The following is a 71,296-nucleotide window of genomic DNA, read 5'->3' on the forward strand; positions in this document are numbered from 1 at the left end:
CCAGTGTTTAAAATCCCATGAAAACTATTGCATTTGCATACAAAAAGTACAGAGTGATTATTAAAAAAAAAGGTGACTATTCACCAAACTTGGTCAACAGAAGTGTTTCCATTACTCCATTGTCGGTGGTGGTTTTTAAATGAATGCTTTCCCTCAGCCTGCCTCATGGTATCATGCAAGATTCTGAAACACTTGCCAGGGTCTAAAAGTCACAGAAAGTACTCAAGCATATCTAAGAGAAAATAATTGATTCCTAAATGTTTCCATATTTCCTATAGAAGCCATTTTTCAAAGGTGGACAAGAAAACTCAGTTTCAAGAATGGTGTTTTCAAAACTAACTACTGCCCCTTTCAGAACAGTAAACATGGAGCTCATCAGGTGCCTTCACCTTCGATCTTTCCATATTCAGTATTAAGAATTTATTTACATCAAATTAACCATGGCCTTTGTTGCCAAGAAGATCTTGTTGGTTCACAGGCTCTATCACTATACCTGCTGCAGCACATCGACACCCAAACATGTCATACACATCACTTCTGTACATCTGCCATAAAGTCAACTGATGCTGGAGGAACACTTGGCTTACTGCTGATGTCAGGCACGTGCAGGCAAGCAACCCACCCAGCTCCACAGAGACACAGGAGACAACTTTATTTCAGCAACTGAATCTATCATATTGAAGTCAAAGGTGGCTTAGCAAAAAATAAAAATATTTTTTTCCATTTCCAGAATTAAATAACCCAAGTTTCCTATCGTTTCACTGCATAGATATTAGGTAGTTAGTCCAGATGATGCCACCACACTTAAAGAGTGACTTCATCCACCACCGACATAAGCCTGTTATGAATACTGCATGAGCTGTAGCAAAGGCAGAAATGGTCTGAGAGGAGTCCTTCAAGTCATGCAATCCAGTGCCAGGTGGTGGTCTTGGCCACATCCCAGGTGCTTGGCATGGCATAAGACAAGTCTGTAGAGTAAAACTAAGAAAGGAAAACTGTTAGAGAAGTTAAAGACATCTTGCTGTTGACCAAGGCAAACATTGATAACCAGCTCAAAGAAAGAAGAATCAGACCACAACTGGTGAGATGGAAATTCACAGACAGATGTAACTCAAGAGCTCAGTTCACGCTGTCCAAGATTTGCTACAGGGCTCAAGTAGGTACAAGGTTGTTGTAACAAATCATGATGATGCAAGGAACAGACAACCTGCAAATCCTTTGGAGACTTGCATCTTTCACCCTGTTGTCTACAGGACTGGGGAACTGTCCTCAGCAGCCAGGCAATTCTTCCAATCCACTCCTGACAGCAGAAGGGGGTCAGGAAACAGAGCTGCCTTCCAAATCAGACATCCTATAACACGAGGGCTAGCAAAATCTAGAAAAAAATGTACATCTTGTCTCTTCTAGAAAGCTCACTGACTGGCAGGCACTTATCTCCTGATAACCGTTAGGTACATCACCACACTTGGTCCTCTAAATAAAGCATACTTGTCTTTCAGTTCCCCAAATCACGTACCAAGGGCAAGCAAAGTCTGTTTGCTTTTGTAAATGGATGTCTTGGACTAACGCCATCAGCACCAGGAAAAAAACCTATTTCAGCTGTCACCAACAGCACTGAGTTTGCTGTGGGGATATTTTGTACCTGAAGCACGGAACAAGTGTATTTTATTAATAAAATTAAAACCTGTACCTCTAATCACTTTTAGATCTTTGGAACAGGGCTACCTAGTGATCCAGGCAGCCACAGCCTGATACTTATCATCATCTACTGACTTCAGAGGAACATGGAGCAAAGGACATAACCTCTCTGTGCCTCTTAAGAGTAAAGGAGAGGGATGCCTCAGCAGTTCCAAAAAAGACATGTGCCTTAAGAAGATTCTGAGAAGCTACTTTCAAGTTCAAAAAACAGAGGAATTAAATACTATTTGCTAAAGTAGGAAGACAGATTCCTGCACAAAGCAACGTTTCTCTTTAAAGCTCCTTAAAAGGCAGTTCAGAAGAAAAAAACCAGCTGCATATCTAAATGACTTGAACTAGTTTTGTTTCCCCTGTTGTGGTTTAATATCAAAACAGCAAGAAAGAAATGGGCTACAGGCACCAAAACAGACTGTGGTTCTCTTACCACAGAATCAACTTCCTCAACTCTTCAAAGAGGAATTTATGGAGAACGTAACGAGAAGGAAGAGTTGAAGATGGAGACTATGTAGCTGGGAAAATCAAGCTATGATGAGACACAAGCAGGAGGTTTTGCTTTCATAAAAGAAAGCAAGACATAATAGAGATTGCTTGGGGGTCCCTGGAGACCAAGAAACTTCAACTGGTGGAGTAAGAAAAGGAAAGTCTAAGAGGAAAAAAGAGAAAGAACCTAACAAAGGTGCGTTTTTCAGGGAAAACTGGCTGCTTTAAAAAACACGTCTTGAGAAATTATTTAAAGAAAAATAGAATGAAAAGGGGAGAGTTTCTCATGTAACTCTTGGGAGATGTTTTGTGGTGACCATCCAACTGGGAAAGTGTGGGACAACATGGAACCTGGAAAACCGAAAGCCACACAGATGAATTTACATTGGCATGAGAACTTAACACTCCAAGTTCATTTCCTCCTCCTGGTTCTCCCTAGAACATCCCTCCTCCGTTTCACAGTCCTTTTCCCATTACCTTCTACACTTGGAATAGAGAAGGCTTCCAAAAAGCTCCTGTTGACAATGAAGTCTCTTCCTCTTTCACATACCTCTAGAGATGACTGCTCCCAGCAGTTACTTTTACCACAGCTTTCTTATCCTAAATCTATAACCACATTCACCTAAAATACTGTCCTGGGTCCTTCCCACCAGCCACCTGAAACACAAGAAACTTCATAGTACAGGATCCAGCCCCTCTTCCATCCTGAGTGGTTGTGAGAGAAGTAGAGCCAGAAGCTTTTCTAGAGCTGCAGTTCTTCCCCCTTGCTCTTCATCTTCTACGGCACCAAACAGCTCAACAATAGGTGTCTGCACAATTTATATCCTCCTCATAGCTGCCTCTGCTCCCGTCAGTAGTGTCCCAGGTGCTAGGAAATGCAAAAAAAAGTCTTGCCTGTCCTGCCACTTTCTCCATTGCTGGGAAACAGATCAGCGAGAGCCTTTTTGGCACTCAAGAGCCACCACTACTTGGCAAAATGTTTTGAGACAGCACAGCAGCGCTGGATAGATCCAAATGCTCTGCTGTATGAAATAGGATCACTTTAAGCTATTTATATTTGGACAGTTTTCTTTACAGGCTTTTAAGCCAGACATTTAGGTTTTTTATTTTACAAGGAAACACGCTGCTGCCTACTTGTTAGTACATGTTTCTTCTATTGCCACAGCCATTATCCCACTCCCCTGATGGTATTTTGTCCACATGTATATAAATACATATCAACAATACTCTGCACACTGTTGTCAAGTGGAAACAACATGATGGACATAGTTAGAACGTTGCTTTCCATCCTCTGTGACTTCAGCTGCACTTTTCGTCAAGCAAAGCAACAACCTTAATTTGCATAAAGCTACAGCCTGAACACAAAATGCAATGCTAAATTGATTTGGGGATAAGGACATAGTTGAGAAATCAAAGAACTGTTCAACACAAAGCTCATGGAACATACTGGGCAGAGCCACCTTACACTGAACTGTACGCAGAGTTATGGGTAAAAAGCAGCAACAGACACAAAGTACAATCCGCTTCCAGAAACATTCTGGAATTATTCAACCTTTAGAAATGAGCAAATCTAAACAGAAAGTCTCCTTGCCTGTGCTCAGCATGAGCTTTTAGTATGGGTGCACAACAACTGCTCGTTAACATACTGCCATAAAGCACTTGAGGAGCCAGCTTTCCCCAGCCAACCGCAGAGGAGCGGGAACTTGGGTCGGCACCACCAGAGTGGCCAATGCTGTCCCTCTGGCTTTGCTCCGCTGCGCTCACATTCCTTTGGAAATGAGTGATCATTATCTAGAGGTTACAGAGAACAGGGCAACCCTTGAATACAGGTAACAACCCATCAGAAAGTACTAGGCACAAATACAGACTGGGCGGAGAACGCATCGTGAGCAGCCCTGAGGAGAAGGACTTGGGAGTGCTGGTGGACGAGAAGCTCAATATGAGCCGGCAATGTGCTCTTGTGGCCCAGAAGGCCAACCGCGTCCTGGGCTGCATCAAGAGGAGCGTGGCCAGCAGGTCGAGGGAGGTGATTCTGCCCCTCTACTCTGCCCTCGTGAGACCTCACTTGGAGTATTGCGTCCAGTTCTGGAGTCCCCAACATAAGAAGGACATGGACCAGTTGGAGAGGGTCCAGAGGAGGGCCACGAAGATGATAAGAGGGCTGGAGCACCTTTCCTATGAGGACAGGCTGAAAGAGTTGGGGCTGTTCAGCCTGGAGAAGAGGAGGCTCCGGGGTGACCTTATAGCGGTCTTCCAGTACCTCAAGGGGGCCTACAAGAAAGATGGGGAGAGGCTGTTCAGGAGGGCCAGTTGTGATAGGACAAGGGGTAATGGTTTTAAAATAGAGGGAGGTAGATTCAGGTTGGATATTAGGAAAAAATTTTTTACCATGAGAGTTGTAGAACACTGGAACAGGTTGCCCAGAGAGGTGGTGGATGCTCCATCCCTGGAGACGTTCCAGGCCCGGTTGGATGAGGCCCTGAGCAACCTGATCTAGTTGGAGATATCCCTGTTCCTTGCAGGGGGGTTGGACTAGATGACCTTTGAAGGTCCCTTCCAGCCCTAACCATTCTATGATCCTACTACTCGTCTAGCTTTGTCACAACGTTTGCCTTCCTGCAAGTGTCCCAAACCCAGGATTCCTTCAGCCCCAAGCCCTGCCTCCCTCAATACTTCAGGTCAAACGACTTCAGTTAGGAGTGAATTTGAATAGGGCACCGAATATGGGAGAGCTCAGAGCCCTCTGCTCTCTAGGATTTGAGTTGAACCCTGTTCCCTAGGACGGAGTCACAAGATTTCAAGGGAAGTCTCCTCCAAACCTGCTGGGTGTGACATCTCGGCTCTCTGTTCGGTGTACCACCTCATCCTTCCCTTTTCAGACCTTCCTCCCAAGGGAGAGGAAGTCTGTGGCCCTCCCTTCTCCTGCATTTTCACTCGCTCCTCCCCGAGCTCCTTCTCCAGTCCAGCCCTGCCTCCTCCCCAGACATGCTACGTAAGGATAACACAGCTCTTGTGGTCCTACGTCTGCAGGAGGCTGATATCCTCCATCGTGTCCTTACTATGAGCATACACAGAGCCGTCCAAGCGACGGTACATCAGTGAAGATGGTCCACAGCAAAGGCAGCTCTACCATCAGTCCAGAAACTAAAGCTCAGTTCACACAGTTGAGCTGATTCCAGAGAGATGCAGTGACTTGGCCTCAGAAATAGAGTCGGCTTTCCACCAGTTAACACAGTTTGTTTCCTTTTTTGCCTCGGTAGCAGGGATCAAGGAAACAAACACTCTGGTTATTAGTCACTTCCACCTTCAGAAACGTCAGGCGCTGGAACAGCGTGACAGAGCCTGCATTAGAAAGGAGAACTCTGACAGCAAAAGGAAAAAAGTGCTTCCAAAAGAACTTAAATAAGAAAAATTTTCCTGCTCCACCTTTTGAAACAAAGATTAATGCAAACTGCGAATCTTTTCAACCGATGTTACTACTTGGGTGTTATCATAATATCTCATCATCATATTCACATAACTGCAAAGAAGTTTTAAGCTTAATTAATACCTTTTTCCACTTAAAGGCTTCTTGGAGCATATGATTTAGCCTGCCTCATCTCCCTGGTGCCATCCCCAGAACATGGCTGGTTTATACTCTTGATTTTAAAAGCTTTTCAAGAAAAGGATTTTCTCACCCCTTCTCAACAGGCAGTTTAACAGCCTAATACACCTCACTGCCACCAAAAAGCAGTTGAGTACCTGCTGGGGATCCCACATTTCCTATCTGTTTTCATTCTTCTGTGTGAAGAACAAAGATCAAACATCTCCTGGTTTACTGTGCCTGTGGTCAGGGCAGAAGCAGCAGGGCTCTGCCCAGGGACTGTGCCTTATTCCACAAACTGTCCCTCAAGGTTCATTTTTGACAGAAATGAATGCAAAGCGCTTGGAATATCAAAAAAAAAAAAAACATTTCAGAGCCTCCAGAGGAAGTGCTTTCCACAGCAGGCTCAGAAGGAAAGGTGAGGTGGGGGCTGAAAGACAGCTGGAGCACACAGCTGTGGTCACAGACAACTCTGAGACTTTCCCACAAACACCCGTGCAACGAGGAAAGCATCCAACATCTTTCACTGGAGAAGAACGTCCTACCTCCTTACAAACACACAACAGAAAGTATCTCACTGAACCAGAGGAAGTGATCCGTGAGACTGATTTGATGTTTTTTTCCCCCCAGGAAACACTGCTGACATTCAGCATCTCAAGTTTCATCTGGGAGAAGCAGAAACAGTCTCCAGAAGACAGCTTGAGGAGCCCAGGAGAGATGGAGAGGAAGGACAGAGCACACCAGGCACAGCTCTTCTGTCTCCAACAGAGCAACCTGTTCCACGTGAGCTGAGCAGAACACACCAAAGTTTCTACGTTCCCAAAGAGCACTTCTCCCCAGAATTTAGCTTTACCATGTGTTGCACCGAGTGAAGAGAAGGCAGCTCCTCAGCACATTCTTTCTTTACCACAATTTCACTGCCATGTAGAGAAGAAAAGACAAAGACCTATTTCTCTGCGTGTTGCTAAGCTGGCCCCGCCAGGGCAACTTGACCCAAAGGTCTGCTACCGACCTTGCCACAAACAGAAGTGCTCTGCTGATCCTGACACCTTTATTCTGTTTTCTACAACAAGTCACCCTCAGGTAAGAGCTCATCCCTGATCACACACTGTCTTTTCCCAAGGGCTGCACCATGTTGTATTGTCATCAGGCTTCCTACATGAATTTTGAAAGAACGTGGCTTGATCTACTCCAGAAAGCATCTTTAAGAGATTTACACTAAAATAGCATTATATACATTGAGAATCACTAGAAGAAGACAAGTTTTCAAACAGCAAGTATCTTCACCCCCCTGCCACCCTCAACTTTCAGCATAAGCCTTTAGCAAAGTGAAATTTTTTAATTTATTTTTTTTTAAATTCCTCTACAACAGCACTTTATCCACTACAGTCTTGAAAACCTGTAACGACAGGCATTGCAACACACACACACCCGCCCCTCTTTGGGCAACCTCTTTCAACACTTGACGGTCCTCAGAGCAAAAAACGTTTTCATTATATCTGGATTAAACCTCTTGCTTCAACTCATAGTCCCTCACCCAACCACCACGTACCAGTATGAAGAGCCTTGCTCTCTTTTCTTGATAACCTGCTCTGAAGTACTGGAAGGTTACTGTAGGTCCCATCAAGGCCTTCTCTTCTCCAGGCTGAACAAGCCCAGTTCCCTCAGCGTGTGATCTGTATCAGGGCCCTTTAAAGGTCCTGAGCAGCCTCACCTGGTGCCTCCATCCCCACTTTCTGTTCACAGCCCCAGGGGCTCCATTGGAGCTCTGCCTTTGGCCTTCAGCCCCTGCCCAAGCTCTGCTGTAGGCATGCCTGTCTCCAGTCATGCCTGTGCATGGTCATGGACTGTCTCCATCCAGACCCTGACCTACGGTGTGACTTCCTCACATGACTCCAGACCTGCTGCATCACTACAGTCCTGCTCAGCGATAACTAGACTGTGCCTCACCCCAACTCCCATCACTGGTCCTGATCCTGACCTGCTGATTCACATCTCAACTCCATCTCAGACCTGCCTTATCACCACAATCCCACACCTGGTGACCTAGACTCTTGCCTGGTGCTGGCTGCCTCACTGGGTGCCATGGGATGGGGGGCACCTGCCTGGCCAGCTGAGTTGCCACACTTGGCTCCCAGCTCCCCTGGCCAAGGGCCAGCTGTTCCACAACATGTGCTCCAGCCTCTGACAGTCCTACTGGACCAGCTCCAGCTTGTCCACACCTTTCTCATCTCTGAGAGCAGAACACTGGATGCAGTATTCCAGTCTAACAAATGCTGAACAGAGAGATAATCACTTCCCTTGGTATTCTGGCTGCAGTCTTATTAATATATGCCCACATATTGCCAGCTGCCTTAGCTTCCAGGGCACACTGACGGCTTGTGCTCAGCTTCTTTAAAGTCTTCTCCTCTCTTTTTATGCATCAAAAAAGGCAGTGATGTTATTATAATGTAGAAAACTAATGGGGCACCACCCACCCACACAGAGTGTGATCCTGCAATGTGACAAAAGTGAAAAACTGAGATGGGTTTCCAATTGTAAAACCCAAGAGCATCAGCAATGTCAATGTACTGGTTCTAAAACAAGCAGCTACTTCTGATCAAGGCCAAATCAACCCTATACCAGCTCTCAGGGAGAAAGTTTTGGATTCTCCAGTGTAAACTTTTTAGTTTCACACGTGCCACAAACGGGAAAGTAACTCCTCCAGCCAGTGCTGCAGCCTCCAGCCTGGTTTTGCTGTATCATTTTGTGCTGTCCCCACATTTCACCTTTTTATTGCAAGGTTTCAGTTTGTGTATTAGGGGAGGGAGGGGTTAAACACTAAAAATACACAGTTGTTTTGGAAATACCCTCCTGGACAGGCTGAGGTTTGGCATGCTTTAGAAGAAAATAACTTAAAATAGCAAGGCAAGCAAAGACTGCAGGATATGCATCTCTGATGGCTATTTGCTGTTAAAATAACCACAATAACTAAGACAACACTAACACTCCCAGTTAACCCTCTACCCTCTCTTGAAGAGAGATGCACAGGGTCATTCTTACCTCAAAGCTTTATCCAAATAACAAAAATGATGCTGCACTACTTACACTCCAACCCCAAGGTCTCCTCATACAGTTTTATTCACGATAATTAGTTTTCAAGTGTAGATGACCAAAACCATACTTGCCATAGGGCCTCATTATAGAAAAGGTCCTGCCTGCAGAATCTGCAATTTAAACAGCGCAGGTCTAAAAAGGCAAAAGGGAAAAATCTGGAGGCAGAAGCTACATTAGCTCCATCAGCTTTCATTCTTGGAGCTCAGAAAAAAATGGAAGCCAAGGGCACAGAACTACGAGGATCCTCGCCGTTATCAACCACGTGCACATCACATTGATAATTTATCTTTTGATACTTTTTAAATCATTGAGTGCCCATATAGATGCTGACGTAACTCATACGAACGCATTTCTTCGGGGACTATTATCCTTTGCCACTCTATGCCCTGGCTATGAAGAACTTCACCTACCAACTTCACAGCATTGCAACTACTTGTGGCACCTTTTTCTAAAACCCTTACTACAGTAACACGTTCCATTTCAGCATCCACAGGTAAAGTTTCAGACCAACTAGGAGTTAACACCACAAAGCCACGTGATTTGACTCTCATGGCTGTTCTACAGAACATCCAGCTTCTTCTCAGTCAATCCCACATGACTTACCCCAAAGCCTTAAAATAAGCTCGGTGCAGTCAGGCAGGAAAATCAGGTGCCCCCATTCCTAGCCCTGTGCTTCCAACCACAAAACCACGCAGAGTAAAAGCACAGGAAACAAAAAAATAAAAGTCGGGAAAGGGACTACGGAAAGAAACGCAGCGTTATTCACCCTTGGAGTCCAGTTTTTCCCCCCCCAACACAGCAACCCCATCCCACAGGTCCTCCTCTCTGACCATCTGAAGTCTCCAGCGCTGAAGGCCTTTTTCCAGAGGCACCGGAGCTCCCACTGGGAGCAGGGGGACAGGCGGAGACTCAGCGAGAAAACTTTCCAAAAGCTTCAACAGGAAAAGGCAAAGCTGGAAGCAAGTTTGACGGAAGGGGGAAGGCAGGAACTGGCGGCACCACCTCTGCCGGCGGCTGCCGGGGAGGAGACCCACCGGCGCACCGCGGGCGCGGAGCCCACCGCCCCACGGACCGCAGCCCCCGCGGGGCTCCTCCGCGCTCCCCCCGGGCTCCGCAGGGGGAGAAGGAAGGAACCCCCCGCCTGGAAGCGGCCGCCGGGAGCAATCCCCCGGGAAGTCGTCTGCTCCCGGGAGGGATGCGCACCGGCATTGCCCCTCTGAACTAACTCCCCCGTTTCCGCAAAAATTACACAGGCAGTGGGAGGGTCTGTTTTCCCGACATATTCCCAACCTCGACGAGATTCCCGCTCCCTCACCCCACCCCACCCCACCCCGCCCGCCGGGACCCCGCCGCTCCCCAGCGCCCAGGCCGACGGCCCCCGACCCCTGCGACCGGCACCAGCACCCCCGCCCCCGGCTGCCCCCCGCCGCCCCGCTCCGGCCTTTTCCCACGGCCGGGAAGCGCCCGCACCTTCCCGTCGGGACTCACCCGCGCGTCCCTGGGCCGGGCCGGATGGGGCCGAGCGGGGGGGGAGCTCCAGTGGCGGACACGGCTCCAGCTCCTGCCAGCGGAAACGGGAGGAGGGGCTCGGACCGGCGCTACCGAGCGGGGAGGAGCTGGGGGCGCTGCCGGGGAAGGCTCCAGCCCCGCGGAGGGGAGGGGAGCGGAGAGGCGGCCGCCCGGTGCGGAGCGGGAGGGCGCTCCGCATCCCTTTTCCGAGCGCTCTGCCCGGAGCCCGCTCGCTTGGGTCTCATTTAAGGGGCCAAATCCGGTACGGCTCACAGATCCGGAGCCTGGGCTAGCTGCTGAACCAGTATGGCAACTTACCCAAATCCAGGCGGAACGCAGCTGCCGGCGGAGTAGAGCTAGATCGGTCTCCAAGAGGAGGATTGTCCAAAAACCAGACCTTTGCAAAGCACCAGGCACACCACGACTAGAGGGGAAGCTGCTCCTGGGGCCTTAAATACACTAACTGGCCTCAGGTGCCCTGACCAGCTTCACCTGGGGTTTCCATCTGTGCCCCCAGTGCTCGTCAGCCCAGGAGCCTTAGCTGGGTTCAGACTGGGGCACCCCAGGTGCTGCCCAAACAACGCTGTAGATGTGTCTGTGCCCAGTCCTGGATTGATTTCAGCCCCGACTCGTTACACAGCCTTGGCCTGATGGTGACCGGACTGTCAGTGGAACCTTTATGCTCTGCTCAGATGCTGTGACTGTACCCCAGTTTGTGAGGTTGCTGACAGCCGTGGCCAACGTAAGCTTTGGGCTAGCCTGCCCCTTGCAGAGTAGCCCTGCTCTCGCTGTTCAGTTACAAGCATGCCAGTTGTCTACTGCCTTGCTGCTTGGTTTTGATGTAGGCTGTGCTCGTGGCATCGATGAAGCAGCATGACTCTCTGGAAGCTTCCTGGGGGCTCAGCACACATTCTCCCTGTCTCTGCTACAGCTTTAGAGCAAGTTTGAGGGCGTTCGTGCCTGTCTGAATCCGTTCTTACTTTTTGCTGTCACCACTCAAGTTCTTGGGCCCCTCAGTGCAAGAAGGACGAGGAACTGCTGGAGAGAGTCCAGCACAGGGCCACAAAGATGGTGGAGGCAGAGGAGCATCTTCCTTCCGAGGAAAGGCTGAGGGAGCTGGGTCTCTTTAGCTTGGAGAAGAGGAGACTGAGGGGGGACCTCATTAATGTTTATAAATATGGAAAGGGTGACTGCCATGAGGATGGAGCCAGGCTCTTCTCAGTGGCATCCAAAGATAGGACAAGGGGAAATGGATATAAGCTGGAACATAGGAGGTTCCACTTAAACATGAGATAGAACTTCTTCCCAGTAAAGGTAACAGAACACTGGAACAGGCTGCCCGGAGAGGTTGTGCAGTCTTCTTCTCTGGGGATGTTCCAAACCCACCTGAACGTGTTCTGGTGTGATCTGATGTAGGTGGTCCTGCTCCGGCAGGGGGATTGGACTAGATGATCCTTTGAGGTCCCTTCCAATCCCTGACATTCTGTGATTCTGTGATTCTTCAACTCCTTCATCCAGTCCAAGACGTCAAAGAACCAAGGGAAAATAAGCTGGATAATGCGGAAGAAAAAGTCACTGAGGAACCATTACACCAAAGACATATGTAATACTCAAGGAAATAATAATCCTTGGATCTAAATGTTGAGGTAGAAAGAGATTTAAATTCAATCCCTACCTCTGCCTCTGGGCCTGCTTATGTGCTTTCTTTGTTGGCAGTGTCAGTTTAAGCAGTTCCCACCCCTTCATCACAGATAAATGAATTAATTCAAATGAACTTGTCTTACCTGATGTGTTTCTTTTGGCTTTGAAGTGAAGAAGAAGAGAAGGCTCCTGTCTTATCTAGTTCCGTGTTGCTCAGCCCCATGGTCTGTTGTGTCTTATCTCAGAAGACTATCTTTAAGTGGAATCACTGAAGGCTGATAAACTGAAGTGTGGGGGTTAGGAAAGAAAGGAACCACAGTTGAATGGAAATTTTTGAGCTGCTTTCTTCTAAAGAAAGCACCCGATATTTAGATGCTTGTTTTGTCACTTTATCTTCTAACGCCTCAGTGTTGTGGCTGTACAGTGATGAGGAGAATCGGCTTGTGCTGTTTTGTCCTTTGATTTTACAGCAAGTTCTTTCAGGCTAAGGTTAATATTTCTAGTATTTCTGCCCCGACAGAAATTGCACTAGTAAGGTACTCTGATATCCTCACTTATTAGTGGTTGTTTAGAGTTCAATTTAGCCTTTCCTCTTGAAATTAGGCTAGCTCTTTTTTAAAATATGCTGCTTTTTGGTGTTTGCCTTCCTTCATTTTCAGCAAAATTGCAGCTGGCTCTTAGTTCTGATGTACTGACTGGTTTCGTCTAGTGAAATTGCAAGAAAGGAAGCCTTGGGGACAGAGGTCTACAGCCCTTTCAGTCTCTGAAGTATTTTTGCATGGATCTCACTCAATCTGCGAGGGGACAGAAGCCTTTTAGCCCAGATCAAAATTTCTAGTACTCCTTTTGACTCTCAGCTTTATTAAATCTTATTAATCTGGTGGTAGCCTCCATAAAAGCGAGCTCTCCTGTACACAAGAATTCTCTGTTGGTTTCTCCGTTGAGTCTGAGAGGTAGGTAGATGTCTCTTCCTGGCCCTGGTTATTGACACTAAGGAGCTGTGAACTCCAAGAGCAAGAGTAGAAAGGAACAGTGCCAGATAAGAGACTTTCATTGCTATTTAGCAAAAAAAAAAGACCTGCATGAGTGTCCCTAAATCAGCTAAGATTTCCTCTGTTGACTTGTTTTCATTGCTTTCATAACATCTAAAAACTGTCCTGCTGTGATTTAATGATGGACTGAGTAGACTTCTAGGACGCATCTCCTTCAGGGACTACTCCATGGGATCTGCTTTACCAGTGTAATCCTGCAGTAGATGCACGCAAGGCACCAGGCTTATGGTGGCAGAAGAGTACTAATACACATCGCAAGCAGTTTTCCATCACTGGGGACTAAACACTGCCCTTTCTCTGTACAGGCTTCCATTTCAAAACATGGCCAACATCTGTGTTGGCCAACACCACTTTTCCCAAGAGTCAATCGTTTCTCTCATTAGTGAGGTTTTATTTGATTTGTTGTCTGCTCCACACGTGGTTCAGACATCAAGAAGGAAATGGCATAGGGCTGGAGCAGGCAGGTGCACACATCGGTGATGGACTGTGGCCAGTGGGTGCCGTTCATAGCTACATGGCCAACTGGGGGCTGACTGGTTTGCAGAGAAGTAGTTAATTCTGTCCCAGGTGGTTTGGTCACCTTGCTGTGGCCAGCAATGACACCCAACGGGCAAGAGCGGGACTGGGCTTGCATGGATTTTTCATGTGTAGCACAGATCAGCAGGCATTTCCAGATGCTCTGTTTTCCAGGTGTTTTAAGTACTTGGCTTGTCTTTCTCCAAGCTTAACTGATTCTGGTTACCAGCCATACAGATCTTAGGGAAAGCTGTTGGCATCTGTATGCTGTGTTGCTGTTTGGAAGTCAGTTCTTCAAGACATTTGTTTGTCTTGGAGAGAGTAGCCACATCAGGAACTTTGTGCACAGGAAAAAGATGTAGATTCTTCTTAATAGGTGCAAAAAGTGCTTTTGTTCTTTACTAGTCACTTTGGGCTCCTGCACAGAGAAGGTTAACGGCACTAGCCCTGCAGAGTCCTTAAAAACAGCCTCTGAGAGTGCAGGGTCTGCAAGATTGCAGGGGGGGAGAATACTTCATTATATACAAAAAATAGATGGAGCTCCTTTCCCATAACAAGAACCAAACCATCTTTTCCAGCTCAGACTTAATGGCACCATCTAGGCTGCCCAGGGAGGTGGTTGAGACCCCATCCCTGGATGTGTTTAAGAATAGGGTGGATGATCTACTTAGGGATATGGTTTAATGGGGGATTAGGGACGGTTGGACTGGATGATCTCTAAGGTCTTTTCCAACCTAGAAATCTATGAATCTATGAATCTTTGCCATCCTCCTTACCCACACCCTTTCCTTCCCGCGCTTCATAGCACGGGTTATAACCGAGGCACAGGCCATGAGCAGCGATGTGCGGCGTGCGTGGCAGAGGCCGTGCCACGTCAGCTGCTGCACAGCAACGTCCCCGTGAGGTACTTCCTACGTGCAAATGGAAATTTGCACTCAGACAGATCAGCCAGCATGCAATATCTTAATGAGGAAGCCAGTCAATTAGTCCCCCTTCCACATCGAATTGATTGTCCAGGCCCCCCGGGACGCCAGCGGTGCAGGGCTGTGCTGTAAGGCTACTCCTGGTGCAGCCTGTGCTTGCTTGAGCACAAAAATCAGGTTTTTTATTCACTGGCTGGAAGGAAGACAACGTTATTCCCATCTACAAGGGGGTGAGGGAAGACCCAGGAAACTACAGACCTGTTAGTCTAACCTCAATACCTGGAAAAATTATGGAGAAGAGCGTAGCGGGTGCTACCGAAAGGCGTAACACGTAACTTGTGAGAGGTGCTGCCATTGCCCTTCCTGTGTGCTGGGGTGCACCCCACTCCTTTTGTGTGTACGATCACACCCTGTGTGTGTTGTGGAAAACACATTCCAGAGGATGCTGTCTGTGGTGAAACCCATAAGCAATTATTTGCCTGCTTCTTTGACTCCAAGTCTTTTCCCCATTTGCACAAACCTGGAGATACAAACTTATTTAGCCCCGTCAATCACAAAACAGCTCAGAGATGCTTTTCTGAAAATACACAGTATCTGCAGTTTATTTTTCAGTTTGGTAGGAGGGGGCAGGGGTTGTTCAAACACAGGTGTTTTTTTTTCTTAGACATGCATCCCGTGGACGACTCAGGGCAGACAGTCTCTAGTCCTTCACCAGCCGGTAGATGTGATGCTGGGCACCGTGGTCACTAGTTGACACCTCAAAAACATATGCTATGCACAGCAGCGTCTCCTGTGTGTCCCTGTTCGTCACGACCTAGACAGAAAAAGGAGAAGAAGCTGAGATGGCATCTGCTGTTCCTCTGCTTACATAATCCAACACGTTTAACACAGAGCAAAATGTCAGTAACAGAAAAAGAACAGTGAAGCACAGGAATGATACACAGCTCGGCCACCACAACCCCCAGGCTACGTGCCCACACGACCACGCAAAGCACTTTGGCAGCATCAGGACTACAATGCAGTGAAGAGACAGGGAGCTGAGCAGGGTCCACAGCAGAGAAAAGAATGCTGTGACCAAGCAGTGACCACATAAGTGGAAGCAGGTCCACCAGCTCCTCTACTCTCCACCCCAACGTTGCAGATTCCAGCAGCCAGGTGGTGTTTAACAGAAAAAATCTCTTTTTTGCTCTGTGTGCTGGGTACAGAGAGGCCACCACCTCCTGTGGCACATCCACTCCTGCTCACGTATGCGTTGATGTACCACAGCCACGAAATCTTTCCCTCCATCTGCACCTGCTTGTCAGTGGTAGACACAGACCACAAGGATTATATGGTACAGGATTGATTCTGTTATGCCTCCCACTCCGTACACTGTAGAAGGGAGTTTGTGCCACAGCAAAAGCTTCCAGTAGTTCTCTCCTGCTGGAGGAGACACGTTTTTATCAGCAGCAGCATCAACTCAACTGCAGAAGAAAAAAACGTACCAGCTGGAGGCTTGAACTGTACCAAAGCCCAACTGTTCATGTGAAAACAGAAAGAAGGAGCTGTTTTCAAATTTGATTATTAATTTTAGCAGCCTGAGTTTGGTCTAGTCTGTTATCTTATTTCATGATTGGGTTTGCAGCTGGGCTAACCCTTCTCCTTTCTTCTGGAGGTGGTTGTGAGTTACACACATCCCAGGTGTGATAAGTCACCAGAGCCTCTTCTGAAAAACGGGCTCTGAAATCTTGGACAACTATATCCAGAGCAATGTGCCAAAAAAAAAAAGATAAATCACGCTTGTGGGATTAGGGGTATGGAAGCTCAAGAAAGGTTCTAGAAAAAAAATATAATTAGATTTGCTTCAGAAGTTGGTCGAAGGGACTGAGGACAGGCAGCATGCCTTGCACTGAGCCTACCTTGGTATCCCTTGTGTGACGTTAATGATGTGAAGACATTATAAACCTTATTTTATAGCTGAGGTACCTGAGCCACAGGGCAGTGAAATGAGTTGCCTAAACTCCCACAAAAACTCCAGGGGATGGAATGAAGACCACTGGATTTCCATTCTTTCATACAGCCTCTAGCATCTCTTCTACTTACCCAGCCCCGAGTTCTCTGGCTGAAGATCTGTGATGCGTCTTGTAGAGGCGAGCACAGAACTCAGCCCATTAGGAAGATCCACCTTTTCAGTGGTCTTTGCCCTCTTCCCAAATTTAGGCTGTATCTGAGCCTGGAAAGGCTCCTGGTATAACATAGATACTAATGCACATCTAGTTGCTGTAGCCTTGTAGTAGTGCCCTACCTAGATGATTCATGAAGATCTTCTCCCAACATACCCCTTCCTTTACGTGCCTTCATATTCTTTCCAGGTTCAGGATGGTCCTGAGGAAACAACTTTTTTTTTTTCTTTTTCCTACCTGGTCAGTGAAGAACTCATCCCATGACAAAATTATCTAGCCACTTAACAGTGTTCTTGTGGTTTTTTACCTTGCAAAAAGGGTCGGGGCAAAGAAAAGACCTCAACATTCATCCAATAGTGGAAGGAGCTTTTCCTTCACTGACTTTTGCATCTCTCTCCTTCCTGTATCTCTCTGCCTCATGACTATCTCCCTTTATCTTTCTTTTTCCTCCTCTCTTACTCAGTTCTCTCAAATTCTTCTGCTGCTTCTCTGCATGATTTACTGTCTCTAGAGCTCCATAAATGGTCTTGAGGTACAATATACGTGAGAGATACTAAGTTCAATTAGACACTGAGCTGTGAAAAGAAATCTGCTTCGACTCACACCAGTGAACTCCTGCACGGAGCTAACATCTTTCCAAGCTCCAAGGAAAACAGTTGAAAGTCCCACCTGTAAAATAGTAAAGTTCTCCAGCACGCTGTTCATCATATACTTCTCAGGAAGGTGCTTGAGTTTATGAATGAAGTTTATCATGTATTCACAGAGAGGGGAACGGTGGATGCGATAGGAATAGTGTCCGTTTTCGTAGCGTGCGTACTCCGTCTGCAATGGAAAAACACAAAAGGGGCACCTGGGGCTAATGCTGTCACGTTGGTCACGTCAAGGCACTCAGAACAAAGAAATTACAACGGCATTTTCAGGTCTTTATAGAGCAAAGAGCTGAGTAATCATTCCTCTACAGTACTTCGCACCAAGGTCAGTCTCCTTCAGCTCTCTAATTGCTTCGGATTGATTGCTCTTCTCGTTGGAACAGTGGGTTCCAGTTTACGAGCAGCAAACTGCCAAGGAGCTGTGTCCTGGTTTTGACTGGGACAGAGATCATTTTTCTTTTCAGCAGCTCGAAGAGCTCTGTGATTTGGATTTAGCCTGGGATTCGTTGTGAGAAGAAGGCTGACAGCACACTGATGTTTGCAGCTGGCACTGAGACAGCAAGGACCTTTCAGCTTCTCACCTATTTCCAGGGTGCAGGAGCACAACAGGATAGGGGGGAGCATGGCCGGGACAGAGGGGCCACAACTCCCCTTAGGATTTGAACTGAGACTTAGGATCGAGGGCCAAACTGGCCAATGGAGTATTCCATATCATGCAGCGTCATGCCCAGTATATAGGATGAGGGTTGACCAGAAAGAAGGGCCGACTCTCCAAGTGTGCTCTCGCTCGCTAGGATTGTGTGTCAGGACTTACCTGTTTCGGGATTGTTTGCCAGAACAGGACAGGTGTTACTCACCAAGTGGTGAGCAATTATATTGTGCATCACTTGCTTGTACATATTAATATAATTATAAATATATATATGCATTCCTATATTATAATTATTACTGCTTTTAATTTCATAGTATTATTATTATTAAATCATTCTTATCTCAACCCACGAGTCTCCTTCCCTTCTCCCCTTTACTTCTCTTCCCTGTTCCCCGGGGATGGGGGAGGCTGAGCGAGCGGCCGTGTGGGGCTCAGTTGCCGACTGGGCTAAACCACGACAAGCTGTGCAAGTCCCCATCCCTGGATGTGTTTAAGAATAGGGTGGATGATCTACTTGAGGATATGGTTTAATGGGGATTAGGGATGGTTGGACTCGATGATCTCTAAGGTCTTTTCCAACCTAGAAATCTATGAAATCTATGAAGGTAACTAAGAGGAGCAGACCAGTTGTCAGCTGTACTATGGTCTGCATCTCTACTGGAAAAGTACAAGGTGTGGGTAAACTGAAAAAGTTAAAAACTACGATTTTAGCAGGACCAGGAAGCTCCTGGTAATGATGGTAGTTGTATGCTCAGGATGCTTCACAGCTGGAAAGGACTAAAGCCTTCTGGTACCCGTGAGAGAGAACACAGTATCTCTGCTCCCCCTGAAGACAGGGTCTGGCCAATGTTACACAGAGGGATTATTTTGTTCATGTTCACATCTTAGCCTCTATTTCACCTTTCTTTGAACAGGAGCTGAGATTGGATTCTGTCGTTTCACAGCAGACCCTTAAATGCCCGTTACCTCCTGCCACCCCAAGAGCTTGGTCTCCTTTTCTTTTCTCTTTTTCCTCCGGCCTGTCTATCCCATCACGCAAAAACATAACCAGACTTCGGGCATGTCTATTAAATGACTGGTGATGGGTCTTGGGGAAGGATGTGGCTTGAACTGACTGCTGATACAAGAACCCCTGATGTTCTGCACACAGCTGCTTCTCCTGCATCTAAAGGCTCCTTGAGAAAGAAAGCAGCAGGACACGGGTCAGAGTAGCTCTTTTAGCAGCTGAATGTGGCATCAGGAAGAACTTCTTCCATGCCAGACATATGCATAATTATGCAGCTCCACTGTTGCTCAAGCTCTAAGCGTACAAACACCAAGGTAAGCCTCATAACACCGTAAGACTGCAGTCTGTAAATTATTACAGTCTATTAATTACTGGCTATAGTCCAGAAATGACCTATTTAAAAACACTGATGAGTGAGGTGTTGCCCATTTCTTTTCACCTTTCTGGACTACAAAACAAGGGTCCAGCTTTCCTAGCTTTTCTTTCCTCCGCAAAAAACCCAGAGAATCACCAGAGCCGAGAGTCTTAAATACTCATGTCTTCATGTATTTGCTCCATCCCTGAAGACGTTCAAGGCCAGGTTGGACGAGGCCCTGAGCAACCTGATGTAGTTGGAGATATCCCTGTTCCTTGCAGGGGGGTTGGACTAGATGACCTTTGAAGGTGCCTTCCAGCCCTAACCATTCTATGATTCAGAAAGTGAGACTTAAGGAAAAAATAGCCAACGCTACCAGACCTTTGAGGAAGTCCTGAGATAAGGCCATGTTGCAGGCTGGAGCAATATTACACCTGTGTGTCTCAGAAATAACCTATGGCATCACCACCCTGACAACAATCATGGGATACATTATTTTGCCTTGAGATATATGCAGGATGCAAATACTTGAAGCGACAAAACAGCAGCCAGAGAGAACTTTGCACCCAAGTGTCTGCTCCCTACCTCCACTTTCTCCACCACCTGCTTTCCAAAGGAACACACTTTGGTGGAACAGGTAATGACCATGTTCTCTGGGCTCTCATATTGGCTGGAAACGCCATAGAAAGATCTGGATTCATCTTCAATATTGGTGTTCAAATCAGCCTGCCAAAAAAAAAAAAGACAAGAAAAACAGATCGTTACCAATAGATGGTTGTGGTGTTTTACCACCCTTACCTAAAGGGGACTTGAGTAGCCAAGACTGTAAGGTACTGGAGTGTCCACAGCTCCTTAAACAAATCAAGGTGCATCAAGCAAGCAGAGGAAACCTGAAGAGTATACACTGAAACCCAGTTCCTGCCTCATAAAACGGTGCTGGGGATTTGCACCCAGCTTGGGGACATCTGCTGGGATGTCATCTTAACATTAAAAACATAAGAGACAGCCCCTTGCCTTAGTGGTATCTATCACCACCACCGAACAGTGCCAGGACAGCAGGAGGTTCTCACGAAGCCCGTGGAGAGCAGCCAGGTGGGCACTGCAGAGACAGAGCGACGCAACGGGCAGGCGAGACCGAGCTGCCTCGCTACGGAGGAAAAATAAGGATACAGCAAACATAACAAAGCTTTTCCACCCTGGATATGCACGTAAGGTGAAAGAGATGGAGAAGAGAGAAGGAACGTGTGAGCAGACACACACGTTAGGCTCAGGTACTGTGACATGAACAATGTGAGTAGATAGGATGCAACGTAAGGAATGCAGGGTGCTGATGGATCCAGCCCAGTTCTGCCAGAACACAAACCCATCTCTGTTAGCAGCCACGCTTTTCAAATGTGGGTGCCCGAGGTTGGCCAGCTGAAGCCTCACGCGGGGACCGAACTCCTAAAAATCCTGGTTGTCTGAAGCTTCCTTCCACCAGGGGTCATTCAAACCCCACTTAGGGGAAGAGGCGATTCCCTGAAGCTCTGAAAACACAAAGGGTTCCTGGGAATTCTATTCTTCCTGCTGATCTGAGGGAAACAGGAAACTGAAGAAAAGTGTATTCCTGCTCCAGAGGACCCAGCATGGCCAGGACTGCACTAGATGCCATTCCAGCATGGTTTCCTTAGGCTATGTCAGTGAAGCTTTTTTTAATTCGAGGTCTAGAGCACGGCTTAGGAGAAGCAATGCTGGCCTTGGAACCTCAATGATGAACCTCTCTTCTCTTTGCTGTACAAAATACCTCTCTCTCCTCTGCCACGAGGTAATACCGTTGGCATATTTCTCTTCAGTAGCCATTTCACAAGGCACGGGCACTACAGACTTAATACTAATTCAGGTTGCCAAGTGAATTATTATGGTCACGTGGAAATCCTTGCCATCAAATTTTCCCTCCTCACATCATGCAGCTACTTTGTTTGCACCACTGCATCTAATTGCACCTATTGCACCATTTTATCCAACACATGCACATGTACATGCATTCTGGTTCAGGTTTTTATGGTGTTACTGTAATACCCATTTACATGTCCGTGCAACTAACTATTGTTTATTTGACCCATACTCCAGCTGTCTGAGTAAAGATTAATTCCTTCCCTTCTCCAAAGAGGAACTAGACTAGGAATATTTCGCAATATTGTTCAGCTATTTACCTTTGGGGTGATAAACATAATGTATGGACCCAACTGCACTTTTCCAAAGGAATTGTCCCACTGAGGCAAAAGAACAAAGGGTCCAGGCTACACAAGCTTGGCTGGACCACTGCTACATAAAGACAGTGGAGGCCCTCGCTGCAGAACCAAACGTTTTCAGGGTCTCCCTAGTAAAGTCCAGGTTACGTTCCCCTAAACGCTTGAAGGCAAACTAAAAACCAAGTGCAGTCAACACAAGGCAAAGCAGAAAGGTGCTAGTTCCACTTCATGAGGAAAGCTTCACTAGCCCTAAGAAGCCACTCTAGGTGCCTCCACAACTTGGCAAGTCTCCCATCAGAAGACCAGACTGTAGAATTTCACAGCTAGTTAATATCTAATTAATCAACATTAAACTATTTGGCAGTAGGCAAAATTCTGGTAATACTACTTGAGTTGAGCAGTCATTGCCATTCACTAACATTATGCAATTATAACAATTCCAGGTTCCTGGAAGCTCCGTTGCAGTGAAGCAACGGGATCGTGTTGGAACTCCCTGACATTTACACTGCACCTCTTACTCTAAAGCACATCCCACATTATGGGCTACGACTGTCAGACATGTCTTAGGGTGGCCAGTCAACAAGAACTGTGCACCCACCTCCTTCTGTCACCTCTGAAAACCTCAGCCCGTAAACGCACACACATGGAATTTCGGCAGCTCCAGGGAATGACAGGAGCAGATAGCTGAGGGCTCCAGTCCACGCTTGCAGGAGAAGGGAGCTGCAGCACCTCAGATAGATAACTGCTTATTTCCTTACTCATAGCTGCCACTTCCCACCTTCTCATGGAAGATACTGCCCCGGCCTCAGAGATTTTTTAGCACACACATGTCTGCTCTTGAATTATTTGCGACCTGGTTTATCCATGTAAACTGAAAATGACAAGGAGGTACATGAATGTGAGACCACGGAACCACTCCGGAGCCAAAGGCCAATCTGGTCGCCTACCCTGCTATGGAGATGATTGCTTCCTAAAGGGAGACAAGGCAGAAAATTGAGGAACAACACTGTTATCTGCCACAGCCAAATTAACTTCTAAACGTCAACTGGACACTGAGATAAATTACTAATGGATGCAGTTAAACCTCCCGGGTTTGCACCAGGATAAAAATCCTACTGCACATCACGGGGTCTCTAATGGCCAAAAGAGACACTGCTTTTAATGTAACATCTGAAAACCCAGATTCCCATGAGCTTCTCGCAACACCCAGGCCATCAGGACTAGAAACCACATTGCTGCTTTGGGAAAGGACTCTTCCTTTCTCTTCCCGATCAGAGTTTCTTTCTCTGAAGAAAATCTGGTGCCAAAGCACGCCCAAATCCTGGGGTGAACACCCAAGAAAGCTCTGCTTTACTCTGTCCAGCACCCTCCATCCCTCAAAGATGCAAGGGAATAATAGCGACTACGACTTAAAGGAAGTTCATCTTCCAGCACTTCATCAAGGAGGAAGGCTCATCTTCACTTTGTGGTCCAGGCACGTGTGGACTTGTTGAACACATAACGGAATGCGATTCAGACCTGGAGATGGGAACCTAGGCGCCTCAGCTCCTCACTGGCAAACTGAGATAACTCTTGAATAGGTTCCTCACCCCAGCCAAGGCAGCCGAAGGAAATGCAGTCAGGATTTAGGAAAGTCCATCTCCGACAGGCTGAGTTGCCTTGCCCCCAGGCTCCTACTAGCCACCACCAGCAACAGGGTGGGACTGCAGCAGGGGCAGCAGCAGCGTTCCGGTGGTTGGGTGGTGTCCAGCACTCAAACAGCTGTTCTCCGTCTCTTCAAGGGCAAAGACCAAATGGACGAGGCATAATTAGAAGCTCAATCTGAGACACGAGCCACCAACCGAGCCACGCTACTTTTTCTGCCACCAACCTTTACTTTAAACCTTTACTTTTTTAGCCACCAACCGAGCCACGCTCTGGCTTTCCGTCCAAGAAGTTCCAGATGCAAAAAGCTGTGCACATTCCAGCGTAACAGCAGCCTGATGTGTTTGGGATGCATCCAACTTACTGTCCAAGCTCAGCACAGCTGGTGTACCTGTCCATAGCTTGCCTCAACACTTCCAAACATACTGAAACTACAATCACCGGGGTATCTGTGATCTAGCACATCCCAGAGACCTACATATTGCATGCAAGAGAGCTGATCTGCCCGTTTTGGGGAAAACATCTGAGATTTCCTCCTTTCCTGACAAATAAGCAGAATTTTTAAATACCTACAAGATTTCTAGATGGAAGAGAAGGGATTTGTTCATGGAAGGGCACAGCGACCCTCAACAAGCTAGTATTACTTTTGAAGTTGTTTGGTTGTTTTTCAAATCATATTGGTGGTCTGAGCCTCTTAGCAGCTCTGCTGAAAAAGCTCTGAGTGTATCACTCAGCTTCTGCAACCCCAGGAAAGAAACACTTACAGAAGAGTTGGCATTCTGCACCGTCCTAACCATATACCAAGCCAAGATTTTTGTCTGATCTTTGGTGGGAGTGAGTTTCACAACTGATTACCGAGAAAAGCCTCGCTCCCACTAGGATGAGGCCATGAATCAGAATTTTCTGAAACTCTTCACGAAGGGAAATGTGACCTTTGATAATCAGTCTTCAGCTTAACCGAGGCTTTGAAAAGCAATGATTGGACAAGAGTCCCAATGGCATAACACACCATGAGAAACCATAGCTTGCTGCTATCTTGCTCACAGGTCTCATGTGGTCAATGGAAAGGAAAAATTGTTTAAGAACAGTCCAAAACTTGTGCCACTGCAGCTTCAGGCTCTGAGAAAGAGTCAAGGGGAGAGTTTCTGAGCTAGCCAAAGACAGCAGAAGGCCTTGCCAACAGTACAGGTAGCTGTGACTCAGCTAGCCCCCCAGGATTGTGTTGTTTTGACACCCAGCTCAGACACCAGACAGATTCCATCAGCAATCCAGTCTTTCAATCTGTTTTTTGCTGCCAACAATCTCCACACTGTCAAATGCTGTGGGGAATAACTTTGGTGAAGGAAGTGCCATGGACAGAGTGCCCTAACATCAGGTAACGACTGGTGAGAAGCGGTGCTGGTGACTGCAAGTGAAATGAATGGGCTGTCAGATCCATTCTCAGAAAAAAAAAACGTGCAAAGATCATAGAAATGTCTGGTGCTGGCTGCTGTCTTGTCTGCTGCCTCAGAAGAAGTGCCAAGGACAGAATGGACATGGAGACCCAATGACCATCTCCTTGCTCTCTAGGCAGGTTCTGCCAGGCCAGGATTGAAGGCACACAGTGGGCAGGGTGCCAGGGGGAATTTGCACTGCTGCTGTTTTGACTGGATCCGCTTGGTGCAGGAGAGAAGCCAAGTGCAGGACAGCAGTCTCCAGCTCACCCCTTCAGCCCCTTCCACAAAAGTAGTTTTCATTTACTGGAAAGAAAACATTCGGTGATTTGACTGGTCCAGCTTGCCTATCACCGAGGAAAAGAAATTACTGCACATATTCATCGCTGGCAGGAAAGGCATCCCAAGCAATTCCCCTCATCCACCCCTCTGCAGATGGCTGCTCTGAACAAGGTACTGCCTGTCCTGAATTCCTGCTTCGTCATTTTCCTTCTATCTTCCACCCAGAGCCTCACAACTTCTGAAAGCTTTAAGATGCACCACTCTACTAACGTGCAAAGCCCCGAAAACGCCTCTTCCCCAAACTATTAATAACGATGCCCAGAGGAGGAGTTCATGGGGAGAACCAAGTAACAGGTGGCAGAGATAATATTACGCTGCAAAAGAGCAGAGCTGCCACTGCCCATGTGTTGGGAGGCTAATGTCTTCTGTTCATTGTCGCGTGCTAGAATGCGCTTGGAGCACAGAGAAATGTCACACAGATGTCACACACAACCTGCCAATCCAAGCCCGAGGGTTAGTTCATTGTACCGAACTCCCAACGCCAAAAATCAAGGAAGAATAGCAAACATTGTTTATGTTTCAAACTAATCAGCTTTTAGCTATTGTAAAAATAACTTAAAGCACCATTGAACGAACAGGAACATTTCTTTCTCAGTCCCACTAGATCCTACGTGCTATCAGTGATGTCAAGAAACCCCAACCCTGGTGCAGACAGTTAGGCTTCTGGTGCACTACAGATCATCTGGTGGATCCAATGCTTAGTGCAGCAACGGCACGTTCCTGCCTGAGGTTCTTCAAGCCTCTTCTTTGCTCCATCCCTGGAGACGTTCAAGGCCAGGTTGGACAAGGCCCTGAGCAACCTGATCTAGTTGGAGATATCCCTGTTCCTTGCAGGGGGGTTGGACTAGATGACCTTTGAAGGTCCCTTCCAGCCCTAACCATTCTATGATTCTATGATTCTAAAACTACACGTACACAAACCCAACTTATTCAATGCCTTGATTTTTTAAGTCTTTGTCACCTGCAACCACCGCTTTGATTCGGAGCCATTGCAAAAATCGGTCACACCTTCATGCCTCAAAGCACCCTTTCAAGTATTTAACTCTACTCACCAAGTTCAACGTTATTGGTAGTTTGCTTTTGCATAATCCTTTTATCCTAAAATATTGCTATAAAGTCAACAGCGTACGATTTGCTTTATCCGACACATCTTTGGACATCAACAGCTGTCCAGAGCCGTCAGGCAGCAAAATGAAAAAGCACTCTAGCATATACTGTTACAGCAGTAGAAAAATGCAGAGGGGCATAAAAATCTCAGCTGAAATCTCCTTTTCTTCTGTTAAATTGTTTTTTAAATCGTATTGCCTTACCTGTGAAAAGTGTTTATTGGTGGGGGGGGGTTGCACTACACACAACTGCACTGAGAAACAAATACAAGAGCGAACGATTTACTTCTTCAGAGCTTTAGCAGCTTCCATTGAATCAATGACTTGACTTGTAAACTTTAGCTTGTCTCTAAGTGACAACCTGTAGTGTTCCCACCAATAAAACCTGCTGTTAACTCCAGATGGGATTCGACCATGCAAGGGTACCACAAAATGAATCGGAAAGTCAAAATATTAAACCAAGCCCAGAAATATCACTGTCATGGTCAGCGTGCAGATGCAGTGCCCCAGGGCATCACGTGTATGTTGGTATAAGCGTGTTTCAAATCCTGCGTCACATCTCTTGATGCAAGCTGAGTTGCAGGGAGATGATACCCTCTGAACACCAGACACCTCACATGGGCCCAGAAAGAGTCCAGCTTAAAGACATCTCTCCACTTAAATCCTCCAGAAGCCTGACTCAGGTTGGTCTGACGTGATGCACAGGCCACATTTATCCCTCTGATCTTAAAAAACAAACACGGACAATCCTCAAACCCAACCCCGCAAGCACAAAAGCACATTAACAGTTTGGAAAAACAAAATTACAGTTGCTTCAGATCGCAATCCCATAATTATTTCTCTCCTCTCCAGTCAGGGAATTCAAAGTGGTTGATTCTCTCTACGTGATGTCTCCTTCTAAGCTGTTCCTTTCGGCTCCCGAAACTTCCGAAGCACTTCAGGGTGATACCACGCAGGAGCCACCGCTCTTCGCCTCAACGCGAAGACTTTCCTGGGATCCCTACCCTACTGCAGGAAGCACCTGTCGCAGCTCCTACTTTTCCAAGGACCATTTCTTAGACACTATCCCCTCTTTTACTCTTTTTCCTTTCTTCTGTCACCTCAGACTCCTGTTTCCTTACCCTGGCAGTTCTCAGTAAGGCAATCGCTACCCGGATTTTGTCAAAGGATGCCCTTCTCAGCAAGGTCCTGCTGTCTCTTCCGAGTATTTCTCTTCCACCCGGAACAAGGCTGGTCTGTTACTTTTTGTTCCCACCTTCCCAGGCAGACTTTATTCTGCTCTGACAGAGGCTAATTCCATGAGAGACCCAGCTCAGCAGCACACAGTGTGCCGGCAACAAAATGATGTGCCTCCAAGAATCACCACCAACCAACCTGGTGCTCTGAGCACCAGGCACTTGAACAGCAGACTCTCAGCCAACATTCTCCAACGTAGTTCTGGAAAGGCTAGGCTTGGGACAGCTGGGAAGTTGTGTCTCAAGGCACTTAACTCCTCCTTCTCCTGAAAGCACCAGTTAAGAGGCTTTCTAGTGTCAGCTTTTATGGAGAGTATGAGATACAAAAGCTCATTTCTCATCATCTCTCTGACCTGGGCTTCAATTATACATGGTAAGCTCAAGGTGAAAGGCTCCAAATCCCATCACACATTCCTTCAGCCGTCTAACATGCCACTGCCCCAAGTTGCTCTGATTTTTCACCTTGCAATACCTGCGATAATATCCATCACCAAAACTATTTTGTTTGTACCCTGAAGCTCAATGGCACAGTTTTTGCAAATTTCAGCTAACACAAAAACCCAAATTCGGTGAAGCAGGCTTTTGCCAGGCTGATTTCTGCCAACTTATCAGAAGTTATTTCAGTAATCTATCATCAGCACAACCCAATTTCATTATATGTCTCTCTTTTATCTGTCCTTGTGCCTGCAGTACACATGCATCTATAAATTTTTAGTACTTGGTTAACACAAAATGCAGCTAAGGAGATAGAAAAACATTGCCTCTGACCGAGAAGTTACTCAACATGGAGAGAAGTGAACACATAAGAGTATGAAGAGAATAATAATTTCTTCTGAATTCTTCTCTTACACGCAAATAAAGATTTCAAGGGCCCAAGTCGCCACTAGCAAATAAAATTTCCAGACACTAGTCAAGACCAACTCTAGAGATGACATTGTGAAAGGTATGTCTTGCTTCTTGTGCAGTCAGGCAAAGATCTCCAGTGATCTCCAGCATGAAGTTGCCTGCACAGGGAAAGTTTGCTGGCAGGCAGCAGTCTTCTAACAGCTAGCGAGGTCACTGCTTTTAAAGTGAGAACTTCACAGCAAAGAGGTACCCTACAAAGGGTCCTTCCCTTACCCAGAATTTGACGAGGAAGAAGGCATTAGCTGGCCCCCTTTCAAAGAGCTCCTTCAGGCCCCCTTTTTTCTCGGGGAACTTGTCATAGATCTGCCGGATATCCACTGCCTCGAGGTATGGGTCACTGTAGCTGGGGCTTGACTGCCCAATGTGCACAAACAGGTGTTTGTTATACTGCAAGAAGAGGAAAAAGGTGGCGTGAGGAAAGCGTCAGCACACACTGAACATTCGTTGATTCTTCGCAGAAGACTACTCGAAGTCACTGAGGATTTGAAAGCACTTTCTAAAAAAGCAGAAGTACCAGCAGAAATATCTCTGCTAACACCAGCTCATGCTGCTTTTCTTTCCTATCAATACATCCATGCTTCTTGCTTCTTCTGAAACATTATTGTTGTTTTTTGGTTTTCCCTACATCCACTCCTAAACCATGGCCTCAAGCTGCTGCTATACACTCTGAAATAACCTGAGATACGGAGTGCTACCTGTCACAGGTCACTCAGTCCAACATCAATGCTCCTGTCCTGTGAAGAGCTGCCTGAAATCCCACAGCAAGGTCCCAGCCAAACACTACCACCTTTTCTGAACTTCCCTGCCTGAGACAGAGGAAACGTAATGAGCCCATCACCAACGTACGTCTCAAGGTGCAGCATCACAAGGTTTAGTGAGACAGGCAAATCTTACTACTCCTAGTTTATAGGTGGCACCATGGAAACACATTGATGCAAACTCATCCCAGTTGCCCCCAAATTTAAGTTCCCAACACACCAGAGAAATACGTGGCTTCGTGTGATCTTACCATCGTCTGATTGTGGCTCTATCCTCCAAGGCTGGACGGGACAGCTAGCACAGCCCGGCAGAGGCTGTACCACTGTCTTCACGACCTCAGGGCCGTGAGCTCTGGTGTGTGAACATCCATGACTCTGGAAAGGGAGGCCAGAAGCACATGGCACAGAGCTGGCTACATCGCTATAGGCAAATTCTAGCCTCTAAGAGAAGGATATCTTGTGTTTCCCAAAGATTGCTTTCTAGCCTCAGTAGGGCAATGAAGCGAGTATTTCCATACACATACAAGTAATATAACATATCCATGATGAATGGGAGCTACCTGAAGACCAAAAACTAATGAGGGGTAGAAGTCAGGTGTATATCTTACTGTGTCTTGGTCTTGTTGTTGTTCCAAGAATGCAGAGAATTCTAACATCCACAGTTTGGAGCTGGCAACCCTTCGTCCTTGCCAAGCTGGTGCTGATGGGGAAGGCGAGAGGCCAGCAGGAGACTCAAACCCTAAGCACACAGGATTTGCATAACAAAATTTAGAAAGAGAAAAGTTGGTAACAGCTTTCCAGTAGAGCACCCGTTGTCAAAGCTGGCTAATTACATTTTCTCATGACTTCAGTCATCATGCAAATATATAATTCACAAGGTCCTCACTCTACCTGTGCTCTAAATGGCTTCTCAGTTACCCTCTGCTAAGACGGCACTGCCAGGGTTGGTACTGACGTAAAAGACAATCCACCTGGTTTTGACACCAACGAAAACATGTTCAGCAACCTTAAAAGGACCTAAATTGAGCCCTAAACGAGCAGTGAAACAAACTGCTTCAGTATCAGAACGAAGCATCGCCATGACCATGACCATTAACCTCTCAAAATGGGGAAATGGAGAAGGTAAAGACGTTTGTTGTTCCACTTCATGAGAAATTGGAAAGGCCATCATGTTATGAAAACAGTGTTCCAGTACATGCAGCACAGCGAAAGAACAGTAGAGACGCGTAAACTTTTATTTTCTGCTGAGGCAGGAGGAAAAGAAACTCTGAAACGACCAACCCAAAACAGGAAAAAACGTTTTTTAAAATAAAACACAATTAAAAAGCTTCAGCTGTTCAGTAAAAGGATAGGAACCGGTGATAAGGAGAAATTATATAAAAACTAATTTTAGGCTCACTGAAATATTTCAATAGATACAAATATTTTTTAAAAACTTAATTTTTAACTTTTTTGAAGTGTTGGCTACTTTTGAAGTCAGAAAATAATTTCAAAGCAAGGAACTACATTTCCTTACCTACCTGGTACTGGCAGCGGAGGCTGTACAGCATAAGGTTGTTGGGAAAAAGGTTTCACGCTACGGAAGTACACAAAGAGAGACAGTTAAAAAAACCCAAACCAAACCAAAACACAACTCGTTTATCCTTTTCTTTCAACTGCAGAGAGATTTAGGTTTCTGCAAGTGGATACAGGACTGGGCTGGATGCCTCTCGGACTTTTTGGCCCAGATTCAGAGATGTTCAACACAACTAAACTTTGCTTTCAAGCCAGCTCAGCTCCCTTTTAACACCACTGTCACAAAAACCAGGATCTGCAGACGTCGTCCGACGTGAGGGGTGGCAGCTACTTCAAGCTTCCAGAAGAACCTCTCACATGGATGCTTCCCTGTTCACTGTCAAGCTAAAGGCATAAAATCTACTTTTGATTTCTCCTAGGGTGGCTTCCATTCTTTTACTAGCCATTTTTCCCCACAAGGTATTTTAATAGCATTCGTTCCCTGATATGCTCCACAAACATCAGGAACAGCCCCACAAGAGAGTAGGAACCCATGGCTTGCATGAAGAACATACTCCCTTCCAGCTGCTTGTCCTTAAATTGGCTGAAATTGCTCCTGGGAGGTTATGTGCTAAAAAGTGTGTCCCCATACAAACGGAGGAGCACTGGCAAGCGGAGCAGCCCGAATAATACTCCGACACAACTACATCCAGGGCCATCACTGGTGAACAATCAGCCCATCAAAAGGCTCGTCTCCGCACTGGGGCAGGGGAGCCCCAGTAAACCCCTCAGAAGAATAGGGCCTTGAGAGCCCCCCTGCCTGGGTGCCGGCACACGGGGAGACACGGGATCCCGGGGCGGTACTGGATGGATCCACGGAGTAACACAGCTTCACCCTCATCAGCCAGAGAAGGGTAATGGATGAGGCTGTCGGTGCTGTTGGTATTTGTCTGAGTGCTGAACGTGGTCTGTGCTGGGTTTGTATGTGCGTACGTGTGACGTACATGCATGTTTGTGTGCGTGCCTACCAGGAACACGCGCTGGTCCTCACTCCTGCTGAACGTGGGAGCATGGAGCTGCAGCAGCCTCACCTCCATCAGGCTGCTAGATTGAGCAGCTCCCTAAAATAACCCATGTCAGGCTGCTTGAGTCGTGGAACACACTAAAGGAGTGTAATTCATGTTGAAGGTACCGTATGAAGACGTACTTTTTTTTGGGGCAACCTGGTGTAGTGGAGGGTGTCCCTGCCCACAGCAGGGGGGTTGGAACTGGATGATCTTTGAGGTTCCTTCCAACCCAAACCATTCTATGATTCTATCTATTTACGACTACTTAAGACCATCTATGTAATCACAATAAACCCTCAAGACTCTAAGTTTATCTTCAACCATGGGCCTGAAGTCTCAGGTCCAAGATCAGTCTGAGAGCAAAGACTACGTTATCTTAGCGTTTTACAAATCTTGTAACAGCCAACGGTGCTCCTCAGGCAGCGCAGAGGAGGCAGCAGAAGCGCCCGCTTTGGATGCTCACGCAAAGGAATACTCACTCTTGGGAAGATCCAGCTTGGCCCGGCAAAGCCCCCTGCCAAAACTGCAAGAGAAACAACACACAGGCAGAAGTCACCACTCTTGGGACAGAGAGGAAAAGCAAGGCTTGCTCCTTCCTGAGGAAACAAACTGCAAGCTCACAGACTTTTAGAGATGGGAGCGAGCTGTATCTCTTCTTTCTACCTTCCTGGTTTCTTCCTTGTGGAAATACTGACTAGTCTTCTTTTTCTTTCTGCACAATACTACCAGTGACATGCAAGCAACTGGCCCGATACTGGTTTCTGATGTTAAATACTACGTATGCGCCTTGCGCTTCCATCTCCAAAGCTTCAGAGATGCTCGCGCTCTTGGAGGGACCATTTTCCCCAGGAGAGCTCCACGGCAGTATTTTGGCAGAAATCAATGCTCGATAGAAGCTCACCAGGCCCAACTCAAAGGTTAGGGGATGCTGACGGGCTTCTTCCATTCAGGATTTCATATCCGTGACCTAAGCGTTCAGGATGAGCTTGGGAATGATGAGCTTGAGAAAGGGTCAGGACAGCCCAAATGGTTTTAATCAAACAAGATCCTGGACTAAGAAAGTGACACAGACACCTAAAAATATTTCAGGCAGCTGAAAACCCAAAGTATCTGATTGTTCTCTCACTTGTGTAATTTTTTTTTTTTAAAAAAAGCATATCATGAAAGTCTATTGTTTTACATCAGTATGTGCAAAGAATCAGACCCAAACTGTTGAAGCCATATGACAGATTTGCTCTACAAAGACAATGCCTTTTGGCCCATTCTTCCTGATGTTCTCAGGATTTTCCCGAGCAGGTCCCAATACCCTTTCAAACACTGAAGTGTCTTCAGCCCAACTCCTCCAAGACGCTGATGCACTCACCCCAGAAACAGCAGGGTAGGCTGGTCGTGGGAGACCAGGCAAGGCCATTTTGCTGTGGAAGGCAGTTGCAGAGATAATCTGGGCAGATGACATTGTAGCCATACTCTGCATGGCTTTATCTTTAGCTGCCTGATCCTACGGGCAAGAGTAGAAACAGAAAAAAAAATAATTATTATAACGATAAATTGCCTGGTCTAACGCTGCATAATCAGGGTTCTCATCAACTTCTTTGTAGAGAACGAGCATCTCTGAAAACCTGGGCAGCAGACTCACCAGCCCTAAGAACTCTTCAAAGCATGTACATCTTTCAGACATTACTACAGCTCCAGATGTGAATAACCACCCTTTCCGAAATGCTGGGATCACTGGTGTAAAGACTGCCAAGCATTTATCCTTTCTGTCTGAAGGCTTTTGGCTGTGAAAAGTACAATCCTGACTCTTGTATTTTAATCATTGGTAAAAATATTCAATGCGAAAGACTCTTGCTTATGAAAAAATAAAAGCAAGCTCACAAAAGGAGTGTGTTGTCACGGCTGCGAAAGGACTACCTCGATTTGGGAATGCATTAGTCTCAGGAAGAGTCGATCGTTTTATCCCCACCCCTAAGGAAACAGGAAACCTTAATAATCACCCGGGCCACATATGCAAGGACACGAACAAGGTGGACGAGAAGCTCAATATGAGCCGGCAATGTGCTCTTGCGGCCCAGAAGGCCAACCGCGTCCTGGGCTGCATCAAGAGGAGCGTGGCCAGCAGGTCAAGGGAGGTGATTCTCCCCCTCTACTCTGCCCTCGTGAGACCTCACTTGGAGTATTGTGTCCAGTTCTGGAGTCCCCAACATAAGAAGGACATGGACCAGTTGGAGAGGGTCCAGAGGAGGGCCACGAAGATGATAAGAGGGCTGGAGCACCTTTCCTATGAGGACAGGCTGAAAGAGTTGGGGCTGTTCAGCCTGGAGAAGAGGAGGCTCCGGGGTGACCTTATAGCGGTCTTCCAGTACCTCAAGGGGGCCTACAGGAAAGATGGGGAGAGGCTGTTCAAGAGGGCCAGTTGTGACAGGACAAGGGGTAATGGTTTTAAAATAGAGGGAGGTAGATTCAGATTGGATATTAGGAAAAAATTTTTTACCATGAGAGTTGTAGAACACTGGAACAGGTTGCCCAGAGAGGTGGTGGATGCTCCATCCCTGGAGACGTTCAAGGCCCGGTTGGACGAGGCCCTGAGCAACCTGATCTAGTTGGAGATATCCCTGTTCCTTGCAGGGGGGTTGGACTAGATGACCTTTGAAGGTCCCTTCCAGCCCTAACCATTCTATGATTCTATGATTCTATGACACTCCTTTTTGTGTCTTAACAGGGCTGTGGGATTGCACAGGTTTTCACAGGCCACGACAGTGCAACAACTGGGAGGTGTGATGTATGTTGAAAACAAACAGCATCCTACGTTTCTTCTTCCAAGGAATACACAGACGAACAGCAGCACTGCCCCACCTTCTACCTTTCATCCTACATAGAATCATAGAATGGTTAGGGCTGGAAGGGACCTTCAAAGGTCATCTAGTCCAACCCCCCTGCAAGGAACAGGGATATCTCCAACTAGATCAGGTTGCTCAGGGCCTCGTCCAACCTGGCCTTGAACATCTCCAGGGATGGAGCATCCACCACCTCTCTGGGCAACCTACAACTCTCATGGTAAAAAATTTTTTCCTAATATCCAATCTGAATCTACCTCCCTCTATTTTAAAACCATTACCCCTTGTCCTATCACAACTGGCCCTCCTGAACAGCCTCTCCCCATCTTTCCTGTAGGCCCCCTTGAGGTACTGGAAGACCGCTAAAAGGTCACCCCGGAGCCTCCTCTTCTCCAGGCTGAACAGCCCCAACTCTTTCAGCCTGTCCTCATAGGAAAGGTGCATGGCCCCTGCAATCAGCCTCCTTCCTTCAAACACTCCACATTTATCCACGACATCACAACGGTAATGCCACGGATGAATTCCTGGCTTGGAGGAACTGCTGAAAGCGGTCAACTCTTGCCGTCTTCTTCAGGAATTCCGACTTCTCACTTGGATTCACTGAACTGCAGTGAGTTCTCACCCTTGGCTCTCCATTCCCTCTAACCCCTCCGCTTTCTCTAAGGTTTTCTGAAGTTCAAAGCCCAGGGATTCTGATGGACCTAACACAAAACCACTCGGAGGACACATAACAAAAGCTCAAGAATAAATGATAACATTTAAGTGGAATGATCAGTAGGAATGGGCAAAACTTACATATCTTCTTTTTTACACTATCTGTGACTCCTGTTAGCAGCATTCAAGTGAAGCAAAGGGAAACATTTGAATTGCTGAGAAAGTTCCTAAGGTTCTCCAAAGCTATGGGAAAATTTTTCCAGAAGCCAGTTTAAATGATGCTTTAGGGAATACTTTAAAGATTACCTACAACATTTTTTAAGGCTAAGGATTCTTTTTCTGCTTTTTCATGATATACATAAGGACCTTTTCCCAGCTGTCGTTGCAGAAAAGGATTTTTTTTTTCCTCCTCTTACCTTTTCACTGAAAAAAGTCGTACTTGTCTACCTGAGTTTATACATGATTTTACGAGAAAGCAGCATTTACTTGTGCAAGTATTAAAGTAAAAAAAAAAAAATTAACAATTAAGAAGGGAAAAGATTTTATCTATTAACCCCTGTTGTGTTTTTCTGTTTGCTTTAAATGCCTGACAAACTGCTGGCATGGCAGATGTTTTTGTACAAGACATCTCCTTCCTCTTTCAGCTAACAGCTCTTATTCATTTGTATCGTGTTTCCACATTAAAAAAAAAGAAAATGAAGCTACAAAAACTTTTACCAAACATTTGCAACGTTTATATTTTCTTTCATTATTCTCAAAACGCATCATAATAATAATACCACCACCACAATTTCCCTCTTTTTCTTTAGTAGAGGGGATAACTCCTAGCCACCCAGGACATGGAAAACTACTGATTTCTGGGAATGGGTTTTTTCTCCAAGTTTTACCCTGGCTTTCCCACCTCTCTCTGTTATAGGCACATGGCACACGTAGAGAAGACATCCCAATTAATGTGCAGACAGTAGTTTTACAGTAATTGCTCTGAGAAGCCAGCGTGCAGCTGCTCCGATCTCCAGGATACGACTATGAAAACGTAAATTCACTACGGAAAAGCAGCGGTGATGGCAGAACACACGGCTACCGGCAGGAACGCGGGAGGAGGGCAGCAGCTTTGTGATTTCATTTCCTCGCTCTACGAAAACGGCTCGTGCAAGCAGAGCAGCAAACGAGCCGAACCGGTGCTGCGGACTGGCCTCAGTGGGCAGCCTGGTGGCCACGGCTCACCGTGGGCAGCCGGGCAGAGCTCCAGCATCACCCGCGCCGGTGCCCACGGAGAAGCGCCGACGGCTCCGTGCAGCTCCCCGGGACACCGAGCACGGACCTGCTAAGTGGGAGCGGGCTCGGCTGGCTGCCTTTTCCATCATGCCAAACCCCAGGAAGGGAACCAGGCTTATGGACACAAGCAGCTGTAAATCTTTTAACACCCCGGGCAGCTGTTGCTTCCTCCCCGCTCCCACTCGCCTCTCCAGCAGCCCCCCTCCCCCTGCAGCACCACTTAGCAGCACCGCGGGTTTCCAGCTTAGCTGGAATGAGCCCGCTGTGACTTGTGCCTCCTCCTCGTTAGGGGAGCAGCTGGAAACACAACCGGCTAACGAGCGACGCGACGGCGACAGCGCGCACGAAGATGGAGCCAGGGCTGGGATGTGGGGGTGCAGGCAGGGCTCAGAGGTAATCACTGCCCGCGACACAGATGCATGCACCAGGCGAGACTGAGCAGCAACCAGCTCGCCACCAGTCTCATCTCTCCCGGTGCCCAGCGTGGAGCTGCCCGGACAACCAAGAGGAAGCACAGCCGGCCACTTAGCAGTCAGGGCTGTCAAGACCCTCATCATCACCTGAAGCATGGAAGATCAGGGAAGCGATGGCTTATTGCCATACCAAATTAAGAAGGTTAGCATGCACCTTCCTCCTCTGGCTGGCTCGGTGATACGTAAGAAGGACCAGACCTCACATCCTGCTGGGCAAGCCCTTTCTGGATGGCTCACACCCTAACAGGGGACATTGTGCAACTGTCACCCATAAGCTTGACCTTCTTGACGTTTCTGGCAATTCAGTCTAAGCACAGAAACCATCTCCCTGCTTCAAATCCGAGTGGAAATAAATGCCAAGAGGTGTCAGTTCATTAGTGTGATCTTAGAGCTCTTCCTGTAGCAAGGAAAACACAGATTTGCTCAAGCAAGTACTCAACCACTTTGTTTCTCCTTAGCCCAGGCCTCTTCAAATCAGTTCTGAATTAACCAAGGGGCAAAGTCTATTCAGCTGGCACCGTTTTACCTGAGAAGATGCCAGCTGGCTTCATTGCTTCCTCTCAGTGACTATGCCAGCTCAGAACCTTTTCTCATGGACAACTCCACATCACTACCACTAGCAGAGGTGGAACTAGCACTGCAGTAAGCGTAAGGCTACCCTTTCCCAAGGGCCACCACAGAACCAGGGACTGATTACTGGTCATCATTTGTCACCATAAACCCCTCCTTCTCAGAGGAACACTCTCTGCGTGCTCCCAAGTCTTTCAGACTTGGATGTCAGCAGAATAAACTGGAGGTAGAAATTAGACACATAAAATTTAAACTTATTGTTTCTTTATTCTTTAAACAGAATTGCTCCAGATGTCACAGAGCTACAACACAAGTGTTTGCACAACACTTCCTGGGAAGTACCTTTTCCTCCCCTGCTTACTGCAGTTCAGTGGCTCATCTCACCCCTTTTTAAGGCTATTCAAAGAGGGAATGGATGAGGGAACCGCTGACCTAGGGGGCTCGTGTGATATGTTAAAAGACACCCATCATACCTTGAGCTTGGCTTGGATCTCTCTAGCTTTCCGCCTTGCCAGGACCTGGATGTGACTAGATACCTGCATGGAAAGACAAAATCCATCTTCATTCCACAGGAGTACTTGGTAGCTGCTTGAGAAGTAAACGCACTTTAGGCACCTTGTGCAATAGGGAGGTATTTAGGGTTGGGGGGAGTGGGGTTGAGGTAGCAATGAGATACTTTTCCGAACGTAACTGTCATGGAATGAGTCGGGGGACCAGCAAAGATGAGCTGTTTTAAGGCCTTTTCCAGTTCAAATGGCTTTATCAAGCCAGAGACCTCCTCTAAAACTAGAGAATCCATCCTTAAATCTAGGGACTGATAGTTCTGATCTCTTTGCTCCTCATCTCGGCCTCCTTTGGGGAGAAGGGAAACCCATGTTCCATATCCCTGACTCTCAGAACTTCTCCATATCTAATATGGGCTGAAACGCATCCTAGAATAATTTAGGTTGGAAGGAACTTCTGGATGTCATCCACCAACCTCCTACCCAAAGCAGGTCTAGGTCGCTCAGTGCTTTGTCCGGCATAGCCTGGACTCTCATTCCCACATTAGAAAGATTTCTTTTCTCATCCTGTGTGCCAGGTATTTGCAAAATCATCACCGCTCTCCATCTGTTTGGGCTGAACAAAGAATCTTCATACAGAGGACCGCTGATGGTCACTGAAACGTTCACTGGTAGACCAAACAAAGCCTTCATCTTGTCGAGTGGTCCAAAGAAGCTAATGTTTACAGGGAAAACTTCACACTTACCTGTTTCCTTGTGCGTGTTTTCCCTGTTCTCAGCTTAATATAGCGGGCAATCAGCTCATTTCGGCCTGGAACAGAGAAACAGTGCGAACACAAGTTGAGAAAGCTACGGCCCCAGGGAAAAGAGACACAAGGGAATTACCCATTTATAGGGATCAGCAGTGGGATGATACTCTGTCACACTATTTTCTGTCTTCAAAAGGTATTCGTTCATTCACATGGTGGAGGTCTGAGTTTTAGGAGCAGAACTTTGAGCTGCAAATTCTATTTCCTAGCTTGCATCCGTATAGCTTCAAATTACCAATAAAAAGGAGAATCGTACGTTTTGCTTAATAATTACATTAGCACAGTGTGTAGAAGTTGTAAACATGGATCAAGACTGTCAGTACAAAGAAAAAAAAGGAACGCCACTCACTCTAAAACACTCAGAAAGGCAAGGAGGAAGATCCTCACCTCCTTGGGTGATCCTGGAAACCGTTTCCAGATATGTGAAGGACAAGAAGGTGACTGAAATTATCCACAGGGATTTATGAACAGGAAATCATACTTGGCCAATCTGATAGTTTCTCTAGCGAGGTGACTGGCTCGGTGGATATCATGACTCTAGAAAGGCTTTTGACTCTTACACAACACCCTCATAGGCAACCTGACAAAGTATGGGTTGGATAAAGGGACAAGGACATGGACAGAACTGGCTGAAGGAATGGGATCCTGGTTGACAACGAGCTGACAATGAGCCAGCAATGCATCCTCCTGGCACAGAAGGCCAACAGCATTCCAGGTTGTGTTAGGAGGATTGTTGCCAACAGGTCAAGAGAGATGATCCTTCATCTCTGGTCAGCACTGCTGAGGCAACACCTGGAGTACCGTGTCCGGTTCTGGGCTCCTCCACACGACAAAGATGTGGATGTACTGGAGTGAGTCCAGCAAAAGGTCCACAAAAATTATGAAGGGACTGGAGAATCTTTCATATGAGGAGGGGCTGAGGGAGCTGGGACTCTTCAGCCTGGAGAGGACTCGGGGGGAGTTTTTATCAATGCATATAAACACCTGACCGGAGGCAAAGAAGAAGGAGCCACCCTCCTCTCAATAGTGCCCAGTGACAGGACTTGAGCCAATGGGCACAAACTAAACCACATGAAATTCCATCTGAAAACAAGAAAAAGAAAAAAAAATACATTAAAAACCTACTTAAAACTGTCTTGATCTCAACCCACGAGCTTTCTCATTTTCACTCGTTCGATTCTCTCCCCATCTCACCGGGAGGAAGCGAGCGAGCGGCGGCGTGGGCATTAGTTGCTGGCTGGGGTTAAACCACAACAGTCCTTTTTGGTGGCCAACGTGGGGCTCGAAGGGGTCAAGATAACGACAGGTTTGATTGGCATGTGCTGGATGGAATCTGTAGCTGTTAGTGCTGTTTAGCTATTAGCTTGCCACGGGGCTTGCTTACCTTACTGTAATTAGAGCTCGTTAGTGGCTGCTTTTTGCTTTCCCTGCTTGCCCTGGTGCTTATCATCTTACTCTGCTCTGCCCAAGAACATTCTGATAAGAGCCACAGCGATGTGCCTGGGCTGGCAGGTGGCCAGGGCATCACTGCTGTGCCTGTGCTGGACAGGCTGGAATTCCAGTGGGAACTCAGGTTGAAGGGGCTGTGACCTGTGGAGAAGTTCCCGTGGGAGAAGGACACCCTGAAGCATCTGTGCTGCAGCATCAGTGGCTGTGCATGATGGTCATGCTGGAGTACCTCAAAGCGTGTGGCCATGGATAAGCCCAAGACAGAGCAGGTACAGCCCTGGAGGGACTGTAGCCAAGTGTAAGGAGGTTTTTTGGTTTGGTTTTTTTTTTTTGTGGGTTTTTTTTTTGGTTGGTTGGTTTTGGTTTGTGGGGTTTTTTTAAATGAGATAGGAATAATTTCATAATTGGGGGGAAAAAATAAAATAAAAAATGATAATGATAATAGAACATGTAAAGGAGTGATGCTCAGTACCATTGCTCACCACCTGCTGACCAGGGGCTAGCGATCCCGAAGGCGAGAAATATCAAAACAGCAATCTCAGAAGAGAGACAGAGACCTTCCCAGCCAACCCTCATCTATACACCGGCGTGACATGGAATTCTCATTGCCCAGTTTGGGCCCATTTCTCCAGCTATGCTCCCTCCCAGCTTCTTTTGCACCTGCGCACCGGCAAAGCATGGGAAGTTGAAAAATCCTTGATTTCTTAGCAACAACCAAAACCATCAGTGTATTATCAACACTCTTCTCATACCAGATCTCGTACTAAATCCACAACACAGTGCTATTCTAGCTACTAAGAAGAAAATTAACTCCATGCCAGCCAAAACCAGGACAGAAGTGCAAGGCTGTCAGGCATCTTATATGGCTGCAAGTGTTCGAGGAAACAACTGGGAGGCAACACCACAGCTCTTGAAAAACGCAGTGTTTTCTATGGAAAGTTTAGGGGCTGAATGAAGAACCTGGACATTAGGACAACAGACATATCAAGAAAGCAGGCAGTGAAAACAGGTGCGATAAATATTCCACGAGTTTAATACTCCATAAAAAAAGTTGCCACTTGTTTTTGTTTTAAACTCTTGTTTAACTCAACTCTGGAAGAAAATGAATGCAAGGAAGGACTCCATGCTGGAGATGGACCGCTCAACCCTTTAGGGAAGGGCTGGCAAAGCTCCTAATTCCATCTGTTCTGAAACAGAAGAATGTAAATGTCCATGACTGCATTTAGGCCATGTTCATGAAACACAACCCAAGGACACACAGGGATGGGAAAGCATTTTGCATTTACAGACCTTAATCTTTTCCTAATGGTGCCACTACAGAAGCTCTCCTTATTCCCCTGGGAGAAGAATCAGGTCCGAAAAGACATCAGCTCCAGCTCCTCTATACACAAATTAGGAACTATTTCTGTGCCAAAAACACAACGCCCAGCATGTAACCACTGACCTCTTCAGTTCCCACAGTCCCAGCGCTAGCACGGCGGCATGCCCAGGAGAGTCTGACGGGAGCAGATGCTGTTATGCTACCTTCCACCCGGCTGCTTTTCCAACCCATGTCACTGGTTTCACAGAGCCGAGACCAATTACTGGTGACACATACCCACATCACCTTTTTCTAGTGCCAAAAATAATATTTATGGCTTTTCAAAGCCTCCATCTGTTGGGCATGGATCCAAGTTGAAAGGCGAGAAACAACAGGAGTGATTCTTCTTACACAGATGCTGATATATAAGAAATTTCAGAAGGACACTTTGACACACCTCAGAAGTGGGAAATGTGCAGAACAAAACAAGCTGCTCAAACTCAAACCCCATTATCTATTAAAAAAAAAAACCAAAAGAAAAATTAATATACACCAAGAGGACCCTTTTAATGGTCAAGGGTAATGATTTAATGGAAGAGAGAGGAAAAACTAGCCTTGAGAAGAAGTGGATGTAGAGAATTGCAGACAAACTTTTAAAGGGTGCATATTGGGTTATACCAACAATCTGAACTCCTGGAAACTCCTAATTTCAATGGATTCTCAACCAGATATAATAAATGTTACGGAGCAAATTCAGCTTTGATGTGTTTCCATGAAAATCTAGAAATTATACAGACCAAGTAGTCCGACAGAGCACTGTTCTGCTTCGGCAGTAGAGGGCTGCAGGGGCAATCTGTGTGAGAGGATGCCACGAACACCCCGTGCCAGGCACAGCCGATTCCAACCATCTCCAAAATGGATTAAAATAACAATCCATCAAAACCTCAACCAGTCAGAGGAGCACAAGTCACCTTTCCTCAAACATATTTTGGAAAGGGCAATAGCCACTAGGGGTGGGAAACACACAAAAGGAACCACAAAAAGGAGATGTGTGAGGATGCGCAGAAGGAGAAATACAAGATATTGTGAAAAGACATTTTTGGAAAGAAGGAAGGAGAAAAGGAGACGTGTGGTGGGGGACACTGTTGGGAACATGGCTGGAAAGGTCCTCTTGGAAAGAGGTGCTCCATGGCAGAAGGAGTGCACTTTGAGGCAACTGCAGCCCATGGAGGAGCCATGCCAGAGCAAGGACAACCCTGAAAGGGCTGCAACCCACCAAGAACCCATGTAGGAGCAGCAAGGAGCACCAGAGGGAAAACCTAAAAAGCAAAGACTGGCAGAAAGAAACCTTTACACAGTGACCCCAACCTCCTGTGCCACTCAGCAGCTCAAAAGCGTTAGGAAGGACTGAGTGTTACAGAGAATAAAACAAGGGAAGCTGAGGCTAGGAAGCAGGGAGGGGAAGCAATAAACTGTAGTCAAGCCTGGGAAAGTGGGAGATGTTTCCCTAAGTGCGTGTCTTTGACAACACCAGCAAAAATGGCAAAGCGCTCCCAGACCACGTAATTCACTGGAGAAGAACAGAGGATGGGGAAACTGCCATAGGAATTGCACCTATTAGAGGGCGGTGCAGGAATTCTGTAGAGAGAGCATTCAAACCTGGATCCTCAAAATTTCCAATTTCAGAACCCACTTCCCACTTGCCACCACCTCTCACCCAGCACCTTCCTCTTCCAGCAGCGTGTCCCCACGAAGCCAGGGAGAAGCCGAAAGGCGGCAGGGTACATGAAGCTAATGAAGATACTGGTAGCAAAAAAATCCCATCACTCTACGAAGATGCCAGCACCACAGGGATTACTCGATGTAGAACTCTGCAAATTGCCAAGCCCACTGAACTCTGCAGCAAGAACGTATTAAATGACCACGAATCAAAACTGCTCCCAACTCCGGCCGCGGGGTCGGCAAAGAAGAACACTTCTCCCTTGGCTGGACCAGGCAGAGCTGTCACAAACCGTCAGATGGTTCGTTTTTCAGAGCCATGCAAAGTGTCCTGCAGTAATCTGATCACATGTTGTGTTCCTAGAATAACTCCCGCCGAGCCCTGCCGCCGTCACCAGAACCTGCCAACACTTGTGCCTCCTCTGTCAAACCCGCGCGTTGGGTTTCAAGAGGCTCTGGCCAACATGCCAACTGCAGCGCGGCACCCAAAAGCTCTTTATCCTCCCTGCAGCCCTGCCCCTCGGGCGTAAGGAGATCCTCTCTTATCTTCTTTACCCCTCACTCCGAACGGATCCGTTTCCAAGGGCGTCAGTTTAGCTCCCGCTCCGTCTTACACCAAACTGCACCATTTTGCATTCCGTAGTTAGCCAAGAAAGAGTTACACAAGGAAGTGAATAAAGAGGCTTTCTGATTCTCCGTTCTACACCTGTGCTCCTTTCAATGTTGGAGGACAGAAGTGTCTGCCTCTAAGGAAAGGGAAAAAAAAAAAAATCAAGGAAATTTCCACAGCCACAGAAAGCATTTCCCAGTCCTCCCTCCAAGATGCACGCTGGTTTTCTGCTACTAATGGTGTATAACTGCTTGTACAGAAGGCAGATGAAGTATCTCTTTGAGCCTTACACTTCTTCACTCCCCTGTTGCCGAAGAAAGCAGAAGGACCCAAAGCCTCTCTTCTGTGATGAATGAGAGCAAAGAACTCGAGTGATTTCATAGAATCATAGAATGGTTAGGGCTGGAAGGGACCTTCAAAGGTCATCTAGTCCAACCCCCCTGCAAGGAACAGGGATATCTCCAACTAGATCAGGTTGCTCAGGGCCTTGTCCAACCTGGCCTTGAACGTCTCCAGGGATGGAGCATCCATCACCTCTCTGGGCAACCTGTTCCAGTGTTCTACCACTCTCATAGTAAAAAATTTTTTCCTAATATCCAACCTGAACCTACCTCCCTCTATTTTAAAACCATTACCCCTTGTCCTATCATAACTGGCCCTCCTGAACAGCCTCTCCCCATCTTTCCTGTAGGCCCCCTTGAGGTACTGGAAGACCGCTATAAGGTCACCCCGGAGCCTCCTCTTCTCCAGGCTGAACAGCCCCAACTCTTTCAGCCTGTCCTCATAGGAAAGGTGCTCCAGCCCTCTTATCATCTTCATGGCCCTCCTCTGGACCCTCTCCAACTGGTCCATGTCCTTCTTATGTTGGGGGCTCCAGAACTGGACGCAGTACTCCAGGTGAGGTCTCACGAGGGCAGAGTAGAGGGGGAGAATCACCTCCCTCGACCTGCTGGCCACGCTCCTCTTGATGCAGCCCAGGACGCGGTTGGCCTTCTGGGCCGCAAGAGCACATTGCCGGCTCATATTGAGCTTCTCGTCCACCAGTACTCCCAAGTCCTTCTCCTCAGGGCTGCTCTCGATCCAATCACCACCCAGTCTGTATTTATGCCTGGGATTGCCATGACCCAGATGAAGGACCTTGCATTTGGCCTGGTTAAACTTCATGAGGTTGGTACGGGCCCACCTCTCCAGCCTGTCAAGGTCCCTCTGGATGGCATCCCTCCCTTCCAGCGTGTCGACGGCACCACACAGCTTGGTGTCATCGGCGAACTTGCTGAGTATTTCTGCAGAATACTTCCATGCAGCTTCCCACAGGAAGGATCTGCCCTTTTCTGTACCCACAAAAAACATGCGCCTACCTGTGAAGCACAGCCAAGGTAAGAGAACTACAGAAACAACTATGCATCTGTATCCAGTGACAGGATAACCAAAGCAAGGTTAAGGAAGCCATCTCGACCATCACTTTGATCTCTTTGTATCACCCAAAGATAGCTCCCGGGACACGGCTGTCTCCCGAACTTGCTCCGCATTTAGTTAGCTGTTGATTCATAATCACCATAATCATAGTATGATCATCAATCAACATAAACATGATGGACTCTGTGTCAGACAGCACGACGAATGTAGACACAAGAGGGAACTTAAGGACACTTGAGCTGCCCACCAAATGCCAATATTTCTCTGTGCAAAACCAACCACCCAGCAAGTCCCACCAGAACACTTAAGGCAGAAGCAGAGCGTGTTATGTTGACACGTGCATGTACAACACGGGACTAACTGCTGCTGGGGTCTGCCCCGATCCGTACCTCCCTGGGCATCCCGACGTTCCATCTCTCATTCCACTGCCCCCTCCTCCCACCTACACTAACTGCCTTCCCGGGCATCACCTTTTCCACAAACAGGGCTGCGTGTGTCAAAACCCACACTTTTGTCTTTCTGATGGCTAAGCCCGTCTCTCATCGAGGTACACGGACACTCAACTCTTCCTGATACAACCCTTAACGTTGGTTTCAAACGCCCTCTTTGTTAGACTCTCCCTTCATCACAAACCGTCTCTCCTTGGTGAGAAGATTCTGATGGCTTCCTAACTTCCCAGCCCAGGTTTTTCAAGACAAGAAGAAACGCAGCACATGACCTCTTCTTCTCTGGCTTGGGTTCCCTTCATCCTTTCCTATCTTCCTTGATTTTTGGCAATCATTAATGTTCCAAAGGCTTAGTCTTTCCCTCCCTTTGTGTTTCAGCTCCTGAAATTACTATTAATTCCACTACCAGAGCTGAGGTTATCCCCAGAGTCAACAAAAATTCTGCAATAACCATCTCAGTATTCATCCCTATCTTTCCACCTCTCCTTGGCAACCTCCACCCTCACTCCCCCACCATTAATCTCTAAACTCTGCTATTTGCTCTCCACTAGTCTTCAGTCTTTGCTGGTACCTATAAACTAAACATACCGAGCCAGTAATGCAGCATGGTGTCTTGTTTTTCCCATTTATCTGGACTGCAACTGTGGCAAATCCCTGTGGGAAGTAGCCCCAACAGCAGTGGACAATCTCAAGAGCAGCATGTTTACTTTTAGCTAGAAGAGCTGCAGATGACTCTAAGTGATACACCAGTAAAAAAACACAGTTCACTCTGATCAAGCTCCTTTCAAGGCTTTTTTTAACAACCTGTGTTTTTATTCCTAACTTTTACACTGAATCCAGAGAACCGTATTTAGGAGGCAATACAAGAACTTGATACACCACTATGACCATTGTACTGGGATCACTTCCCATGAAAAAGACCACAGAAAACCACACTGCATTTTACTGCACTGGTCTATCCTGTGAAGACATCACTCCCCCCATCAACGCAGAACTTCAGTGATTAAGTCAGGTTCACGTTCCCACAGCACAATTACACAAACCAGGTAATTTTATATCCAGCTGTGAGAAGAAAGTTTCCTCACTCCCATTATTTATTCCACGCTTGAATTTGTTCAGTATTAACCTTCAACTGTAAGAGTCCCCTTATTGTAGGGACTAGGAGCTCAGGGATTTTGAGGTGAAGACTCAAAGAAAGCTGAGCCAGCGCTTCTGAAAAACATCAAAACAATTCAGATCCCTGAAAACGTGATGCTGAAGTGATGAGCACCACCACGTCGCCAGCTCTTCCCCAGCATCTTCCTCGATCAGCCTATTTTTAATTGGATCGGTGAACTAGTGTGTCGCGTGGCCACATTAACCACGGCATTGGCACAGCAGGGAGAACAGGAAAAACAAGGCAGAAATTCCCAAACCAGTTTTGCCACCAGCGAAACTGTAGCCTGGAACTGTACTCCACCTAACCCTCACACAGACAGACTGGGAAGAAAACAAGCAAGGCTCTTCCTGTGCTTGCATCATTTCTCTAAAGGTTAGATGGAGTTAAAGTGTCTCCTAATTACTGCCCCAAAGGCATATGGATTTATTCCTTGTAAAGATAAAGTGAGGCACTGGAACAGGTTGCCCAGAGAAGCTGTGGCTGCCCCATCCCTGGCAGTGTTCAAGGCCAGGCTGGATGAGGCTTTGAGCAACCTGGTGTAGTGGAGAGTGTCCCTGCCCATGGCAGGGGGGTTGGAACTGGATGATCTTTGAGGTCCCTTCCAACCCAAACCATTCTATGATTCTATAAAGATGAGCTTTTACAAAGGTACAACAAGGAATGTATGCAGCAGTCCCTGCCATCAGGGAAGCTCCAGGCCACGCAGCTCTTCACCACCCCTCTGCCTTTCATATGGTTTTTCCGTGCATAAATTGAGTGTCCTCATCAGCTATGCTTTCCCATATTATCACCTCGGGCCATAGGCACATAAGATAATCCATCCAATAAGTATTCCATATATACATTAAGGGCTGCAAAAGGAACAGAGCAGGGACTTGTTCTGGTGCTTCCCAGAGTAAGACTGATGAGAATGTCACAGAGACTGTTCAGATTGGGTTTGGCTGGGAAATCCTACAATCACACCAAAGCAGCTGCATACAGTAATACGAGAAAGGCTGTATCAGGTGAACCCGAAACAGCCAGTAACAATCCTGCATGGAAAGGCACGTCACCCGAACAGCTTTCAGCCTCTTGGGACACCTGAGAACGACAACGATACACAGGCACAAACATACTGTACTCACTAAGGCTCAGGTTCAGAAAAACACGACTGCTGAGGGTGGCACTGAAACTAATGCTTACCCGTAACAGCATCCTCCAGCTCCCATGAGTCCGAGTTCTACAGTGCAGACCCAGACATCTGCCAAATTCTTCCTTAGGTCAATAGACATCTTGTCTGCTCATTTCGATAACTTCCAGTAGGTGTGAGGGCTTCAGTGATATTGCTCCAAAGGGTAGCAAGACCTTCAGCACCTTTCCTCCTCATTCTGCAGTCAACTGCCTCTCTTGGCACCAACGGTACACTGCTTCTTGCAGATTGCTGCTGCAGTGCTACTCTTCTGCACGTGCCCAAGTGACAGGCTGACCCAGTACTCAAAGCTTCAACTATCTCAGAAATTGGAGCTAAAAGGGGTCTGCGAGATCCCTTCAGCCACTTGCTCCATGACCAGCAAAGAACCATGCGGTTCTCGAGCAGCTGGCCTGGTCTGGCGTTGTGTCTGCTTCACTTGACACATAAAACCACAGCGGGACCCAGTCCCAACCAACGGACCGAAAATTATGCAGCAGCTTCGAGGACAGCAAAAGAACCCAGAGACTGTTCTGGCATCATACGAATAAATGAACACTGATTTTGTGAGTTCAACAGCTGCCACTTCACCCACCTTCAGCTTTTGCCATCACAATTTGCCATCGTTGTCCACGATTACTTTAAACCATCAGGTTGTAGTTTCAGCTCAAATGAACAGCTGGCTACTGCTGAAATAAAATGTTTGCCTTTTTCCCTGAACTTCCTCTCACCAGACCGTTGCACGGGTCAGTTCAGCTCTCCAAATCTGGCAGAAATCTGTGCCACTCATTTTGCAGTTCCCTATCCGTTCAGCGAGCTCAAACGGATGGGTAAGGAGTCGACTGGAAAGCGGTGGGAGCACAAAACCAGAGGCAGAGCGGGGAAGCAAGGAAACCGGAGCGGCAACTCCCTCTTTCCTCCTGCAGCAAACTGTTAGGTCATCTCACTCTTCCGGAAGGAAATACACTCAGCACAGAACAGTTTGACACCATCCCAGCACAGAACAGTTTGACACCATCCCAGCACAGAACAGTGTGACACCATCCCAGCACAGAACAGTGTGACACCATCCCAGCACTAGCAAAACTAGTGGCTGAAGATGTCATATTCTGTAAGAGGTAAAAAGAGAACGTGGCCAGAAAAGCCCAGGTCGTTCCTAACCGGGTATCTCCCCAGGAACCGGTCTGGATGACAGCTGAATTTTGCCAAGCTCGTAAAAATTCCTAACAGCGGGTTGTGATATTCCCCCCACCCCGCTCTCTTTCTGCTCCCAACACTGAAGCCATCCTGCTCTACGTTCTTTCAACATCTGATTCCCAACCGAGTTTCCAGCATGAGTCTGATAAACAGCTGGGCAACCACGACTCAGGCAGCGACAGGAGAGCAGGAACCAGAGGGTGACGGAAACTGTTTAAGCTGCAGGGATATCTAAAAATGCCTATGGATCCAGAAGGAAATCTGCAAAAATCTAGGTGCTTCAACTACCTCCTAGATGAAAACCACTCTACCTAGACTGGTCAAATCACTTGGCTCCAATCTTAGCCATAAAGGATCAGACTAGACATGAACAGCTTAAGTAGAGCTGGCTTTGCCTCTGGGCAGAGGAGCAGAGGAGGTGACCTCTGAAGGTCCCTCCCAGCACCGTTTTCTGTGATTCTACACCTAAAGATGACGCAGCGTTCACACGCGGGAACGCTCCCATTTCCCTGCCGAGGCTGAAGGCAGCACTGTGCTGAGCACCACGCGTGCACGTGTGCTCCCCCTGTGATCCCGTCACGCTTACAAACACGCCCACATCCACACCACTTGCAGCCAACAACTCGGGCCATTCCTACTGGGTTACCTCACCAAGCACTGGTGAGATAACACCAAGCTCCTGGAACTCCAGTCCGCAGGCTCCGATCGAAGTTCCTGAAGAGGGATGTGCAATTACTCTACAAACCACACTCCAGAGGAAGGAAGAGCTACTCTAAAGACGTTTCACGGGAAAAAGTTTCAATGGAAACAGAGTCATTTCCTGTTCAAGAAGCTGGAGACGGAGCAAGACCGTGCACACAGCAAGCCTCAGGGAACGTGCAGGAGCACCCAGGAGATGAAATCGCCTACAGGAAAGCTGGAGAGGGACTTTTTACAAGGGTGTGTAGTGATAGGACAAGGGGCAACCGATTTAAACTGAAAGAGGGGAGATTTAGGTTAGATATAAGAAAGAAATTCTTTACATTGAGGGTGGTGAGGTACTGGAGCAGGTTGCCCAGAGAAGTTGTGGCTGCCCCATCCCTGGAAGTGTTCAAGGCCAGGTTGGATGAGGCTTTGGGCAACCTGGTGTAGTGGAGGGTGTCCCTGCCCATGGCAGGGGGGTTGGAACTGGATGATCTTTGAGGTCCCTTCCAATCCAAACCATTCTATGATTCTATGAGATCAGTCACAAGTTCAAGGTGACAGCGACGGGGAGCAGCTGCTGGCTGCGCACCCTTCGGCAGCAGCTGTACCCAGGCCCCAGCGGTTTGAGTCAGCTCTGCCAGTGGCCAACAGACTTACAAGACCATCTGTCTGGGCACAAACTGCACGCAGCCTTCCCAGCTTTGCTGCCCAGATCCTCACCGTGCGTGGACAATACAGGGCTTGTTATGGATTAGCTGATGAGCAACTGTTTAAACCAAGTCCGAGTTCTGCCTGTGCTCATTGTCCAGATCCTACATGAATGGGAATACTGCCTCTTCTTTTAGCTGTAATATTGCCTTTCTGATCAAGCAGCTTTCCTTCACGTTGGGGCACCCCTTCAGGCACCAGAACCTGCGAAGCTGTAGCTCATACATGCCTTCCAGCAATGAGGCATGGCTTTGAAAGAGACTTTCAGAGAGCTCCTTTTCTCCTACGCCAAGTCCCCGCACAACCTGTGCCCTGGCACTTACCAGTCCCCTCTACGTACGTGCTAGGTGTGCACCACCTTGCTTGAGAAATGCCATCACCCTTCTCTGCCCGACACCTGGCTGCTCGACAAGACAAACGCTGAGAAAGGGCTCCCAGTGCTCACCTCGACGTTTGCTCTGCCTGTTCCAGACCCGAGAAAGAGCATCTGTGTCCCTCAGTCCAATAAACTTATTCGGGTCACAAAAACACAAACAGTCCAGCTCCTACACTGACAATTTGGGGGAAAAAAATGGCAGAAAAAATTTGCAGTGGAAAGCCATATTTGGTCACCACCTACTGCCCACTGTTCCGTTTCCTGTGTACAATCACCGTACATCTAATCCAGAATCCACTTCTCATTCCTGCAAAACTCATCCACGCTATTCCTTGGGACTAGTTTTACAAACACATTCCTTACAGTTTTGTCTGATACAATTTTAAAAGTCCCCAACAACAGCATTTCCACTCTAGTTCCCTGCAGAGGAGAGATCCCTGAGCACCACGCTGTCGTGAAGCTTCTGCTGATATCCATCCTATATTCCTTCTTTCTCTCCCCTTAATCCTAGTCATGCTCACATGTTCCACATAAAATCCCTCTCCCTCCTAAATGTTAACACCCTTCAAATATTTTTAGACTGTTATTATGTGTCCCCCCCCACCCTCCACCTTTCAGTCATCGCTTAGCCAAGCTATGTATATTTAGCTACTTTAATCTTTCCTCCTAAATCAGTCCCTTCGACTCCCAGAGCTCAATGTTAAGTTTGGTATGTTTGTTGCTCTTCTCAGAACTCACTCCATGGTTTTGAGATGTTTCTGGTAATGTGTGGGCAAAGATCTGTCCAGAAGACAGCTTCCCATGTGCTTGTTTTAAAGAAAAAAAGAAACCCAAGCCAGTGGACGTTATTAATTTTAATTTCCCATGTCTGATCTCATTCCTAGGTTTTTAATTCAGTCTGAAATGAACATTTTGTAAATTTAAGAGCAGCTTAGCAACTGGAAATATTTGGATCCAGTTATGAAAGAATGCAGTGTTTATAAAATTAAAAAAAAAAAAACCACTAAGGCTTTTTTACTAAACTTTTCAGAAAACAACTGGAAATGTGTAAAGTTATCCAGAAGCAGAGCAGAAGCAAAACAATGACTTCCAACAAGGGAAAAGGCCAAGAAATGAAAGTGAAACAGTTTCTCAGGTACAAGGCAGGTGAGTGGCTACAGCTACAAAGCTGACTAAACTAAAAATCAATTAAACCAGCTGTTTGCAACGCAAAAAAAGAAATCAGAGCAAGTGCCTTGCTGACAACATCCCGCCACGGACCAACTCTATCTTGGAGAACTACTAAACGTTTGGAGTTTAGAAATGAAAAAGCCAAAAGAAGAGCCAAAAGAGTAATTAGTCAATGTTGCTAACGAAGGAAGTCACTTGAACATGATGAAAGCTCTGTGGCTGCAGACATACACGGCGAGAAAAACCATGATCCTACAGAACACGCTTGGTTTTAAGCCTGACAGGTAAAATGGAGACTGCAAAGCTGCTAAAAATCAAAAGGGACGGGGAAAAAGTACGTGGCCTTTGCTGAAACAAGAGAATAAAGGCCCCCCAAAAAGTAGTCAGAATAATTTCGGTAACATGCAGTACACAATAGTACTGATCAGAAATATATAAGCAGTTTTAAGGATGCTAAGGAAAGATGCCACAGCCAGTACTATTAACTCTACTACTGTGAAAGCACATAGTTTGCTGGTTGGTTGGCATTTCAAAAGTGATAAATTCCTCAATATTCAGGAAATGCTTGGAACTCACAGAAAAACACTTCTTTTTATGTTTGCACGGAGAAAACACCAGTTAAACTGACATACGGGTTAACATGAACAACCATAGCCTCAGCTTACAAAGGAGATGGAAGGAAAAAACTTGACCAACTCCAGTAGAAGTTGAATCTGTTGCAAAGGTCTCCAGAAATCTGGCTTCATCTAGTCAACAGCAAAGAACTAGAATGACACAAAAGTAAAGTTGGAAGTTGATCCAGGGGAAAAAAAAACTTGTTATTGAGCAACTCCAAAAATACCACACCTACTGCCAGCAAAAGAGGAGAGGAGGGAGAAGTCTGCATCCTGGCTGACTGCCCACGAATCTAAGTTTCTTCATAGAATCACAGGACGGTTTGAGTTGGAAGGGATCTTCAAGATCATCTAGTTGCAACCTCCCTGCCATGGACAGGGACACCTTCTACTAGATCCAGATCTTCTGTCTTCTAGTGTTTAAAACAAGAGATTCAACTTTGTTAGCAAAACTGGGATAAAGGGCTGTCCTGCCACTCACTAGGTCACAATAATGGGACAGGAACTGCAGAAGTGTCTCTCTGAGGGTTATCACAGCTGAAATCCAAAATTTTCAGTCAACCAGGCCAGCCAGTTCAGTGTCAACTGGGCACATTCTCAGTGTGTTCCAATTGCTTTGACTGAAACACCACCAGGTGAGATGCTAAACTAGACATAGAAGAAAACATTTGACAACACCTTGAAGGTTCTCCACCACGCTGCTCCCTCTCCCACGGAGAAGCAGTGTTTATGGACTGCGACACGGGACAGGCAGTGTATGTTTTGTGCTTCTTCAAGTTTCTTTGTTTGCTTTTCAGTTTTACTTTTAGTGACTTTTTGAGGTCGGGGCAAACATGAACTGCTAACACATCCCTTTGAGATGAAGGCAGCATCCTGCAAATTCACGCAGTCGCTTCAGAACAGGGACCACTTGTGACACGGTAGTTTTCAGCATCAGGCTGACCCTTTACACCACCTTAATTCATGTTGCACGCTCAAGTCTTGGCAGCTCACTGCCTGCTCCAGGTTTTAACTCCTAATGTGGTTAACTACCCTTCTTCTGTCGCTCAGCCTCTGAGCTTTGGACATCTCCAGGTATGCCCTACCAGCCATGTCGGGGCTTTGACTCACAAACAGATGGCACCAGCCTGGGAGATAGATGACAGCCCCCAGCTGTCCACCCCACCCTGCTCAGCACAGAAATGGCTGAGCTTTTTGTAAATCAGCTGCTAAACCACCGCCTCCTATAGAAGAGCAATCTTACAAACAGCAGCCCATTCTGGCTCCTCTTACACAAAGGTGCTCCAAGCCAGGTGTCTCTGCCGTGGAACGGAACACCAGACAGCTGAGGGAGTAGCCCACTTCTTCCAAGCTCTTTCTCGTAAACCAAGGCCCTGGCAGCGTTTTGTCAAAATATATATATATACACATATATATTTTTGTCAAAATATATATATATAGCTAGTTACTGGTTTGTATTTCTCTGCCTCAGCAGTGTTGGGAGACCCTCTCTATTCAGCATCTCCATGCAAACCATACGAAGGTACTAAGCTTTTTCCCTCTCCTTTCTCTAGACCAGTACTGGGGATGCTGACTCTAACCCCCAACTCTGTGATTGCTTGTTTGATGCAAATGCTACAGCTATTATTTCTCCCATGGACAAAGACAGCTGGAAAACATAAGAGCTGGATTTGTAATACTGTACCCCCACAGCAGTCTAGCAGGCAACACTTCTAAGATGATCCTGCAGGACCTTAGTGGTACCAGAATGCACCAGATCAGTAAGTTAACGGTGCCTCGGACTCAACTGCTTCTAATGTCAATGCAACGATTGGGAGAAAAGATAAGCATCCCGTATCAGACAGGACAGTTTTCATGCCGCAAGCAAGGAGGACAGTGAGGGCTTGTGCCCAGAGCAGCACTGTGGTATAAGCTTATTCTGCCAGGATGCTGCCTCCAGTAACGGAACACGTCTAGGAGGGAAAAAGAAAAGAAGGCAGAAAGGCACTGAGAGACAGATCGTCAACCGACAGAGAAGAGTTTGGCTGACTTTGGGGGGAAGTAGGAATCACGTCCTCTCAGCAATCATCTAAAGAGCTGTGAGCAGCAAGTCGGCTCCAGAGAGGCTGGGGAACACGAGCACGAGGCCCGTGTCCAGGCTGAAACACACCTTTCTGGGCAATTCCAAATGCATCCAAACAAAACAGTGCAAGCTCTTCGTGTCGACCTGGTGCACCTCAGCTTGCCCAGGCTGTTTGATGGTAAAAGCTACTGACTTTAAACTGATAACAGCTTGCCTTGCAACAGGTGAGAAGTACACAAATAGCCCATGGAAGAGATCCTGGGACCTGGAACGTGATGCCCAGAAGAATAGCACCACTCGAGTCGCTCCTCAGTGGGAAAGAGCAAAACGTTTCCACTTCTGCCAAGGGAAAGGGGCAACACCTCGCCCCTGGGTTCGACGAGCTCCGGGCAGGTCGGTGCCAGGACAGCCCAACGACTGTCCCTCAACACACAGCCTGTCCTGTTCCGTGAGCTGGCTCGTGAGCCGTGAAGATGAAATCAGGGACTATATTAATTCTCCCTGCCCGGTCAGATCTTTCTATAGATGCCAGGCTGGGCCCCGCTTCCTTGGCATGGATCCTGGAGACGAGTAAGCAAAGGAGGCATAGATCAGTGCCCAGGTTATGTCAGGAGCACGTCGAACCGGCCATCCACGCTGGGAACAGGTGCACCGAAGGCAAGCAGGGACACTGTCCCATCGGCAGGAGCAAGGGGAGGGCTTGCACAAAACTTCTCCATTTCTGCTCCCACAGCCTCAACTTTTCACCCTCTAAGTGGGTTATTTACCTCCTGCAGCTCACCAGTGCGGCTAACCAGAGACTTTCCACTGGACACCAGTCCAGGTCAGGCCCCCGCTAAGTTTCTGTAGTCCGTTCTGCTTCACTTTCACTTTTGCTCTCACTTTACTTTCTTTTCTGGTCCATTTCACACTCTGCTCTGACACGTTCACTCCAAAGCTGAAGTATTTCAGGGACTGTGCAGAACCATTAGCAAACGAAGACAGCCTTAAAACACAACTGTAATTTTTCACCAGCAATTTTAAGAGTCACCTGTCATGAAAACTGTCACTAATCTATGCCCAACAACCACGGGCTGGATTCTCTAGTAGTATTTCAGTTGGAATAACGTTTTAAGCCAGCACTGCTTCCGAAAGAAACGGTCCCAGCCTCCCCTCAACCGTGGCTGCTCATTCCCACTCTCATCATCCCCTCTCCCGGTACCAGCACAAGCAGCTGTGCAGCGAGACAAATCAGGGAGCACATCCAAATTCAAGTTCACTTTTTTCCCCCCTCCTTTCTGGCTGGAGACCAGTTCCCTAGTCGGTTCCACAGCACAACCACACAAATGCTTGTGCCAGCCTAGAGGCAGGACAAGAACTGATGTCTATAGCAGAATACTGACACTTGCTGAGCCTCAGGGTGATCAGCCTTGCTCAACTCTGAACAGACACAATGATGTATTTATCCAGGAAAAGCATCCACTGTAGATAAGGCTGCTCAAACCAGACCCACCCATGCCCCCATCAGGGAACAATGGTCTGATGGGTGGACAGAAACCTGCAGAACGACTTGTGAAGTGCTGCATGTGAAGCTTCGGGGCATCGTGCTCCCAGGATGGAGCCTGCAAAACATACAGATTCCACTGTAAAGGGGAAAAAAAAGCAAGCGCTCACTAGGTTGGAAGAGGGTTGCCTTCAGTAAGATCCTTGCTAGTGCTTTGAGAAACAGCTTTAATACCTTGGGACTTCTAACCAAATATTGGGCACTCCCAGCCTTTGCTTTGCCATAGTACCAGGTGGCTTCTTCCTACACTGACCTAGAGAATCCAGCCCAGACCAGCATTTTTGGGAACAAAAAAAATCAAGAGAGAAATTTTAACTGTGGTCAAAAACCCAACTCAAAATCACGTCTACCACCCAAAAGATGAGTTCTGCTGCAGCCGCGAGCCAGTGCTTCTCTGCTCGCAGGGCTGGGCATCTAGCTAGCCAGCTGAGAAGAACCCACAGATGACAGACAAGCATGCCAGGGCTACAAGAAGGCAAGCTACTACTAAAGGGAGTCGCCAGAGAAGGCTGTTTTCTGCCCTTAAGATGGGAAAAGAGTAGCTAGTCAACGAACTGTCGGTGTCCACACACCACCATGAGCAGAGCTGTTCCAAGGCAGAAGTTCTGCCCTTCAGCACTGCAGACCCTTCCCTGTTAGGATAACAAGACCATCGGAGACATAAGCAAAAGATCCCATCAAACACAGGTTCGGTTACACCATGAAGCCATTACATACCTCTCCAAAGATTAACTGAGCAGCATGCCCAACTCTGGGATCTACTTTATTGATCCTCCCCTGAAAAAGACACCTATCATTCCTTCTGATCCATGAACATGAAAATTTTCCTAAATACGACGTGAACCAACCAACTGCAACAACTCGGGCACGTCTGAGGGAAAAGAGTTCCTTCAGAACATCACTTGGTACGAGGCAGGTGGCATGCAGAGGGGAGGCTGCCCGGAGTGCCGCGATGTGCCTTTCCTTTTCCCTTACCGTACATCTTGCCTTCGTCGGACAGGATGATCTTCCGCCGCCCGCATGGTGGGTAGATGGCTAGCGCTTCCTGGAAGCTCTGCTCGATGTCCGGACTCCACACGCCCTCGGCGTCATTGTCGATGGGTTTGTCCAAGGCCTCGCTGCCCCCCGAGTCGTTGCTCCCCTCCGGGGAGGTGGGAGAACTCCACTCGTTGGAGGTAATGGTGCCAGCTAGGAACTCCAAGGTGCCACGCAGAGAGGCGGACTCGGAACCTGCGACGACAAAGACATCCCATCGGTCAGTTGGGCATCCTCCTCTCCAGGAAAACGGGGAGATACTAAAGAAAAAAGTTAAAACACCTCAGTGAGGAGAGTTTTTACTTCAAATTTTATTAAATGGTAACTCGAGCACGTGCTTGATTCCTATTAACATTGAGATGAAAACCTTTTCTACAAATCCTTTTGGTACAACAGTCTGCTCCCGTACGTCTTTGGTTCATTAACTCTATCACTTCCCACTTCTCCTCGGATGCTACGTCTTCTTGCCTACCTCTTGGCCTCCTAATAGCTTTCTCATTGTCTGTGTAACTGTTATTTAACTCTCTGAAGGACCTACACAGGGTTCAGTCCACAAAAAATCAAGCAGTGATGGATTATCCGGTCACCACTGAGCGCTGGGGTTGAAATTTTCTTAGATACTGTTTCACTGGATCAGAGCTCGTAGCCGGTGTCACTTTTAACACTGACATTTCTTCTTCTCAAGGATCAGCTGCACTTCTAAAAGGCAATTCCTGGAGCCGGACACTTTAATGCAATGTCTCCCAAACCTCAGCGCTATATCCCAACAGGAGCAGAGGGCACCATGAGTAAAAGGACAAAGGCACAAGGTTGCAGGTCAAGAATCCCGGGTGCTCAGCCTCCTCCTGCTGCTCATCTTCAGAGCGACCTTGGGCAAACTCCCTCTCATCCTTCACCAACCTCAGGCGATCAGATTTGCCACTGGGCAGGAGCAGGAATGGGTTTCTCATCAAGCCTAAGTGGGCAGCTGCTAGGTCCTGGAAACTACAATAAATTATGGCCCTACTTCTTAACACCTACAGTAGACGCTGAAGTCATTGAGTGGAGCTGCTAAAAGACACGGATCATTCCCCTGCCTTAATCCCAAAGCTGTTCCTTCAGCTTTTTAACAGTTCCGTCCTCTGAGCTACAAAGAACGTTCACAAGCCACCACCTGAGAGTCCAGTTGAATGAGAGAGTTCAAAACTTGCCTGCGAATCACCACGTTGACCCGGGTGGCAAGAAAATCAGAATAAGGCTTTTTTTGCCAGAGCAACAGAATCATCAAACCTGGACTGAAGAAGCGGGTAAGCAGAGAGCACTGCCGTGCCCAGTCAGACCAGCTCAGAAACACCACGGTGATAACGTAAAGGAGGACAGAAGAGAAATTTGGGCACGGTCTATGTCTATGTCAAAAACTAGCAAGAAGAAAATTTGTGCAGTTATGCCATGCCCTGGTTGGTAAACAGGAAAAGCAGGTCCATTTGTTCAACTTCAGAAGTCCAAAAATTCAGGGCTCATGGCTCCAGAAGCTTTTCTGACATCTACTTAAAATATCATACCCTCATTTTTAAGTCTCTGTTTGGTTTCTTACCTATTTGGATTTCATTTTTACAAAATCTTCCCCAAGACCATAATGACCACATGTTTTTTTAAAATAAATGTTGAAACTCTTAAGAATTTTATAATTTCAAAAGCTGCAGTTGTAGAAAGAGTTGACAACACTGGCTCTCAGAAGGTTTTGCTGCTCCTTAATGACTTTAGACAGCAGCTGATACCTATTTTACATCTCCATAACCCACCAAAAGCTCAAGAAACCAATAAGATAACACTGGGCATAGGAACAGTTTCTAGACAGAGCATACTTCTTACACCACAGCGCAGCATTTTAACAAGTGGTTCGTTTAGAAAACCCAGTACACGACTTATTTTCCGTGAGAATGTTTGGAACACACGAACCACTGTCCATCCACCCATTTCAGCTATTCCAGAGACTGTCCTGCTAAGGAATCCACCTAGAGGAGTAAGCTTTGCACAGGGGGACTCCGACAGAGAAACAGAAGCTATCTGTTCCAGCTGTTCTTCTGACGTTGCCCCAAGCATCCCTAGTCCATGGAGGCTGCCAAGACCTTCCGTACCTAATGCACGTCATGATGTCCACAAACAGGAGGCACGGGCTAGTTTGAGCTGAGGCTGACAGACCGGGAAACGGAGGGGTTCAGGAAGAAGTCTAAGGTGTGACACCAAAGGGCATCCATAGCACCACCTGCGTTTGGGGCTGCAAGTCCCAAAGCAGCCAGCGGGCCCCACATCACATGAGAACATACTCAATGGTAGGACTCCCAAAGCCACGCAACCTCCGCTGTCGAGCCAAATCCCCTACTAATGCACTCCAGCAGACCAAGTCATCTCCTAGGGAACGTACAGCCATCGTGACCATAAAAAGCACCTTCTTCCCACCCGGTTATTTTCATCTCCTTACTGTCCACGCAGATCCAGATGAATATCTGGCATCGTCTTTCAGCACAGCACACACTTATGTTGGAAACTAAGCACATATATCTGAAGCATAACTTCCTCCCCCACCCCTTCTGCACCCAAACCTTGGGAGTCGTTGCCTGACCGTTTTGTGTTTTACAAGGCTTCACACCTCCACCAAGGGCCTTTGGTGACAAAGGAAACTCCTTTCTGACCCAAGCTCTAGAATAAGTGGTGGACAAAACACGCTGTATTCAGTTCAGTGTCAACTCCCAAGACTCTCCTCTCCAAACACAAAATAAAAGTTGCTCCAACTCGAGCAGATGTCACTTGCATATTCGGGGAAGTCCACAAAGCAAGAGACAGAATACGTAAGCCTTATCTCACATTGGTCTAAATCAAGGGAGATGTGGAACATAAGAGCAATGAGAGAAGAAATTGCATAAATCTTGAAACTACTAGATACTCTTTCTTTTTTTTTAATGCTTCTTACTTTTTATGCCTTGACCAGCAACATTAGTCCTATCCCAAGTTACAGCTGAGTCAGCAGGCACCAAAATGTGCTATCATGGCCAATCCTAACTTTTCTACACCTTGGACATGATTCAGCTTCCCCTTCTTCGCACTAAAGCTATTCCTGATGAATGATGACAAAAGTGGAACTGTACAGGCTATAAAATCAAGGATGTTTGGCTGTCTCCAGGTGAAACCTCAGCAATCACTCAGACATTCACACACATTGGCCTTCTTTCTGGTAACTTCTGAAGAAATTCCACAGACTGACACGACCACGAAAATCCTTATAACTCTACGTCTCTAGTTCAGTAAGATGTCAAGGGCTTAAAGGGCCTGCAAGGTTTTATTAAATAATTTTGCTAGAATAGTAGGCTCCACGTGCAATCCCAGGTGCACCTCTGTCCTCAGAGGCAATAAACAGTAATACAGGTAGTCCTGGTCGGGTGCTATCTGGTCTGTGGGGCTCCTCTTTGGCCTCCCGTTTCCTGCATTATTGATCCGAGTGATAAATTTTTCACTCAGAGGGTGGTGAGGCACTGGACCAGGTCGCCCGGAGAAGCTGTGGCTGCCCCATCCCTGGCAGTGTTCCTGGCCAGGCTGGAGGAGGCTTTGGGCAACCTGGTGTAGTGAAGGGTGTCTCTGCCCATGGCAGGGGGGTTGGAACTGGATGATCCTTGAGGTCCCTTCCAACCCAAAACATTCTATGATTCTATGATCTGAACTCACTGGTGGCCAAAGTGGCCATTTATTAAACTAAGCAAAGCAAATTGTAGAGAACCTGGGGGCCAAGATCTATGGTAAATGGCTTTATTAGTACAGAAAGTTGAAAAACTCTCAGTGGAGTCGTGTCCTGTTGAAAAAGCAATTGGTCAAAACCAGAGCATTTTTCAGAAGCACGCTAATGTTGAATGTGTTATTTATAAGAAAGGTTTGAATAATATTCATTAGTAACTACTTTAACGAAATACACGTTTCAGTTAGCATCCAGCTTTCGGTTCGCTTCCGTTTTCCCATTCCATCAATAGTATATTGATTGAATAGACACTATATATAAACTATACACATACAGCCTGGTAACTTCAATGGTGATTTGTATTGCTAAGTGTTCTAATATCACTAAATATTTTATTACTTCTAGATTATTATTATTTTTTTAAAGTTCTGCTTACGGAAGAGCTTGTAATCACGAAGCTTTCTTCTGATACGGAGGGAATTTGAACCTGAAATCACTAAACAGATCCCCCAGTTCCCAGGCATGCTCAGACAATTCCTTCCCCATCTGAATCCCCTCACCAGGCACAGTTCTCAGGATCAAAGGAGTCAGGGTGTTGTCCCATTCCCATAAAGGGAAGCTTTGCCAGAGGTCCCATCTCTTCAGATCCCCTGTTTGAACTTATGCTCCACGTCTCAGCACCCGTGTTTCTGATCCGTACCTTACAGTTGTTCCTATTCTGATCCCACTCTTATTTGACTGAGAGGTGACTAACTACCTTTCTTTGTGGGGTCCACTCCCGAATTTTCTCCCAAGACCAAAGACACAAGTCCCTCACAGCACCTCCTCTTCCTCACCGCAGCATCTCTCCTTCCTTCTCCCATTTCCCTCTGTCCAAGGACTGCTTCCTACTCGCTCTCGGTCCCTGCCCTTCCCACCACGGCCCATCTCTTAACAAGTCACTCACAAAGGCAGGCTTTTGGGTCAGAGGAAACCAAAACCACGGAGGAAACACGAAAAAATCTTCCAGCTCCAGCAGCTTCGGTTTAATGGTTGTGGTGCTGGTAACTTCAACACCAACCCTCTTTCCTTTCACACGTGATGTCTCACGGAGAGTCCGGGATCCCGCAGGGCCAGACAGCTGCCAGGAGCCCTTCCACCAGGTCTCACAAACAGTGAGAGCATCCTGAAGAGACACATCTGCTTTCCAACATCAATCCCTCAGTCATCGCTGTTGGGAACAGCTCCCTCCGAAGCGTCTGTGGCAGCTGCTCCGCACAAAATCATACCTTCCTGAGGATCGGAAAAATTGCAGCCAGCTGCCTCCAGTTGTCCAGCTTTCTTAGAGCTGCTCTGTCCAAAAGACTCCCCCCAACAAACACTCTATGGCCACCCCCTTTCCCTGGTGGAATGGGAATCCAGCACGACAGGCGAACTGGAGACGTGCCTATCTTCCCACCCGTGCCAGGCGGGAACGCTTCCAGCACAGCCCCGTGGGGCCGGAGTCTGGCGGTGTGGGTCCACTCCTGCTTCTGAGCTGGTCACTTCATCTTACCAAGGATGTCCCTTCATCCTTGGTCTCATTTAATGGAGCTGCCAACTAGGGGGGCAGGGACAGCTTCCAATCACAGGTACTCCTTGATGTCCTTGTAACGCAAATAAAAACAATTCCAGGATCTCGGTAACTCGAGCCAAATAATGCTACTATAGAGGATGTGAATCACAACATTTTCCTATCTGATCAGCAGTCAAACAGAGAATTTCAAAAAAGAATGAGCTCAGCCAGAAGAGAAGGTGTCCTGCTGCTCAAACTGTAACTTTAGGGCAGCTTAAGACAATAAGAAAACCTGGAAACAGCAACAAGCAGTCAGTTACTTCCACCAAGAACACGCTATAAAACGCGCTTACACAATGCGGTCGTACACGGAGATGTGGGTTTAGGAAAGCAACAGTTTGGAATGCTCCAAAAACCTATGGCACAAGGTACAGCCGAAGACAGCGTTCAAACTTACCAGAGGAAGAAGGCTGGGAAATTCTACGGGACACTACGATAACAGCTCAGTTCCTCTGAAAGAGAAGAATGAGTGCCATCAGTAGATGAGTAGCTCCAAGGGGGTGCAACTCAAAAGACTGCAGGAAAAAAGTATTCAAGGCCAGGTTGGATGAGGCTTTGGGCAACCTGGTGTAGTGGAGGGTGTCCCTGCCCATGGCAGGGGAGTTGGAACTAGATGATCTTTGAGGTCCCTTCCAACTCTAACCATTCTACAAAAAAAGAACATGCTGAAAAGGGAAAAGGTGGGAAAACAACTACTGAACAACAACAAAGATCCACCCAGGACACCAGAGCAACGCTGCCTAATCCCGTGAATAAAACCAGTTAAGTGTCTCCTGCTGTAGGTGAAGCAGAAGAACTGAGATTTCCCACGGTGTGTTGGGCAAGTTAACGGGACCATCACATCTACAGGTGGCACTGTGAGATTTCCGTCTCCATCTCACCACTGAGTAAGACTGGTGTACACGAGCCTCAGAGCAGACCCGACACAAGCCTGGGCTCCAGCCGAACGCCCATCACGTTGCCCAGCACAAAATCCAGCGTGGTTTGCTTGCCCTTGCTGCACCGAAACTGCCTGCAGCAGCTGCTGCTGGAGGGGCACCTGGCTTCCTGAGCAAAGCAAAACAACATTCCTCAATTATTGCAGTAGCTGAGCTCTGGCTGAAACAGAGAGAGGATGCAGCGTCCAGCACGGCGATATAAATCACAGCACGGAGAGAGGAGAATGTCTACTGGAGCAGCTCTGGATAACGCAGCCCGACAGGATGCCATGAGATAAGGCTGTGTGTGGCCTCCCACACCATCCCATCAGTTACAGCCGTGATAAAGGGAACAGAACACAGAGCCTGGCTGCCCGAAGGAGGGGAGAAGAACAACATAGGCAACCCAACAGCCACCAAACCCAAAGGCTGGTTCTGCTTCCAGTGGGCCAGGGGTGGGGATCGATCCTGCGCCACCGGCAACTCACGTACAGGCTACGAGCCACAGCCCCCCCAGCCCCGGGCTGACAAAATCACCACTGCTGGACTCACATCTTGGCTGGGAGAGAGAAAGGAGCCGGCCAGGGTGGCGGAGATTGACACTGCCAGGTTGCCCTGGGACCGAGCCACGCACCGGGCTGGCCCCAGCCCTCAAAGGAACAGTGCAATTCCTGGGGAGTCACCGTTATCTCCTGCACGGGAACTGGTCCCAGAGCTCCCGTTCTCCCCGGCTTTCCGAGACACGTGGCATGTGTTTCACAGCTTTCCAAATAGATGAAGGTTAGGGCAGGGTGGAAACGGTCAGCCACCCTCAGCGAGCAGCAGCGGTCACCAGGAGTCATCCTGCCCGACGAGCACGGAGTTAGAAACCGATGAACTGGGAGGGAGTGGAATAATCACATCCCTTTTCTATCGTGGAATGACCTGTAGCATCAGCCAACGCGTTTAAATCACAACTGTCCCTTCCAGTATAGACAAGTATTGGCATTGACCGATTAGAATTACTTGGGTCTTACCAAACCAAGCTAGAGACAGAAATAAATCACGCTTAGCGTTTTCCCAAAGAGTATTATTCACTTAATTATTCAAGGAACCTTTAATAGCAACCTCAAAAAGCCTTGCTCCTAAGCCCACTGAAAGTCAGTTGTCCTGCAAATCTCACCACGGGATTCAAAAGCCCCCATTTTACCCATGGAAAAAACATAGCACAAAGACCTCAGTGAAGCACCCAATGACAAAAGCAGACTGGGGGCAAAATCCAAACAAGAATTTCCAGACAAAAAAAGTGAACTTTGAAAGTGATTTGCGATTGCAAGTGGTGTAACGTCAGAGGGACTCATCAGAAGATGACCGTCCGGAAACTGGTCATCTTTTGAGTCTTTCCTGACAAGTGACACGCAACTGAGAGACTCCTAAAGCCCCTTTTATGACATCCAGATCGAATTCTAATTTCCTAATCCTGTGTCCTGTTCATGACATCTCCCAAGCTCTTGTCCAAGACTCAAGGGTAGATGTCCCACAAGAAAAAAAAAATCTCACAACTGTGACATACTTAGCTTCCCGTGACACTAATGGCAGAATTTCCCATGAACTCAGACAGGAGACAGATGCTTGCACATCCCATCCAAAGCAATGAAACATTTAGCTCCAAAACTATAGCCGGTCTCCAAGGAAAGAAAATCACTGAACCCGGGCTGAAAGACTCAGAACAGAACGGACAGAAGCACTGACCATGTAACCCACGAACACAGCCCGATTTCGGCACCTGCAGTGCTCGCCGGCGGTCTGCGGCACGGCCACCACCTGGCTGGCCAGGGCCAAAGCCTCAGCACAAGAGCACCACGAACTGGTGGGACAGGAATATAAAATGGGACCAATCCAGCCACTCAATTAAGCGTGTGCCTTGAGTTTAGTAGTACCTAGATGGGAGCTTAAAGGTGTTTGACCCTTTTGATTAACCAACGTCTAAGTAAAGTAAAGGACAACCATGAAACACCTGCATCGTATGAATGAACTCTACTCATGGCCACCAACCCAGCCACACTCTCTTCGGGTACTGGAATTGGATGATCTTTGAGGTCCCTTCCAACCCAAATCATTCTGTGATTCTATGATTCAGAAACCACCTCAGCTCAGTCTTGGAGTATATGTTCCACCTGGAAGATGAAGCAGGTGAACATTCACTGCTTACAGCTAAGGTGATCACTTCTTGAGGGCTGAGACCGCCCCGGAACACTGCGTTCAGCTCTGGCGTGCCCAGCACAAGAAGGACATGGAGCTGTTGGAGCAGGTCCAGAGGAGGCCACGGAGATGATCCGAGGGCTGGAGCACCTCTGCTATGGAGACAGGCTGAGAGAGTTGGGGCTGTTCAGCCTGGAGAAGAGAAAGCTCTGGGGAGACCTTCCAGTATCTAAAGGGGCTACAGGAGAGCTGGAGAGGGATTTTTGACAAGGGCATGTAGTGATAGGACAAGGGGTAATGGCTTTAAACTGAAAGAGGGCAGATTTAGAATACTTTTAAGAAATTTTTAATTCTGAGGGTGGTGAGGCACTGGCACAGGTTGCCCAGAGAAGCTGTGGCCACCTCATCCCTGGAAGCGTTCACGGCCAGGTTGGATGAGGCTTTGGGCAACCTGGTGTAGTGGAGGGTGTCCCTGCCCACGGCAGGGGGGTTGGAACTGGATGAGCTTTGAGGTCCCTTCCAACCCAACCCATTCTATGACACTGAGGAACATTTAACAGATCCGTCTTTTTGAGAAAGACTCTGAAATCTCCTAGCAGACAAGCAGACACCAGTCAGTTCAGCCAGATTCCAGTTCTACCATTCTGATACAAGAGACAGTAGAGCCATCCTCAACTTGGACTGGTGTCATTCTGAGCTCAGAACTCTCAGCTCTCAATTGGGGCATAAGAACACTGTCATTTCCAAACTGCTGAACATACAGGGATTTCACGGAAAGCAAGTGAAAATCATGGGAACCTCTAAGGACAACCCCGACCCTCAAATGGGAATCACTATGCAAAAAAAAAAAAAAAAAAGAGAAAAAAGAAACGCCCAAACTTGAAAAACAGAGGTTAAAGTTGCCCTCGGATATCACAGGAAAGCACAAACCCCCTGATTTATCTCTTTGCCCTTCCAGACCCTTCTCGCCAGGAAGGTCAACAGGTTATATACCTTCTGCTGGATTAATCTACAGGAGAACAGGGGCAGCCAGCCAAGCAAAACTGGATGCTTAAAGGGACACAGCCGACTTGGCTCCAGTTTTTAAAACACGTTCTTATAAATCAAACCTGCTACCAGAAACGGTAGGAAAAGATGCTGCTTGTCTCTTCCTCACTCAGCCCACGGGATGGACAGACACCGCCACTCACACCGCTTCCCCTGCACCGTTCTTTGCTTCTGCTTGCACAGATCCTTCACCAACAGGGCCAGGGAAATAAACAGGATTTTATTTACTTGTTTTTAGAAAGATAAATCAAAGAGCGGTGAATGTACCTGGAGAAAAATCTTCCTATGCAAACCTCTCTTTTGCACCTCACTTTTTTTCCCCCCTAAGCCAACAAGATTGTCAAACCAAGAGAACCTCTCTAAATCCTCCCAGTCTGGTACCACCAACTTGATTTCAAGACCCTGCTACGCAGAAGTACGACCAGGTAAGAGGCACTCGAGGCACATGAGCAAATCCTCCCTTTCCATTTCAGCACACACGTGCTCAGTGCTCTCCTGACTTCTCCTCCTTCCTAAAGCAGCCCTGGTTACAAGGATTAGACTTTGCCTGGACATCTGTCATTAATGGTTACCACGCTGTTTGAAGGGAGGCACTCCGAGGACGACACCACCAATTTACTTTCTCTCTGGCAATCAAAGGCTCGTATCCAGGCTCTGAAGGCCACTGGCACTCGTGTCTCACAAGCACCAAGCAAAGCACCTACCCTCTGGCAATGAAATTCCACCAAAGGTAAGAAGAAGGTAATTACAAACCTCCAACGGAGCAGAAAAACAGAGCCAGTGACTCAGCCAGTGGCACCGGGAACTGGAAAACCTGCCCCTCCCTAGCAGGAAAACGTCTCATTCATGTGGTGTTAAAAACAAAGGGGAGTGACTGCATCATCTCCAGAAAAAGGAGGACCCAAGGGGCAGGAAGGACAACAAAAACCCACCCCAAAAACCCAAACAAAACCCCCCCCCAAAATCTAAACCACCACCTCCAACCCCCAAAGAACTCATCATCTGCTCTCAGATCTTGGAACGAGCTCCACACCTGCAAATTCCTGACTTTTTTTGTAAAAAGGCTCCACAAAGGACAAAGTTGGGTGTTTGTTTCGCACGGTGGTGGGCACAACGCAGAAGCTGGAGGGAGAACGGAGCACAGGCTGCTGTAAATCTTGATCAACTTGACTGCTTTTCAAAGGAGGATAGAATTGCCATGAAGCTCGGGAATGAAAAGAACACAGTGCATGATGTAACAGGTTTAGATTTAGAACAGCATTTGCTACTCTCCAAGGAAATCACAGCTGAAAATTTACTTCAAATTGGCTTCAGGGAGTACTGCTTATATTATTAGAAAATGAGCTAATGGCTTCAAAACTGAGTGTAACGATATATACCAGTGGAACTGACAGGTACAGGGGGCATCTACTGGGATCTTTGCCAGTCCAGATTTCTCTGACATCTTAATTAGAGATCTAAGACTGAATAAAGAGAACGTTAATGAAACTTGCAGGTGATACACAACGAAAGCTTACAATCACTAATGGACAGGAACAACTCAAGAGTCGTTTCGTTTTGAGACAGCTCAAAAACAAATAAGAGAAGGAAAGGGGACAAATAGGACTATGTGGAAAAAGTAATGCAAAGAAACTGAATAAACAATGACCAAAAAAAAAAAAAAACCAACAACCCAGAGATAAATAAAGGAAAAAGCCCTGCCAGAAGCAGGAACTAAAGACATGCAAGTCGGAGAGTTGCCTGCAAAGCAAATGCTTCTACAAAATGACCAATGTAACTTTTGTCTGCCTGTGCTCAGGTATCACCTCCAACATGTGAAATACCAGATCCCATTCTGCGGAAGGAACGCAGATAAATTGAAGGTGAAGAACAGAGTATAAAAAAATAATCGTTAGGCCTACAATAATAGACGTTGAAGAAAACTAAAAGTTTAGTCTCAGTAGCTTGTAAGAACTTCGAAGGTGCAAACGCAGAGAGTGAGAATAAGCACAGAATTCACAGGCAAAAACTGTTCCAGTAGAATAAGAAAACTCTTCTCATGTTATATTGGGCAATGAAATAGTTTCCTGAGAAAATCACTGAAAGATCCATTACGTGCCATTTATGGGGGAAAAAAAAAAACAACAGTAAATGAACAATGGAGCTATAGGGAAAGTATAATAGATCTTTAAAAAAAAAGGTAATACTGTATTTTTGCTTTCTTAAGATACAGCCACGGCCAGATAAGACGGAAAATCATTTCACTGTCACAGGAGTAACTGTAGACACGGTCCAAGGAACTACTTACGGTGGGGAAAGACGGCAACGTTGTGCTAAGAAAACATCCCCGTCCTTCCTCCACTGGCCACCCCTTAGTCACTGCACCCCCTTCTCCAGACACACCAGCATTTATGTGACCAAACGATTAACTGGACTGGAGAACAGATGTGGCTGAAAACCAATTTGCTAAAAAGAGAGCGTTACTTTCCATCTGGGTCAACCCAGGTGAGCCCACAGCAGTGCCAACATCCCATCAACGACAAAGGAAAGAGGTGTGACAAGTATGGAAACAGTCGGAGGCTGTTGGGACAGGTTCTGCCCACAGCAGTGCCAGCCTAAAGTCTTTGTGGACCCCCCCCCCCGCCTTGAGCCAAGAGCTGGAAGATACAATCAGAAAAAGCCACGTGATACTATAGAAGAAAAGCTGGGAATAACGTCCCTGCAGGGAAGCAAGCAGCTGCTATTGGAAACAGCACTATTCAGGAGACTCCTAAAAACTCTACTTCATGTATTCAAGCCCTGTGAGTAAGCACCTGAGGAAGAAAACCAACAGCAACTGGGATTTTATTTTAAACTGCAAGCAAGATTCGGTGCCGCGGAGCCCGTTTTCCCTTCGGAGCTTGGCAGCACTATTTTCACACCGTTTTCCCCACGATGTTCCACGATACGCCAATATGAAAACACCACAGGAATCACCTAAACTGCTTGAAAACCTCGTTCCAGACCCAGTCTGCTTTCCCCCTTGTTCTGTCCCTTCCCAGTACTCTGTGCCCTGTCCTGCTGCCCACTTCCTTCCGTAGGAGAGGGACAAGAAAGCCTCTTCCATCCGCACGGACAGACGGACAGGTGAAGGAAGGCTTCACTCACTCTGCACACCAAGTCTAGGGGAAGCCGATCCGTTCTGAGTAACAGGCAACAAGAAAAAAAAATAATAACAACCAAAAACCCCGAATCCCCTTCCCTCCCACCCAGCCCCCTGCACTGGAAAAGTGTTTTGCGCTGGTTTTCCGCAGAGGATTCACATAACTTGACTCTTAAGTTGCACGAGTGCAACTACAGGTTGAACAAACCCAAATTTGGTGGGCTAGTCGTGGTGGGGTTTTTTTTCTTCACTTTTTACTGATGTATGCCTATTCACCATAAAGAACTTCACCGAAGTCCTCCAAATACATCGAGTTACGCTCTTTCCCCCTTCCACAAAAAAAAAAAAAAGCCCCATCTTTAGCATCCCATGCAATAAACTGTTCAAACGGAATCCTCTACATAAAAGATTACTTGGGGAAGCCTATTGTTTGGTTTTGTTTGGGGTTTTTTGGGTTGTTTTTTTTTTTAATTATTATTTTCAATCCTTTCCAGAGGCATGCCATCAAAACTCAAACTTCAGAATAATCGACCTGGGAAACCCGTGTTCCTACATCTTTTGGGAAATGCCCCTGTAACACCCCTCGTGCTTCTCACGGAGGGATTTGCTTACGATTTTTTTGTTTTGTTTCACCCCAAAACACCTTCCGCCAATTTACACTGAAATTTCCGACAGAAAGTACTGACCCTCCTCCCTCCTCGCCCAAGAACACCACCAGGAGCGGCACAGACCCCTCTATTTCCCAGGAAAAGCGGCAGCAGTTTTCCCCCGATGCCACAAGCGACCGCGTCCGCCCCGTCCCGGCACCGGCAGCCCCTTCCCGCCGGAGGAAGCCGCCGGAGCCTCCATTGAGGATGTTCCATCATCGTTTCCTTTGTACGCTCGAGCCGCCTCCGCCGCACACGAGCGGCTCTAACCCCCCCCCCCCCCCGCCGGTACCGGCGCCCCTTCGATGGGAAAACGCGTCCTGACCTGAGCGCGGCGGCTGTTCCGCGGGGGCAGCGCGGAGCGGCTGCGGATCCTCCTCCCGCTCCAGGACTTTCTGCCGAAAGAGCGGAGCAGCGCCGTGACTGCGCGCCTGCCCCCCGCTCCCGCCCGGTTCCCACCCCCGGGCGCGCAGGGGTGGGCGCGGGGGCTCGGGCGGGCTCCGCGCATCGCCACCGCCGAGGCGGAGAGATGAAAAAAAAAAAAAAAAATTAAAAATAATTTAAAAAAAAGTTGTCCGGGGAGCCGCGGCTGCCCCGGGCGCTCCCCCCCCTTCCCCAGAGACCCGCGGACGGCGCGGACAATGCCGGGCCGGGCGGCCGCGGAGGGGTGCGGAGCAGCGCGGAGCGGAGCGGAGGCACAAAGCGCGCACTCACCTGCGCAGCGCGGAGCGGGCGGCGGGACGGCGGGCCCGGGCGGGGGGGGGGAGGGG

At 47.4% G+C, this 71,296-nt stretch overlaps 2 protein-coding genes across 3 annotated transcripts; both read right to left on the reverse strand.

Moving 5' to 3' along the window:
- Nucleotides 1-15,198: 15,198 nt before the first annotated feature.
- Nucleotides 15,199-38,660, reverse strand: LOC104375210 (transcriptional enhancer factor TEF-3). 2 transcript variants are annotated; one of them, XM_009981501.2, is made up of 10 exons: nt 38,595-38,660; nt 37,819-37,881; nt 32,903-33,037; nt 32,019-32,062; nt 30,499-30,554; nt 29,587-29,717; nt 28,434-28,607; nt 19,909-20,049; nt 17,330-17,482; nt 15,199-15,312 (listed from the first exon to the last, which is right to left on the reverse strand). In XM_009981501.2, the coding sequence occupies exons 3-10, from the start codon at nt 33,011-33,013 to the stop codon at nt 15,199-15,201; spliced, it is 924 nt and encodes a 307-aa protein (XP_009979803.1). In that variant the 5' UTR covers nt 33,014-33,037; nt 37,819-37,881; nt 38,595-38,660. The 2 variants fall into 2 exon arrangements, with proteins under 2 accessions (XP_009979803.1, XP_086466810.1); XM_086610684.1 differs by having other exon boundaries at nt 17,291-17,482.
- LOC147528939 (transcriptional enhancer factor TEF-3-like) lies at nt 37,813-58,263 on the reverse strand. Its single transcript, XM_086610780.1, has 4 exons — nt 58,182-58,263; nt 57,254-57,508; nt 38,584-38,659; nt 37,813-37,930 (listed from the first exon to the last, which is right to left on the reverse strand). The coding sequence occupies exons 1-4, from the start codon at nt 58,261-58,263 to the stop codon at nt 37,813-37,815; spliced, it is 531 nt and encodes a 176-aa protein (XP_086466906.1).
- Nucleotides 58,264-71,296: the final 13,033 nt, after the last annotated feature.

The sequence above is a fragment of the Tauraco erythrolophus genome, chromosome 4 (assembly GCF_009769465.1).
Source record: "Tauraco erythrolophus isolate bTauEry1 chromosome 4, bTauEry1.pri, whole genome shotgun sequence".
In the NCBI taxonomy this organism is placed as follows: Eukaryota; Metazoa; Chordata; class Aves; order Musophagiformes; family Musophagidae; genus Tauraco; species Tauraco erythrolophus.

Excerpts from the sequence above, each read along its gene's own strand:
- LOC104375210 (XM_086610684.1), bottom strand. The coding sequence starts at position 33,013 with ATGCAGAGTATGGCTACAATGTCATCTGCCCAGATTATCTCTGCAACT. Across the intron at positions 30,555-32,018 it reads CAAGCTGGATCTTCCCAAGA|CGTGAAACCTTTTTCCCAAC; the intron begins GTGAGTATTCCT and ends GTACTTCCGTAG. Across the intron at positions 29,718-30,498 it reads GCCTCCGCTGCCAGTACCAG|GGTTTGAGTCTCCTGCTGGC; the intron begins GTAGGTAAGGAA and ends CTGTGTGCTTAG.
- LOC147528939 (XM_086610780.1), bottom strand. The coding sequence starts at position 58,263 with ATGAGAAACCCATTCCTGCTCCTGCCCAGTGGCAAATCTGATCGCCTG. Across the intron at positions 38,660-57,253 it reads CGACGAAGGCAAGATGTACG|GCCGAAATGAGCTGATTGCC; the intron begins GTAAGGGAAAAG and ends TCTCTGTTCCAG. Across the intron at positions 37,931-38,583 it reads AGGAAACAGGTAAGTGTGAA|CTACCAAGTACTCCTGTGGA; the intron begins GTTTTCCCTGTA and ends CTTCTCAAGCAG.